The sequence below is a fragment of the Emys orbicularis genome, chromosome 17, assembly GCF_028017835.1.
Source record: "Emys orbicularis isolate rEmyOrb1 chromosome 17, rEmyOrb1.hap1, whole genome shotgun sequence".
NCBI classification, from domain to species: domain Eukaryota; kingdom Metazoa; phylum Chordata; order Testudines; family Emydidae; genus Emys; species Emys orbicularis.
Genome location: NC_088699.1, coordinates 20,551,709 through 20,618,407, shown reverse-complemented (window position 1 = coordinate 20,618,407; position 66,699 = coordinate 20,551,709). Strand labels below are relative to the sequence as shown.

Below are 66,699 nucleotides of genomic sequence, written 5' to 3'. Positions count from 1 at the left end.
CCTGCCTGCAGTCTCGCCCCATTGCGAGGGGACACACATTCCTATGCGGGGAACTGACCTTTCCCCCTGAACACTCGCCCTCTTTCTTCAACAAGGAGCTGGGGCGTTTTGGCTTCACCCAGCGCTCCTGCTGCCTGCCCCTCACCCCCCTGGGAATGTCAGAAGCCTCTCTCCTTCCCCCGAGGGGTTGCTTGGAGCTGGAGTCGATTTAAAGGGGAAATCGCCCCTCCTGGACAGGCCCAGTGTTTTGTTTCCTTTCCCCAAGTGCTGTTCTCTTCTCCTTGGTGACAGAGACTTGCTACAAACACTCCCCGTTAACCCCTTAGGCTCCTGCTTTCCCAACCAACGCGCCTCGCTCCTTTTTTTTTTTTTTTTTTTAAAGCAACAATCATCCCAAACCAGGAGATTTTAATACAAATCTGAACTCCCCCAAAGTTTGGGAGCGTTTGGGTCTGGAGCATTGGTTTGGAGCCAGCTGTTTAGCCATAGCATATGATTCTGCACCATGTTTCCTCCAAGGATCTCAAAGCACTTTACAACCGTTAATGAATTGATCCTCAGTTCCTCCTCTCCCCCCCCCCCCGCAACCTCTCTCTGTGCAGTATTGTAGGTCAGTCCCATTTTACAGATAGGCAAACTGAGGCACTGTGAGGGGGAAGCGGCTTGGTCAAGGTCATACAGCGAGTCAGTGACAGACACCCCGCTTCCCCTCTCCCCCGGAGTCCCAGTCTCCTGCTCGAAATGCTAAACACACCAGGCCAAATCCCCCTCCACCCATGCAGCCCTGCTGAATTTAGTCAAAGTGGATAGCCATAACTGAGGTTAAAATGAAAACCAGAGTGCCAGATCATCGTCAGCTGGGGTGTAAATCAAAACATGTCCACTGGAGTCAATAGAGCTGTGTCCATGCACACCAGCTGAGGATCTGGCCCCGCACTTTTCGAAACCAGGCACGGCAGGGCCCGGGCTCATCCGGTCTGTGTAACAGTCTCTAGTGTCACACACCAACTGGAGACTGGGCGCGATCAGGAGGGCTACCGCATTTTGGTGTCTGTTTTCCAGGACAGAACAATCACACCCTGGTGCCACGCCATGTGGTTGCAACACCTGCATCACAGCCCCATGGTGTCACGTTGCCTCCGCACAGCAGGAGCCGATGGGGCATCTCCCGATGAAGAAACCGACCTCTGTGCCCAGAGTGAGGCTGCGCTGGCAGAGTAGCCATGTCACCATCAGACCCCAAGTGCAGCCACGTCTTGCCACACCTAATGCCTCTCGGAACAGAAAAGCTCCAAACATGGCCGCCTGCGTCATTCCCTGCACCAGTGATCTCCTAAGCGCCTGGGTGAAACCGGGCACCTCTCTAGAGGTTTACATGAATGATTCCTATATGGAGATATACCTATCTCATAGAACTGGAAGGGACCCTGAAAGGTCATCAAGTCTAGCCCCCTGCTTTCACTAGCAGGACCGAGTACTGATTTTGCCCTAGATCCCTAAGTGGCCCCCCTCAGGGATTGAACTCATAACCATGGGTTTAGCAGGCTAATGCTCAAACCACTGAGCTATCCCTCCCCCTGCTAGGCAGCACCAAAACAGATGGGGCCAGCGCTACCCCACCCTCCTGTGGCACTCGTGTGTCAGTGGACGTTCAGAGAGAAGAGCTGAGGAGAGGATGCAGATATATTGATGAGGCCCTTCCAAGTAAACGAACCACATTTCCCTGACTGGGGCCTGAAGAAGGATGTGGTCACATTACAAGGGGGGTCACAGAACCAGAGGAGAGGAGGGGACTCTGCTATAGGGTGTGGTTAGAGATTATATCAAGGAGAGGTTCTTCGGTGGGAGCTATGGGAGGTAGAAGGAATCCCAGCAGGGGCAAAGAGAGCTGGGAGTATGCACGAGTGGATGGACAGATATTCTTGGCCTACTGCTCCCACTGAAATCCACTCTCGCTGGTTTCAAAAGAAGCAAGCCCGGGCCCTTAGGGTTAGACCGGCTGCAAAGCTGGGCCCTCATGCCCAATGACACAGCATGGGGTGACCCACCAGGTCACTGCCTTCCACTGGCCCGTGTGTAGAACCTGCCTGGAGAACCCCCAGGGTGTCACAATGAGCCCCGGCCCAGCAGCTGGTGGCTAGGGAGCTGACAGCGGCTTTGCAGCGAGTGGCAGGTGAGACTCGGCTAAGAGGCTTTCTCCTGAAATCCCTTGAAATTTAATCTTCAAGAGGAATTAAAAATGTTAAAGCTGAGTGAGCAGGAGGGCAGCTGGGGGCTTGTGATACTTAATCCTGCCCCAGCATGGGGGGCTAGACTAGGTGACCTCTCGAGGTCCCTTCCCCCCCTCCATCACCCTGGTGTAATATGACAAAGGCCCAGACAAGGAGGGCAGGTCTTTCTCTATCTTGCTTAAAACCCAGCAACAGACTCTGTCTAATCCCCTAACCCTGCCCAATAGTGGGACAAAAGATTTTATATTCCCCTGGGAGTGTATTACCTTAGCAAGGACTCCCTGGGCTGCCTGATGCCAGAGAGATCAGATGGACAGACCCAGCAGAAGCATGGGCTGCCTCGGCGCCAGCCATGATGGATTTCATAGGAACACAGGACTGAAAGGCACATCCTGGATCACTGCGGCTGGTCCCCTTAATGCCTCATACAATCCCATGCTCCATTCCTCTTGGACCTGCGTGCTGGCAGTGATCTCAGTATGAAGGACGCTCTGTCGCGCTGCCCCCGGGCTCAGCGGTGGTTCCCGCATGAGTTTGATTCCAAACACTGAACTGTATCGGGTTTTATCTGGGGCGTCTCATAGCGACCGGCATGCTAGCTGCATTGACACAAGGCAAATGCTGCAAGAAATGATTTTGCACCATTCCAGCGTTCAGTGCTCCCTCTGGGAGCGTGGCATTGCCATGTGCTTGGAGAGAAGGGCAAATTCCTGTGGTCCCCTTTCCCATCCCCTGCTGGAAGGAAGGAGGCGGCTCCAGGCACCAGTTTGATCACTCCTTGCTCCCTGCCTTGATTGGCCCTCTCCAGGCAGCGCTCTGGGATTGGCATGCCGCTCGCTCAGACTAGAGCAGGGTGGGCGGAGCCCTGCTAAGACCCACCACGTCCAGACCCACACGGCTTGAGCGGCAGAGGTGGAGCATGGCTGGGTTTTGGTGGCACGCACGTATGTGTTCATGTGATTTGTTGCATCGTCCCTGGTGCTGGGCAATACCATGTAACATTATGCAAAGACCAATCAGCCAATGACAAACTCCCCCAATGTGGTAGCTTCCTTAGTTTGTGCAATGGCTTAGAGTGCATTGCAAGGATTTTACGTCAAAGCTAACAGACACAACAGGTCCCCTCCCCAAACCACACCCACCATTAACTATGGCCTACCGCAGCTGGTTACAGCTTGAGAGATGAGATGAGCCCCACATCATGCTTTGGAAGGCAACAGGCTGTGGGACCAGATAACTGAGTCCAGAGCTGGGGGCCTCTCACTGGTAATGCCCAATCCCAAGGCATTTGGATCCAGCAACCACCAGACAAAGCACCCCTCGTGCTATGGGGTGAGGGACATAAGGCAAAAGGCAGTTTTGTTCTGTGGTTTCACATAAGTGCCCAGAGGCCTTCGGCCACATGGTCAACCCAGAGAATGACCATCACATGAGTCAGGCAAGAAAGGGCCCTGGCTGGTCACTGGTCATAGCAGCAGGTAGAGGATATAAACATACCGGGAGCCTTAGCCCCAACTTCATTTTATGCTGCTGTTTGCCCCTCCCCCAGCATTTTGATAGCTTACCATGTCTTGGTGGAGAAAAGAGAAGGAGGAGCAGGAGATGACGGAGGAGGAGGCCAAAGAGCTGGAAGTGGCAGAAGAGGACACAGAGGAAGAGAACATAGTCTCCTACTCCCCTCTTTCTCCTCAGACGTCAAGCACAGAGCAGGTCCAAGAGCTGAACAAAGCAGAGGAGAACTGGTTCTGGGGCTGGCTCTCGCCGTTCTCCCTGTTCTTCGGGTTGCCCACGCTGGCAGACAGGTACCGGCACTGGGAATCTTGGGCCAGGCCGTGCTCTGCCGAGGGCGACCCACTGGGGGAAAATGAGGGGAGTCGGCATACTCCCTACGGTATGGGAGATGTTACTACAATGGCATGACAGCGTGGGAGGCGTCCCTCCAAGTCCTCTAGTGAACCCGGAGGGTCACTCCAACCTGCCACCATTTTCTTCCTAATTTCTAAATTCCCTGGAGGCTGAAGCCCTCTGTCCCCAGCTCATGCACCGTACCGGTGGACGCATCCCACACACTGGGCCATCAGTTGTGGCCAGGCTGCTCTAGAGGGACTGTTTGCATGGCCTACTCCATCCTTGGCCTCTCCACTGAGACCGATCGTTATCAATGCCAGGTCTCTGAAATGATAGGGAGCTCCGTGTGGATGGACTAGAGCTGTGCAAAGAACCGATTTTTCAGTTCAGTGGCTGAACCAAAACACTGGAAAACAGTTTGTTTCGGGGCAACCCAAAAAAGTAGTTTCATATCATTTTGGTGTTTTTTTTTTTTAAACCTGTTAAAAATAAAATTGCAGTAAAATGTTTTTAAAAAGGCATTTTGCATTAAAAAAAAATCTAACTGTTCTAGCTCAAAATAAAATGTTTTGATTTGGAGGAAATTTTTCCCCCTTTTTTCTTTTGTTTTTTTAACTGAAACAATTTGACAAATTTAACCCAAATTCATAGAATGGTTCAATTGTCCCAACTCTGCATTTTTTGACAAAGACATTTTTGGCAGAAAAATGTTGTCGAACTGTTGTTACTTTGGAATACCGGGGTTATTTGGCTTGCATAACGAATGTTATTAGTCACCTGAAAACTAGCCAGCCATTTAAACACGCGTCATTTCATCACCTTGAAACTGACGTCTCTTAAACTTGCCACACAAGAAACACATGGTCTGCTGCTATAATCAGTGTCATCCTGCAGGGCTGGGGAGAGAGACCAGCCGCAGAGCAGGAGCCCTGGTGACTTCCTCTCATCTCCCTTTTCCTTCCTAGGAAGAGATCTCAGCAGGAACCCATCTGTTGCCTGCTGGACAAGAAGAGGCCCCCAGGCAACACGTGCTCTGAGTGCGAGATCCTGTTCTGCAGGAAGTGTGAGGGGCTGCATTACAATCCGGGATTCATAGAGCACTGCATCCTGGGCCATGGCAGGGAGGAGCCAGAGGGCTCGGGCCTCATCAGCCCCATTCTGAGCGCAGGTGGGTTGAACAAACAGCGGATAGGCTGGGATTTGACAGTTGTGAACCACCAGGTGCATGGGCTCCAACCTGCCTCTTGTGCTGCAGGCATGGCACCGGGGCTAGCCTTAGGTATGTCAGGGCCTTACGCAGAGGATCCTTGTGCTTCCCCTTTACCCCCATCTCAAAGCAAATCCCCCTCTCCTACACTCCCCCTTCCCTACATCAGTCACTTCCCCTCCCTTTGCCCCCATTCTCCCCTTCCTGTTGCTAAGGAGTGGAACCCAAGCCAGCCTCCACGTGCAGTGTCCGAGAAACTCAGTGTGAATTGCATACCCTTCTCTGGGGCTGCCTCCGAACCAGCCTGTCTCTTCCTGCAGCCCCCCCCTTGCTCCCAGAGCCCTGGGCTCTTCCAGCCGACTGGCTTCCTCCTGCAGTAGAGCTCTTCCCAGAATCATGGCATCCCTCAAACGGTGAAGCCCTCGCTAGCCACCTCTCCAGCTCCAATGCTGGTTGGAAGCTCAGCCTGCGTGGGGCGTAACATCAGCACTGAGGAGACACAGCTGATGCCAGCGTTGCACAGGGTTAGGGCCACGGTAGATTCCCAAGCCGGTGCAGCTGGCTGGGGGTTGGCACGTCTAGAGCAGCGTCTAGAGCAGAGGCAAAAGGAGATGGGATGTTATGAGAAAGAGAGAGGCCACTAGACCACTGACAATTAAACACAGAGGCGATTGAAAGTCAGAGCATTCATCATTCAGGTTGTCAAAAAAAAAAACACCTTCCCCTGCCCCTCTGCAATCATAACGTGTGATCGTCCCTTATTCCAGATTCCATCAACCTGGCTATCGCTCCAGGGGGAACAGAAGATGAAGAAATAAAGAGAAAATGAAGTGGTGACTGTAATCATTCTCCTTTATTCCCCCATAAATCGCCTGACACCGCAGACAGGCAGAGACTGCATTGGCATCAGCATTCTTGCTCCTAAAAGAAGGTGAGGGGCTGCCTGCATGACGACTTCTCTACCTGGCCTGTGTGCTCAGTGATCTTCCACAGCACACAAGAGACTTTCCAATAGGACTGGTTGAAAATTAGCCATTGGAACTTTTTCCTCGATGGAAAATGGGGGGGGGGTTTTCAATTAAACAAAAATTTCTGCAGAAAGCATCTGTTTTTACTCAAAACAATTCGGTGTGTCACTGCAAACGTGAAAATCCGAACTCTTGGGGCCAACCAACAATTTTTTTTTTTTTTTTTTTTAATTTCAACAGGCTTTGGCAAAAAAAAAAAAAAGTTTGGTTTGCAGCATTTTCAGTCAAAAATTTGTGGGGTTTGGTTGCCAAAAATGGATAAATTTTTCAGTTTGGGGCTTTTTTTTTTTTTTTGACAAAAAGGCAAAAATTTCCACCCAAGCCCCCTCCCAACAAACTCAAATATTTTCCAACCAGTTCTCCCCTCGCCAGCCTCCCCCCAATGGAAGAGAAAAGCAATACAGAGGGTTTCTTACACACCTCAGACCAATATCTCCACCTCCTCCTCTTCCACGCTGGCATCTGAGCGCTACATATAAGACTAAGGGTATTATACAGATTGCATTAGCAACCCCAAAAAAGTGACAGGCACTTTCCAACCAGAGACAGAGACAGTCCCTGGATGGGAAGCATGTTAAAAAAATCCCAAGGATGCCGAGGGATTAGTCAGGGTGATAAAAAGGGCTACAACTCAGCGTAATGGGATGCAAGAGGCTATGGTAGATTCTGTTGGTGGAGGAAGGCATTTGACAGTGGACGGAGATACATACATCCTGCACAGTCAGTGCTGGGAGTGGAAAAGGAACAAGCGTCTTTCCAATGGCTGCAGTGGACTTTGGATCTCGGCCCAGGGTTTGATCATGTCTGTTTTCTGTGATTGGCACCCCTTCACTCACTGATAATTCCCCTCCCCCCCATCAGTCCCGTTTCCACTGACCGGCCATCAGCATGGGTCATGTCTATACGGGGAAGCTGCTGAAATTCTCCCATCATTAGTCTAGCGCTGATACAAGCTCTCCCAGTGCTAGCAGGGATGGGGAGCACTAGCCTTGTTGGCTGCTGGTGTATCAGACTTAGCAGACACCAGTGCTGGAAGGCAATAGCTCGGCCACTGTTGCTAACACAGGTAGCACTGCACTGCTGACAGATCATTGGGGGAAGATTTCAGAACATCCTTAGCGTAGAGGCACCCTGACTTGGAGAGCGGAGCTTCATTAGAGCCACTCATCAGCTGGTCAGGGAGGCTGAAATTTGCCCGTGTAGAAGGCCTACACACTCCTTAAATCACAGCTAAGCCCTCAAAATAGGGTCGTGCATAGGCCTTGTGCTTGTTGTGACAGATGCTATTTCGCCAGTGTTCGGGGATTGAACCAGGGACCCCAGAACAGCGCTCGGCAGGAAACGGTTTTCTCATCCCGCAAAAAAAATTTGAGATTTGGATATTTTTTCCCATCCCAAATGGGGACAAAAAGTCAAAAATCTTCAAAAATTTTACGACCTTAAAATCTTGGGGGGGGAATCAGTTTGGGTCAATTGAAATATTTCACTTCAATAATTTTGAAACTTTTTCTTTCAACCTTCCTCCCCCACCCCCACTATAATGAGCTGAAATTGCCAAACAAAAAGTTGTTTCAAACTGGGAAACCAAAACTTTGCATTTCAAAAACGTTGCAACGGGACAGTTCGACAGCTTCAAAACTTTGTTTTCCAACATTAGTTTGAGCCAGGAGCTTCTTGGAAACTGACCCTTTCCCACCAACAGCTTTGGCTTTAACGAATCAGCAGTTCCTGAGGAAAAAACGTTTTGTCAAAAAATTCCCCACCAGCTCAACTCCATGAGCTGCTGCAGCACGAGCTAAAGAGCCAGGCTCTGTACCTGGGCTGTAGGACCCGGGTCATCTGTGATGGATTGGGCAAGACACACACTGACCGGTGGGTTACATTGGCCCTCTGCAAAGGAGTCAATTTCAGCCTAAGGAAGTGAGACTCTCCCAGCGGCTCTTGTGGTCACATTGTGTGTATGAGCATGTGTGTGAGAGAGAGATTCTGTTACTCTCTCACATGCTTTTCTCTGCCACCTGGAGTTGTGGATGCTTGTTCCTCAAGAAGGTCTTCACCCTCCCTAGGGCTCAGTTACTTTCATGTAGGTGCAGTAGTGAGTTAAAAGCTGCAGGGCAGTGATCTGAGAATAGGGGTGCAGTTTAAGGGGTGCTAATTGGATAGCAGGTGAAGCGCCACTAGGAAACCCGGGGGACAGGGTGGGCACTTGGGTTCTGGCTGATGAAGGCACAAGAAAAGCTGAGCTCTCTAAGCAGACAGACAAGCTGAGTTTTTCTCTCTGTGCCGCCCTCTTTGGCCCTGCCCATACTACCATGCTAGCAGTGGCAGGTGTTGATAGCCGAGGTCCAGCAGCTGTGTGGATCGGCCCTAAGTTCTAACCCTAGAATACGGACCTTGCTGGGGATGTGTGTTAAAACATGATGGTGCCATGATCTCCTTGTGTGCACGGGACCAAGCTGTGTTATAACCATGTTACAGCCCTGGGATTTACACAATTGCTGGTGTAGATGGAGCCATCGTCCCTGTAGGGAGAACGGCAGGCTCTGGTTATTGCAGATCTCACAGCTAAATAGACAATTCTCATCCATAGAAGATGAAATGCTACTGTAAGTGCTTGTCTCTGGACCGGCCACATGCACTGGCCTGATGGGACCAGGCTGTCTCCTATGGCAGATGGTGCCTGATTCACAAACTACTCTCCTTGCTTTTCTCCTCTATGCTCTGCCGTCACCAAACTCTGTCCTCACCCAGTGAAGGACTTGGCCTAACACACCAGCTCTCAATTCCTACCTTAGGAGCGCTGTCCTTTCATATAGGTGCCTTTTGGCCCCTTGATATAGGCCTGTGTTGTTGATTTCACCAGTCCGCTAAGCTTCTTGGCTGTGGACTTTTCATGCATTTTTCAGAGATGATGCTGGTGCACCTACCAAACAGGAAGCAGAATACAGTGCATCATATAGCTAGCCACGGGTACCTGAGAGCTGAAGGCATTAATCCATAACCAGGCTGATGAAGAGGATGGTTCTTTTTCCTCCACCCTGGGAGGCTCCAGCACCTGCAGGAAGAGGCAATTGTTTACGCAGCTGTTTCCCACCAGGTGATTCCCCAGTAAAACATCCTACATACTGCCGCTGTCATTGTACAGCGCAGCCAGTGGGCTAAGCTACTCTCCTCCGACCTCAGCCCAAGACCTCCAGGGATTCTCCCCAGCCACCCACATGCTTGGTGACATTTCTCCTAAGCGCATGGCCCTCTGATCTCAGCGGGATGCTACCAAAGCAGTCAATAAAGTGCTCATTAATCTGAAGCCACCCCTCCAATCCCACTGACCGGCGGAAGGAAGAAGGCGCGTACTCTGTCTATTCCACCACTCGCCCTCCAGAACCTCCTGTCTGCTGCACAGGTGCTAGTGGGTCTGTGCTCCTCTGCCAGTCATTTCCAGCACCCCCTCTCCCCAGTCCTTGTCAGTGGCGGCAGCATGAATGGACCTGATTCAGGACTGTTTCACTGCCTTCAACGGGGTTCTGCTTCGAGCTAGAAACTTAATGTTCGGAAGCTCACCACACTCCCCAAGGAAATTTTTGCCCTGGATGGGGTGGATTTTTCAAGCCTTGCTTGTTTCACTGGTCTTGGGTCTTGCAACACTGAAAGACCTGTGAGCTGCTCATCATCTTGCTGGGCCCACACAACCGCAACCCGTGCAGGAAAGACATTTATAAACAGGCAACTTCCGACCTTTTATATTTGCTCGTATATTTTCCTAGTTGCCTAGCAGGCTCCCTGGTTGGATTAGAATCCCCCTGACTGGCTGTAGGTATCCTGATGCCATGGGTCTGGTCCCAGGGGAGCAGGTGAGTTCCAGGGATATTAGCACAGCAGGTGTCTGGATGCTCATCCATTTGCTGGAAGAGCTCCAGGTCTAGCTGCAGGTGCTTGGATGCCACAAAGCTGGGTTTCTGGCTGAAAGATTTGCTCCAGAGCTGGCAGCAGATGGCTGGATAGCATGAAGCCAGCCATTTAAGTTAGTGACTTAATCTGAAGGCACATTAGTACTATGCTGAGAGTCATATACTGGCTTTGCAATCTGGGCTCGGTGGGAATGCAGCAGTGTCAAACCCAAGCGTATAAAAAATAATGGATCAGGTCCAAAAATATTCTTGAGATTGGCATGAAAATCATGAGATTTTAAAAAATAATAAATATGGGGTTCTTTTGGTTTGCCCTGGTGTTTGAGCCTCTAGGATGCACTTGCTTCATGTCTTTAAACTTTTCTCTGCAATCACAAGGACTAGAAACTTACTTTCTTTTAATTTCTTCTGACTTTTTTCTATAAAAGACTTGGCTCCAGGAGCTGAGGGTTTAAGAACACCATTAACTGTGAAAGTTGGCAACACCAGAACATGCATAGTTCCCCAGACACTTGCTTTCCTGCCCCGTAACAAAGGCTTGCAGGATTACAGTGTCTAGTTTGGATCATTTGCTCAAAACCTCGATATATATAATGGACCTTTTATGGGCCATAGATTTAGCCTCACATGTTTTGGCTGTATCAGTGTAACCCTGCCCCCACCCCCAAGAGCGAGCGCGCAAGGAGTTTGTGACTTGACACAGAATTGAACTCTGCCAGCCAACACCACATTGGGGAAGGAGGTCCGAGTGGCCCAAGAATCTCAAATATTCCCGCAGGCTCGGGAATGCTGCATGCCTGACATACTCTGAGAAGCAAGGTCGCGGAGGAGAAAAGACCCATTGTAAAACAAGCTCTGAGACAGGGCTGCCTGGTGGCTTGCTGTATTGCATGAAGTAGGAGCTCCATCACACCCAGCCCAAGGAGCTAAGGTGGGAGGATCTCAGCATAGACAACTGGGGCAGTGCTAATTAGCAGGTGCCCTGTGTATATTTCTTCTGCCCTGTCTCACAAGGGAGGTCAGGGGAAGCAGCTCCTTTTATTTTCCCTACTACTTCTTGGACTTCGTTGGAGAAGCCTCCTCCTTCCATTTCTGCTTCCCCACTTTGATCCAGCTCATGTGATCCACTTATTGCTCAGGATCAACCCTACAATAACAAACCAGTGCATGTAGCCCACTGCTTTTGCGTAGCCCTACAATAACAAATCAGCGCGTGCTGCCCTGCACTCCAACAACAACAAACCAGTCCGCATGTAGCCCAGCGCTTCTGAGCAACCCTACGATAACAAACCAGGGTGTGTAGCCCAGCACTCTTGCACAACCATACAATAACAAATCATTGCATGCAATGGAGAAAAAATATTTCAGCTCGGGAAGAGATTTCCATTTTAAGCTCCAGGGAGTTATTGTGAGTGACACAGAGTGGAAAAATGGGATTTAACATATTCTGACCAAACAGCTCAGCTGTGTCTTTTAAGGCTCACCCTTAATTCCTCAGCAGCTGTTCGGGACATTCCACAAGGCTTGTTCTTGAGATGATTTGACAAGTCAGGATGTGTATAGCTGCAGACAACGTGCTGCCATGAGAACAATCCCAGAATTCACAAAGCCTGACGGCTGAACATTGCACCATGGGATGCCTTCCCAGAAAGCAGTCTGCTCTGTACCGGGCCCAATCCTATTCAACATACTCATAAATGATCTGGAAAAGGGGGTAAACAGGTGGCAAAATTTGCAGATGATACAAAACTACTCAAGATAGTTAAGTCCCAGGCAGACTGCAAAGAGCAACAAAAGGATCTCACAAAACTGGGTGACTGGGCAACAAAATGGCAGATGAAATTCAATGTTGATAAGTGCAAAGTAATGCACATTGCAAAACATAATCCCAACTATACATATAAAATGATGGGGTCTAAATTAGCTGTTACCACTCAAGAAAGAGATCTGGGAGTCATTGTGGATAGTTCTCTGAAAACATCTGCTTTCAATGTGCAGCGGAAGTCAAAAAAGTGAACAGAATGTTGGGAATCATCAAGAAAGGGATAGATAATAAGACAGAAAATATCATATTGCCTCTATATAAATCCATGATACGCCCGCATCTTGAATATTGTGTGCAGATGTGGTTGCCCCATCTCAAAAGAGTTATATTGGAATTGGAAAAGGTTCAGAAAAGGGCAACAAAAATGATTAGGGGCATGGAACAGCTTCCGTATGAGGAGAGATTAATAAGACTGAGACTTTTCAGCTTGGAAAAGAGACGACTACAGGGGGGATATGACAGAGGTCTAGAAAATCATGACTGGTGTGGAGAAAGTAAATAAGGAAGTGTTATTTACTCCTTCTCATAACACAAGAACTAGGGGTCACCAAATGAATTTAATAGGCAGCAGGTTTAAAACAAACAAAAGGAAGTATTTCTTCCCACAACGCACAGTCAACTTGTGGAACTCCTTGCCAGAGGATGTTGTGAAGGCCAAGACTATAACAGGGTTCAAAAAAGAACTAGATAAATTGATGGAGAATAGGTCCATCAATGGCTATTAGCCAGGATAAGCAGGGATGGTGTCCCTAGCCTCTGTTTGCCAGAAGCTGGGAATGGGCGACAGGGGATGGATCACTTGATGATTCCCTGTTCTGTTCATTCCCTCTGGGGCACCTGGCACTGACAACTGTCGGAAGACAAGATACTGGGCTAGATGGACCTTTGGTCTGACCCAGTGTGGCCGCTCTTATGGTTATGTGGAAAAAGCACAGTGCTTTGTGGATGCCTGATTCACAGGGAAGTGCCTTAAACCAGCATAACCAAAGCACGTGGCGGCACCCTTTGGCTGTGGTTATTCTGCTCTAGTTATAGTGGAAGAACAGGCTCCGAAACATTTTCCCCATGTAGAGAAGATCTTATATAGCTCAGCAGCTAGCGAGATCCCATTCGGCCTGGAGCCTAGATGTTTATCTAGCGCCTTCTTGCTCTAATTCCAACACCCTGACAGCGCTCCCTGGCGAAGGAATGGGTCCAGGCTGTAAAAGCAAGTGACAGGTGACGAACAGCGAGCTCTACTCATTGGGCCTCCTGCGTTAACACAATTGGAGCCCATCTATGGAAAAGGAGAAGCACGTTTCTCAGTAGACAGTGGGACCTGCATGGAACATAAGAACATAAGAAAGGCCGTACTGGGTCAGACCAAAGGTCCATCTAGCCCAGTATCTGTCTACCGACAGTGGCCAATGCCAGGTGCCCCAGAGGGAGTGAACCTAACAGGCAATGATCAAGTGATCTCTCTCCTGCCATCCATCTCCATCCTCTGACGAACAGAGGCTAGGGACACCATTCTTACCCATCCTGGCTAATAGCCATTTATGGACTTAGCCACCATGAATTTATCCAGTCCCCTTTTAAACATTGTTATAGTCCTAGCCTTCACAACCTCCTCAGGTAAGGAGTTCCACAAGTTGACTGTGCGCTGCGTGAAGAAGAACTTCCTTTTATTTGTTTTAAACCTGCTGCCTATTAATTTCTTTTGGTGACCCCTAGTTCTTGTATTATGGGAATAAGTAAATAACTTTTCCTTATCCACTTTCTCAACATCACTCATGATTTTATATACCTCTATCATGTCCCCCCTTAGTCTTCTCTTTTCCAAACTGAAGAGTCCTAGCCTCTTTAATCTTTCCTCATATGGGACCCTCTCTAAACCCTTAATCATTTTAGTTGCTCTTTTCTGAACCTTTTCTAGTGCTAGAATATCTTTTTTGAGGTGAGGAGACCACATCTGTACACAGTATTCGAGATGTGGGCGAACCATGGATTTATATAAGGGCAATAATATATTCTCAGTCTTATTCTCTATCCCCTTTTTAATGATTCCTAACATCCTGTTTGCTTTTTTGACCGCCTCTGCACACTGCGTGGACATCTTTAGAGAACTATCCACGATGACGCCAAGATCTTTTTCCTGACTCGTTGTAGCTAAATTAGCCCCCATCATGTTGTATGTATAGTTGGGGTTATTTTTTCCAATGTGCATTACTTTACATTTATCCACATTAAATTTCATTTGCCATTTTGTTGCCCAATCACTTGATGATGGAGGTGAATGGCAGAGCCTGACCGCAAGGTCATAGATACAATCACAGATCTAGTGCTAGGGAAAAACCCCTTCACAAACGACCCCCCCCCTCCAAGTGTCAGCCCTTATAGAAGCGGTTAAGAGCCTGGCAGTTCCTTGCGTTTGTACAGCACCTTGCACAATGGGGTTGTGGTCCATGATGGAGGCTCCCAGGTGCTAGGATAATACAAATAAATTATCAGAACCCCTGAAACATACAGCGAGGGGCAGGCTCACCTCCGATCAGGGCTGGAATCAGCACCCTTTACCATCAACATCTTGCCTCCTGCCACGCAAAGTACCTCCAACGCCCAGAGAAGAGGACTGGGTTTTGGTTCTACTCCCGGTTCTGCCACAGACTTGCTGCGTGGCCTTGGTCAGGTCCTTTGGGTGCTCCTGTTTCCCCATTTGTAGAATGCGCCTAGCGATACCCACCTACCTCCTGGGATTGGGGTGTGTTGTCGGGATGGAGATGGGGTGTGTAACTATTAGCAGACTGTAGTTCAGCCTTGGCCTAATTCCAACCCTGTGTGAGATCCTATTTGTCCTTCATCAAATGAGACGCGTCCATGCCACCTCCGGGAACATGCCCTTTCATTAGCAATTCCACGTCTGATTTCCCTGAAGTCCGGGGAGCTGCCATCCTTTCTGATTAACATGCTTGGCCTTTCTTCCCAGCCTTTTATCTGAAGAAGAAATTCCTTCCCAGCCCTTTCATAGACCTGTGATTGTTCTGTCCCTTCCCCCTATCGATCTTCCCCACTGCCACTGCACACTGGGAGCTGGTGGAGGTTGGGCTAGGGGGCCAGATCCCTCTGCAGGGTAAGTTGTTTGAGGGCTGCGAAGTTGGAGCAGGAATGAACTTGGCCCGTCCTGCCCTCTGCACGTATTGCAACACCTTCCACATTGTTCTGCGCTTTATATCCTGTCCCCCGCCGACATACCTGGCTGTCAATAGGCAGCAAACAATAAACACCACTGGCATGTTACAACACGAAGAAAAATGAACAGGGCAAATGCCCCTTTGTCGCTTCAGAAAGGGGGGAGGAGTGACTCCTTAGCCAGAGCTGGTGTGGGCTAGGAAGTGGTCAATATTGTGTCTCACCAGCTCATCCTCAAACAGAACCGGCATCACCCGTGCTCTGTTGCTATGGACAGCCATGAGTTAATCCTCCATGCTCCTTATTTCAGCTCTGGAGGAAAACGAAATTAACAAATCACAATGCCGGAAGAAATCCTTGCTAATCAGGGGCCTGCTCCTGTGAGGTGAGGCCCTTTAATCCCCACTGAAGGATCGCATCCCAAGGCAGGACCAGGCCCTTATTTAGTATAATGCCCTTCATACACACTGTAGCCCGAAATGCTTTGCAGAGTTAAACCAGCTCTTCATTGCAGGGACTGGGTTTTAGTACAGGGAAGAGGCAGCTGAGCAGGCAGTGACCAGGGCGAAAAAGAGCCCCTGGGAAATCTGCATGATCTGTTGTTGTGCCAGTTGCAATTTGAACAATCAAAGCTGTTTTGGACAGTTACAGATGAAAAGCTTCTGACAGGTGCCTGCGACAATCAGATCAGAAGGAAACTTTCCCCCAGTCCTGGAAAATAACCCACTTTGTGCCTTTATTGTGAACACTGAATTTCATCCTACTTTGGTCCAAAACAGTACGTCTCCAGGATTCCACTAACAAAGCCAGCCCACTCCACTCCCTTGCTGGCAGCTAAACTGTTAAAATAAACTCAGCAATGCCAACCACAAACATTCAAAAGAAACCAACAAGCCAGACGCCTCCCCCAAAAAATCTCGAGATTGGCTTAAAAATCATGAGATTCCTTTTATTTGCATTCTGGGTTTTGAGCCTTTTAGAGTTCACTGCGGTCACATTCTCAAGCTTTTCTCTGCAGCAAGGAAGGCTAGAAACTTGCAGTTGTTTTTAAATGAAAGCTGAATTTCTCACAAAAAATCACATGCCTCCAGGAGCAGGGGGCTTTAAGAAAAACCAGCTGTCGGGAGAGCTGGCAATATTGTGAGCTAAGGGTGAGATGCCCAGAGCTGCCTAAGGGGTTGATACCCAGATCCCATTCATTGCAATAGTCCCTGTGATTGAGGGAGAACAGTCACTATTCGTTAGCAGGGTTCGCAACAGAGGTATCATCGTGTGCCATCGCTTCAGCAGAGGGCTCAAGCTGGCATGATAAATGTGAAGGGGCGGCTGGTACAGCATTCTCTGCGAAGGCTGGAGGACTCTGGAAATTGCTCTCCTACCAGAGTCAACCCAGGTCCGTTTGGTGGTCTTCTGGGCACGCTGCGGTTTGATAAGCTTTGGAGAGAGGACCAAGGAACTGGGATTTGGCTTTTATATGGGAAAGGCTGCTTTACCCTACATTGTTATAAAATCCTTTAATTCCTGCCCAGGAGTGCCCTCTGCTGGACCAAACCAGGATGCCAGGCCAACCCAGAGCTGCTTCAATCACCAAAACTGGAGAGCCACACACTGCAAGCGAAAGCTGGAGAGGCTGGAAGCCAGGTCACCTCCAAAGAGGGTGTGAGCCAGGACAGCTGCTGGTGAGCCTTAGACAAGGATTGGAACGCTTTTGATGGCAGACTCCAGCAAAACATGTGTCCCCCTCTACCTCCTCTGAGACATGCACTCACCCTCCCAGGGCCTTAGGAGTTGAGCGTCCAAAGTGTTCTTGAAAGAAAACAGGGCAACATCTCTGCAGGCCCCTCTCCCAGCACAGAAACAAACCCTGCTGGGCAACTTCTGTAGCGTGGGCAGGATGCAAGAGTAGTGTTACCATCCTGGTTTCTTGATTTCCTGGGCTACCCAGGCCAGCTCCCGCTTAGGAATCCAGAAAAGACACATCTCCAAGAAGATGGAGAGAATAGCTCAGTGGTTTGAGCATTGGCCTGCTAAACCCAGGGTTGTGAGCTCAATCCTTGAGGAGGCCATTTAGGGAGCTGGGGCAAAAATCTGTCTGGGGATTGGTCCTGCTTTGAGCAGGGGGTTGGACTAGATGACCTCCTGAGGTCTCTTCCAACTCTGATATTCTATGTGGCTGCACCACAGCCCAGCCTAGGGCATTACTTGGGAAATCAATACACAATCACTGAATCAGAGATGGAGCAGACCTATTATGTCCCATGTAATCCAAACCTCCCCCGCCATTATGTCTATTTTCCCAGTCTAGATTTTGGTTTCCAGAAGTGTAACTTTCACCGTTGCCCTTAGGAGACGATGCTTCTTTTCAGATGCTCCCAGCTAATTCAGAAGCACAAGCTGATGACATTTCAAAGGGTTTTAATAGGCGTGTACAGTGGTTTGTGTTTACAGTATAGGATACTCTCACAGCTATACAGAGTACCTTCTCCACTAAGCAAACGGATGCCAGTCTAAACTGCTGTAATTTACAACTTCTTCTGGATCTCTCAGTGAGTTACAGAAGCCTACGCTAACCCCTGAATTTGGCCCGGAGAATGATCAGAGTTGTTCTCATTTGTCACCCAACGAACACAGCAAGATTAGAGCCACTGGAAAAATGAAAAAAAAAATCGCCAATCATTTGGAAATAATAGTTTCGCAGGTTCAACCTGGGCCCATTTTTCCGATAAACGGTCTAGTGAAAAACCCAGTTTGGGGTAAACGAAAAATGTCAATAGCAGTTTTGATAAAAATTCCCATTGAAAATATTGTGAAAAACAACATGAAAAAACCCAAACCAAAAAGATATGGAAAAAGTCAACAGGGTTTTATTTTTTAGGATCTCCCCCTCCCAAAACGTTTCATTTTACGGGAAATATGTTGGCATTTTTGGACCAAAAAACCCCTCGAAATATTTTTAAAATTTCTATCATCTGGACCCTGGCACATCAGGGTGGTAGTTCTGGGATTATCCAACCTCGCCAGGCTGTTTGCAAGTGGAGATATCTTTGAACTGAGAAGCTGGTCTTGTCTTCTCTAGAGCTCTGTAAAATGCCCATTTTAGCCCTTCTGTTTAGGGGGGGACATTGGCTAACCCACTGAAGAACACTCTGGCCGGAGAGATCTGCCCACTGTTCACCTCAAGGTCGGGACTATCCCTGCTCGCCTGCGGCAGTCATTGGGATGGCTCCGGAGATGGGAGTTCAAGTAGATCATTGACAAGAGGTATCTGGGTGAAAGACGACGTGGTAAGAGAAACGTGTATCTGAATAAAAGCCCTCCTGGTAAAGAGCAGGGCAGGAGATGGGGATCAGCCGCCATCTTTTTGATGCCACATTCAGGGCCAGATTGTGCCCTTGTCATCAATGCGTGGAGGGGGGGTGGAAGGCACAGCATGGCCCCTGGTTATGTCCGATCGTGTGGGAGATCAGAAGAGAGTCTGACTGGAATTCCTGCCCCAGCAGCCAATCCACGGCAGCTGGGCGGCCCATTTTCCCGTCGCCACCACCTGCAGCTTGGCCTGGTCGAACTTCCAGTACTGGTCCTCCCTGAAGAAGTACACGAAGCCATCCTGCTGTGTCAGGGCGCCATTCACCCCGGCCGGGACCCCGTTCCAGTCCCTCAGGCTCCTGGGGTAGTAGGGCTCCACCTGCAGGGACTCCTCGCTCATCACGTAGTACTTGGGGCCCTTGAAAAGCACCAGGTGGCGGAGCTGCTGGAAATAGAGGGCCGCGTCGGGGTGGCGAGTGCTGCACTTCTGGGGGAATCCCGCCTCCAGGGCGGACCCTTTGTATCGCCAGCATCGGCCACCTGGGGAGAAGCCAGAGACAAAGCTGGTTAGGATCGCTGAGGGGGGAGGCTGTGTAGGGGCCAGGACACACGGCAGGGAAGTCAAGAGCCATGATCTATCAACAGCATTTTGACAATGGGAGCTGGTTTCTCACAGGTGTGTAGTTAATAAATAATAGACAGATCAGCAGATCTCAAAGCGCTTTACAAAAGGAGTGCAGCACCATTCCTGCCATTTTACAGATGGGGAAACTGAGGCACAGAAAGGCAACAGGATTTGCTCACGGTCACCCAGCAGGCCAGTAGCAGAGCTGGGAATAGAACCCAGGTCTCCGAAGTCCCAGTCCAGTGCTCTATCCACTAGGCCACATGGGCAGGTCAAACAGGTATTTGGAGGAGGACAGATGATGTTGTGGTTCAAATGTAACACTGCACCCCAAGTGGGCTGCCGGCAGGAGGCGCCTCTGGATCTAAAAGCGGGAGCCTTTCCTGCCGAGCTAAATGACCCAAGGCTGCATGCAGCAGGCTCGTCTGTGGCCCAGCACTACGCTGCGGGGGGTCCCACACCCTGAGCTGGGATTCAGATCTGGGGCCGGTTCCCCCGTGTGAATTGCACAGAACTCAGATAATCTGCCTCGGAAGGATGAACACCTTGTGGGTGGTGCCCACATCCAGCACTGCCCACCTTAGTTTGCAAACAATAGCTACGAGAGGTCAGACCTGCCTGCCCCCATTCCCCGCCGTGGGCATGGACCCTGAATCCTAATGCCTGCATTTGGTAGCGGACTAGTTCTGCAGACACACCCAGCCGCTCTGAGATCATGGGCAGAGCTGGGGAAGCTGCTTTCCACAGGAATATTATTAGTTCCCGTAGCCAGCTGCTGCAGAGCCCCTGGGTCCTGGGACCATCAATCTATCCATGCCCCCCCCAGTGCCGGGCACACATGCCGGCTACACTGTTGATGGCTGTCAATCAAATGAAAACAAACTGGCTGTCAGTCAAATGAAAACAAATGGTGGGGGGGAAATCAAGGACATGGCTACAAGAGGCTGACTCAAAGGGAGGAAGGAGATGGGCGTAGATTTCTTAATGACAAACAACCAGCAGGTGTCAGTGCTGTCCAATTTAGGACAGGTTGCCCAGCCCTTCATCAGAATCCCTGAGCGATTCCCAGGGGGAAGAGGGATCCTTACAGGTTTGGGGTTTATTATTAAAAGAAAACAGCCCAACTAATGTCCCCCTCACAGATGAATCGATGCGCAACAACAGAGGATCCTAAGGGGCGAACGTGGAATGCGAAGGGCCTAGATGCGCTCAGGAAACCTGTGATCAAACCCAGCTCTGGGCTCACAAGGGAGAACGCACCTGCTCGGGATATCCTACCTAAGGTACTTATAGGGTGACCAGCACCGTAATACCTGAGCGCCTCACAATTTCTTTCATGCATTTCTCCTCCCAACACCCTGGTGAGGCAGGGCAGGCTAGGGCTGTTATCTCCATGGTACAGCTGGGGAACTGAGGTGCAGAGAGGCTAAGTGACTTGCCCAAGGTCTCTCGGGAAGTCTGTAGCAGAGCAGAGAATTGAATCCAGGTCTCTCAAGTCCGAGGCTACAAACACCTGTCTTATCCCGATTATATTTACTCGGTGCCAAAGTGCGCGTCACTTGCCAGACACACAGCAGATAGGGCAGCCATCCCGACAGGCCAACCAGCTCAATAAACTCTAGGTCTTCCACTCCCATCGCCCCACCCCTGAACAGAAGCGGGCGGAGAGGCAGGCTGAAGGGGCTGGCAAGGGGATACAGGGCCATTCGCCTCTTCCAGGGCACGGACCGAAACCCACATGAGAAGAGCTAGTCTCTGACCAGGATTTATGGAGCGCTTTGTGCTACCCAGTAGACAGAGGAGTTCACAGTCCCTCTCCCCAAGGGCATGCAGCCTAAATGAGGCGGGCCCTAGTGGATGAATGCAGTGGAACTGGCCTCCTTAGAGATGGACTGAATGGGCTGCTGGCTAATCTCCTCTCTCAGCCATTGTGAGGAGATCCCTCCAGGGCAGGGGTGAGGCAAGATCACCCTGCTCTTCCTGTTCCTGCTGCCAGAGGCCCCAGGGCTGCCATGTTGTGCAAAAACCAACACAATACACAACCGGCTGGGCACTTGCTATTCCCACTGCTTCCCGTAGGGGCCGCTGGTGCGCAGCAGCTCAATGCCAAACCAATCGTTCCGGAGCAAAACCAAGGATCTCAGGGATGGCCGGACTGATGCAACCAGCGGTGAATGCACTGACCAGCCCTTACTGGGATCCTCCACACAGAGTGAGCCCTCCACTGCCCCTTAGTGCACCTCTGGCTAACGAGCCCCGAGCGGTGCCGTGCACTGAAATCCCGGGGACCCCGGAGATCAAAGGGAAATGTCCCCTGTCGGCGTTTTGGGCTGTAAACTGAGATCTCTGCAATCGCTGGCTAAAGGCACTGGACTCTGGCTGTCTACTATGGACCCGTTACCGTAGTGTCCAAGCGCCCCACAATCTCTGATGTATTTCTCCTCCCCACACCTCTGTGAGGCCAGGCCGCGCTGTTATCCCCATGGTACAGATGAGGATCTGAGGCACAGAGAGGCTAAGTGATTTGTCCCGGGTCATGAAAGAAATCTGTGGCAGGGCAGGAATTGAACCCAGCTCTTCCACCACCTGCTCTAACCGCTAGACCATCCTTCCTTGCAAGGGAGCTCATGCAGAGGGAGAACCTCCCTGACAATCCTTGTAGCCATGGCCTGCCTTTGCAGCCCTCTTCTTTTCCACTGCGACGCCTGCAAAGCGCTGTCAGCTGCCAATGGCGGGTGGGTTATCGTTATTAATTTGTATTATGGTTGGGCCCCCTTGTGCTCAGCACGGTACAACTACATTGGCACACAGAGTTGGGGTCCTGATCCCTCCCTGGTGATTATGGCAATGCAAATAAACAGTAAGAACAGCAGCAACTCCTTCCCCCGCAACCGCAGGCCCTCGGCACCTGGGCTGATTTCCTACTGTCCCATCAGCCTCAGCACCAGGCACTCAGTTACTGGACTATGGGTTATGGCCAGGGAAGAAAAACAAAAACTATTTTCAAAGAGCCTGCCCCGCTCCCAGGCTGTTTCTGATCCTAGCCCTGCAAGGAGGGGCGGAAGCGAGGGGAGGGAGGGAAGAGGGACTGCTGGGCCCCACCCTGCTGTAGGAACAAAGCCCCCATTCTGAACAGCCTCCAAGCTGTTACAATTACAAGCCAATGTCACACTGACATCCATTCTCCTTTGCAGCCGAGTGCCTGGGCCTGCACGAACGACCCTGAGCTGCCCCTTTAAATGTCCAGTAAGTCAGCCCGCTGCAGCAGTTCAAAGTCAGATGGGGGACTACATCGCGGTCCCTAACACCACAGCCAGAACCCCTGTAACACTCGGGGCTAAGAGCTCTGCACTGGCCTCTTGCTAATCAACAACGCTTAGCGCTTGTAAAGTGCTTTCCACCCCTACATCTCAAAGAGTTTCACAAAAGAGGGTGAGTGTCATTCTCCCCATTTTACAGATGGGGAAACTGAGGCGCAACAAAGCAAAGGGGACTTGCCCAAGGTCAGCGGCGAAGACAAGAACAGAACCCAGAGTTCCGACTCCCAGTCTAGAGCCCGGTGCACCAGGCCATGCTCTGGACGGACAGACAGATCAAGGACAGAGCCACAAGGGGGAGATTTTTGCTCCTCCTCATCTGGGTCTGGCTACCTTTGAAGAAGTAGAATTTCCCGTCTGCCTCCGACACAGCAGCCGCGTCAATGCCAGCTGGGAGCTCTGCCCATCGGGTCTGGAGCAGCTGTGGGTCGGTGGCGTTGTCTCCCTTCGCCACAACCCAGTAGTGGTGGCCTTTGAAGATGTAAAGGTTGTGATCTGCATCTGTGCAGAAGGGGGAACCGAGTTAGAGGGAGCATGGCCTTGCGAACCTGAGCAGGGGGTCCTATCTCTGCAAGCCAACGGGCCCCCCTCTGCGCCCCACCCAGAACAGAAAGCAGCAGGTGCAAATCCACTACAGCAAAGGCCTCTCTCCTGCCCCTCCAACGTATCTGCCTCTTCCCCCAGAGATCCACACTCAGGTTCCTCACTCACCCTGGGGAAGCTCATCTTCTCCAGGGCCAGCCCCAGCCCCATGTGTGCCAGCTCCAGCTCTCTGCCCCGACATCTCCACCTGGGTGCCCTGCAGGCACCTTGAACATGCCATGGCAAACCCGCCACTTCCTCCCAAGCCCTCTGCTCCCTGTCCAGTCACAACCCCACCTGCCCATCTCCTCACCACGAGGCCATCTTTGACTCACCTCTCCTCTCCACACATTCAGGCTCCGTGCAAGCCCTGCCAGCTCCTCTGCTACGCCATTCTAACCCCCATCCCTACCCAACAGCACCGACCCTTCGGTCCTCTCTCCCCCTGATCCCTGCAGCCACCCGCCCCTCCATGGCCTCCCAGCTTCTCCTCTCAATCCATAGACACTGCTGTTGTGGAAGGCGTCTTCCTCTCCTGTCGCTCCATCTAGGCTACTCCCCTTTCTCGCCTGCTTTTCACCAACAGAAGTCAGCCCAATAAAAGATACCACCTTACCCACATCGTCTCTCTCCTCCTGCGTCAAGTTCATTCTTCTGGCCCTCACCTTCAAGGCTCTGCATCACTGAGATAATTTCCTACTACATCTGCTCTGCCGTCCCTCTGTACTCCTCCCTCCTCGCACCTTCTTCCTCGCTACCATGTGTACTTAGGTACCCCACTGGGGAGCATGCTACAGGTCTACCCCTCTGTGCCTGATCTGCAGAGGATAGGAGTCTGTCACAGTCCCACCCTTGGCTCCTGCTTTTAGTTCTGGAGGTCCCCAGTTCAACCCTTGGTGTGTTGGCCAACACAGCAGTTCTCCCACTTGGCATGTCTCTCTCTTTCCCTGCGCACCTCTCCTCAGGACACACACGTGCTACTTCCTCAACCCTTTCAATGGTACCCTAGACTTGATCCCCCAGGGGGGTTATTAACACTGTCTCCGCCAGCACCAACTGGAGGGGAAACGGCCCAGTGGGTCTAATAAGTCTGTCTTTTCCATCTCGAACGCCTACAAAAGACAAGCAACAAGGGAGGGAGGGCTGGGCGGCGCAGCGGGGAGAGGGCTCCAGCTGCGTGTGGGAGACTCACCGATGGTGATAGCGTCAAAGAAGGACTGGCAGTAATAAGAGCCAAGGCTCCCCTGCAGCTGATCGTCGCCTGGAAAATCAGGGCTCCAGTCCTGGAAATGAGCAAATAACTTCCCAGGAAGCCGCACGGCTGAGCCCTTGGAAGGCTTTCCTGCGATGGAAAGGAAAACTATGAGATGTGTAGAGTGGCTGCACAGGGGATGCTTCCATAAGAACATAAGAGCGGCCAGACTGGGTCAGACCAAAGGTCCATCTAGCCCAGTATCCTGTCTTCTGACAGTGGCCAATGCCAGGTGCCCCAGAGGGAATGAACAAAACAGGTGATCATCCAATGATCCATCCCCTGTCACCCATTCCCAGCTTCTGGCAAACAGAGGCTAGGGACACCATCCCTGCCCATCCTGGCTAATAGCCATTGATGGACCTATCCTCCATGAATTTATCTAGTTCTTTTTTAACCCTTGTATAGTCTTGGCCTTCACAATATCCTCTGGCAAAGAGTTCCCCCAGGGCTTCGGCAAACCCAGGAAAAGGGGTGATCTTCAGATGCACTTAGACATCACACAAGCCTTTTATCTGGATGTGAGGTTACGAACAAGGAACTAGACCAAGGAACTAGAGCTGGGTAAACCTTTTCAGCTGAAACATTTTTTTCGGCAAAAGATGCAGATTTGACTACCCCGAAACAGTTTGGAAATTCACGTCAATTTCACTGACTTGTTTAAAAACAAAATCCACAAACCCTGAAACATTTCAATTTTCCAGTTTGAAGCAACTTTTTGTTCCAAAATTTCCTTTAACTTCGTTTTTTTTTTTTTTTTTTTTAAGATCAGAAATGTTTTCAAATGGTCAAAATCTAAATGAAACTTTTCAATGTCGCTGAAACAATTTTTTGTTACTTTTCAATTCACCTGAAATTCTGACAGCTTTTGGTTTTGATCAGACGACGATTCCCTGCCCCCACCCATCCCTGACCTTTTCAGAATTGCCAGAGAACCAGAAGCTCCATCATTCACCCGGTTCTAGCGTGAAACAAGAGGGTGTAACAGAGAGCGAGTCAGAGACTGGGCCTGCTGCAAGATCTGAGGCCTGAACCAGAGGCTGTGAACCAAAGTCAGGCCATGGATTAAAACAGATGCACACAAGTTCATTGTGCAGTACATGAACTTGGCAAAGTTGTTGCTAGTTGACTAGGCACTAGATATTTACATAAAGATATCCCAGCTAGTACAGATACACCCCAGTCTAGTACAAGAGAAGTTGGTTTGACAAAACAATGAATAGGGATGTTTTGTCCAAGGTATAAGGAACAAGAGGAGGTAACAAATAGACGTCATGAAACACGTCAGGTGGTATGTGAGTTGTTTATCCCAGTTGTTTGTCTCCGTCTATAAATGTCAGGGTACCTTGTCTTAACCCTTTGTCCAGCCTAGGGGGCAGTAGAAAGTCCCGCTGCTGACTGAGCCGGTCTATTGTAATGGGCATACAGGTGTTAGTGTACCTGCAGAATCTACGGGGTGCTAGTACCGTACTTCGTTGACAATAAACCTGGCCGAGCGCCTTCGCCACCAAACCGCGTCTGTGGTCTTTCTTGGTAGCACTCTCGATGCCTGTGGGGTCAGCCACCTGTGCAGAGCTTGGGGCAGCACATGGAGAGAACACACACGCAAGCCAACAGATGACAGAGGGGATCCAGGAGAGCCGTGCTCACCGTACAGGTTCTGGACAGCAAGGATGTCGTCCCAGCTCAGCACAAAGTCCTTGCCCAGCTTCTTATAATAGGGAGACATCAGGGCGCTCCTGACGGGTGAGTGCTCCAGCCCCAGCGTGTGCCCGATCTCGTGCGCTACCACCACAAACAGGTTGCGACCCTTGCCGCTGTGCAGGGACCATCGCTCGTCGCTGTCGAAGTGCGCCTCCCCACGGCGGGGGAAGAACGCGTGTGCCAGGGCGCCCCCTGGTGGAAAGAGAGGAGCGGAGGCGGTTACAACTGACGCAAAGGTCACATGCATGTGCCAGTCCTGTTCTACAATTGGCGAGGGATGTCTGGGCACAAAAGGGCAAAGGATGCAGTCCATGGTGGCACTAGGAATACGTAGACTGAGCAATTGCTTAGATTTAGTATTACCCCTAAAATATCAATCATCTTATTTAACATGGACTTTTTAACAAGTATATTAGTACAGGCTGTGCTGGTAAACTTTTTGGGTTGTGGAAATAACGCAATTGGTTTTTTTTTAGGGGGTGGGCGAGGTGTAAGGGGGGGGCAAAAACATTCCTGTTTGGGGCCAACCAGTTGGCTAACACCACCTCTGGATACAGTGGCAGCTAGTGAGAGAACACTGGTGGGAGACAGACAGCCCCAAAGGTAGAAGATCAGGGAATGTATTAGGCAGGGAAAATTTGCTTCCTCAGTGATGGGGAGAAGCTACCTATAGAAGCAACTCATGCCAAACCTCCTGTTCTGTCCTTGACCTCTCCACTGAGTCTGCCAGCAAGAGTCAATTGTGGGTTTGGGAAATGGAAATCAGCCCAATAGGAACTGCAAAAATAACAGGAGTACTTGTGGCACCTTAGAGACTAACAAATTTATTAGAGCATAAGCTTTCGTGGGCTACAACCCACTTCTTCGGATGCATATAGAGTGAACCATATATTGAGGAGATATATATACACACACATACAGAGAGCATGAACAGGTGGGAGTTGTCTTACCAACTCTGAGAGGCCAATTAAGTAAGAGAAAAAAATCTTTTGAAGTGATAATCAAGATGGCTCAGTACAGACAGTTTGATAAGAAGCAAGTGTGAAAATACTTACAAGGGGAGATAGATTCAATGTTTGTAATGGCTCAGCCACTCCCAATCCCTATTTAGCCCTGAGTTGATTGTGTCTAGTTTGCATATCAATTCCAGCTCAGCAGTCTCTCGTTGGAGTCTGTTTTTGAAGTTTTTCTGTTTTAAGATAGCCACCCGCAGGTCTGTCAAAGAATGGCCAGACAGGTTAAAGTGTTCTCCCACTGGTTTTTGAGTATTATGATTCCTGATGTCAGATTTGTGTCCATTAATTCTTTTGCGTAGAGACTGTCCGGTTTGGCCAATGTACATGGCAGAGGGGCATTGCTGGCACATGATGGCATATATCACATTGGTAGATGTGCAGGTGAACGAGCCACCGATGGTATGGCTGATGTGATTAGGCCCTATGATGGTGTCACTTGAATAGATATGTGGACAGAGTTGGCATCGGGCTTTGTTACAAGGATAGGTTCCTGGGTCAGTGTTTTTGTTCAGTGATGTGTGGTTGCTGGTGAGTATTTGCTTTAGGTTGGGGGGTTGTCTGTAAGCGAGGACAGGTCTGTCTCCCAAGATCTGTGAGAGTAAAGGATCATCTTTCAGGATAGGTTGTAGATCTCTGATGAGATCTATCACTTCAAAAGATTTTTTTCTCTTACTTAATTGGCCTCTCAGAGTTGGTAAGACAACTCCCACCTGTTCATGCTCTCTGTATGTGTGTGTATATATATCTCCTCAATATATGGTTCACTCTATATGCATCCGAAGAAGTGGGTTGTAGCCCACGAAAGCTTATGCTCTAATAAATTTGTTAGTCTCTAAGGTGCCACAAGTACTCCTGTTATTTTTGCGGATACAGACTAACACGGCTGCTACTCTGAAACCAATAGGAACTGGCATCCAATCCCAGCTAACGTGACATTTTGGTTATAGCTGACCTTGGCTGGATTTGAACCACTCACCTTTGGGTAAAGCCTTGCTGGCTCCCTTTCACAAGCTAGTCATTTCCTTTCATGCGCCACAAACATTCAAGGTGGAATCACTACAAAACCTAATTTCCCCCTGCTGATACTCACCCCTTCTTGTCAACTGTTTGGAATGGGCCACCTTGATTGCATTGGCCTCATTTGCACTACAAAAGTGATTTCCACCCCTTCTTGTCAACTGTTGAGAATAGCCCACTTCCACCTTAATTGAATTGGCTCGTTAGCACTGACCCCCCCACTTGGTAAGACAGCTCCCATCTTTTCATGTGCTGTGTATTTATACCTGCTCCTGTATTTTCCACTCTATGCATCGGATGAAGTGGGTTCTAGCCCACGAAAGCTTATGCCCGAATACATTTGTTAGTCCCTAAGGTGCCACAAGGACTCCTCGTTGTTTTTGCTGATACAGACTAACACGGCTGCCACTCTGAAACCTGTGGAATCTAAGGCACCAAGAAGTGATGTGTGTATCAGGGTCGTTACAGGTCTGACAGCATTTAAATAGAATCCCTTATTTGCAGGGATAATAAAAAAAGGGCTCAGTCCAAAAGCAACCGTTCTTTTAAAACTAAATTCATTGGTCATTTGGATAGTTTGAATTAATTGTCCCTAAAATACATTTTTAAAATGTGAATTAAAACCAGGCCTTTAAAAAAATAAATAAATAAAAGGCTGACGGTTGGATATTGTGGCCTAATCTCTTTAGCAATAGTGAGATTAAAATGATTTCTGTTATTCACTTCTAAATACAGGCGATTTTATCTGTAGAGTGTGTTGTTCCATTGAAATTGGCATGAAGATCTTTATCACGTGGGTTAATCGCTTGGGCGTGGGAGTAGGCATGCTGTAGTAACGTGGTAGGAGCTATTATGTTGCATTGGCTGAAGGCTACGGGGATTGAAATGCCCCTGACATAACAGAGCAGAATGGTTTAGCAAGGGATGTGATGGGCTTGGGAGGAAATAGCCCAAGCTGTGAAAAGTTTGTGGTCCCGGATTTGTATGAAAGTCCGCAGCGCAGTTTAATAACTGACATCACAAATTCATCACACAAGAACAGAACAGGAGCCATAGCAGGTCAGACCAATGGCCCATCTAGCCCAGTATTCTGGCTCTGAGAGAGGCCAGTGTCAGATACTTAAAGCAGTTGGAGGTTTAGGGACACCCAGAGCATGGGGTTGCATCCCTGACCATCTTGGCTAATAGCCATTGATGGACCTGTCCTCCAGGAACTTAGCTAATCCTTTTTTGAATCCTGTTATACTTTTGGCCTTCACAACATCCCCTGGCAAGGAGTTCCACAGATTGACTGTGCATTGTGTGAAGAAGTACTTCCTTGTGTTTGTTTTAAACATGCTGCCTGTTAATAACAAATTCTAAGGAATCACAAATTCCTTAAAGCCAGGACAGTAGGAATAAATATCTGCAGCTAACCTCGGGTTTCGAAGGCGTGGAATTTGTAGCCTCACCCCAGAAATGAGAGGCCCACACCTTACCACTAGCCAGCTTCGGAGGAGAAATAAAAAGTAGGGCACAGATCCATGCCTGGTGTATATTAACCTAGATCCGTCAAAGTCAAGGGAGCTATGTTGATTTACACCATTTGAGGATCTGTCCCAAGTCCTTGAGAGCCTGTGTCCAGGAAAGCTCTCAGGTCACACTTTGCAGCACTAGTGTTGTTCAGTACGTAGACAGGAGTGAGACAAAGGCACTTGCGTAGTTAGTCCCAGTGTCCTACCCAAACTCCAGCTAAATAAAGATTACATTCTACCCCCCTAAATCCCTGCCTCCGTTTCCATTGGACAGCGTGGCCCCAATTCTGCTTTCACTTACACCTGTGTAAACCAGGAGGAACTCCATCCAAGCCAGTGGAGCTTGCACCAGAGTGAGATCAGAGAGACAGAATCATAAATGCAGGGCTGGCAGGGACCTCAACGAGCGATCAAGTCCAGGCCCCTGTGCTGAGGCAGGACCAAGTAAAGCTAGACCAGCCCTGACAGGTGTTTGTGCAACTTCTAATGATGGGGATTCCACAACCTTCCATGGAAGCCTGTTCCAGAGCTAAACTCCCCTGAGAGTGAGAAGATTTTTCCTAATAGCTAACCCAAGTCTTCCTTGCTGCAGATCAAGCCCGTAACTTTGTGTCCTACCTCCAGTAGACATCGAATCATAGAGCCACAGGGTTAGAAGGAACCGCCAGGGTCATCTAGTCTAACCTCCTGCCAAGATGCAGGATTTGTTGTGACTAAACCATCCAAGACAGATGGCTATCCAGCCTCCTTTTGAAAACCTCCGGTGTAGAACTTCCATGACTTCCCTAGGCTGTTTGTTCCATTGTGCTAAGGAGAACTATTGATCACAGTTCTGTTTATAACCGCCCTTAACATATCTGAAGACTGTTATCAGGTCAGTCTTGTCTCAGGACTAAACATGTCCTGTTTTTTTAGCCTTTGCTCACTGGTCAGGTTTTCTAAACCATTGATCATGTTTGTCGCCCTCCTCTGGACTCTTTCCAATTTGTCCCCATCTATCGTGAAGGATTGGACACAGCGCTCCATATGAGGCCTCACCCGTGCCAAGCAGAGAAGGACAATGAACCCCCATGTCTTACATAGGACAGCCCAGAATGATGCGTCAGGCGCATCCTTCTCCTTCAGCCATCGCGCGCTAGTCCTGGCCAGAGACACTAAGCCGATCTGCCCATGGGGGCGGCACTGGAGGATCACAAGCCTCTTCCCCTTCCCACCCCTCCCTCCCTCGCTCGCTGCCTGGTAAGAGCCCCCGGTGTAAAAGAGAAGCTTACGATGAGGGAGCGATTAGCACCTGGCCCATCGAAGGCGTTGCTGAGTCCATCGTTGTGGTCGCCATGGAAGAAAGCCAGGCGGATGTCAGCAGGGCCGTCCAGCACCTCCCAGAACACCAAGGATGAGACGTTGCTCCAGAGATCGAAAGCTGCCTTCACCGCCAGCCGCACCTGGTGCTGGGGCAGATACCAAGGCCAGTTCACGATCCGGTAGGTCAGGTGCCGCTTGTACCACTTTCCACCTGCAAGAGGGAGGGTTTATTTTATGCCTTCATCATGCTTCCCATCCACAGATCTCACTGCACCTTCCAAAGGAGGGCTGGGATCATTATACCCATTTTACACATGGGGAAATGGAGGCACTGAGAAGAAAGGTGATCTGCCCATGTTAGAGCTAGGAATAGAAGCAAGTGTCCTGTCTCCTGACCCAGCACCCTATTCACCCTAACCCACCCTATACTTCACCTCCACTGAACAGTGCATTCAGGAATCCTACAGATCCTGATCTCAGGTACAACAGAGTTAATCTGGAGTAGGTTCCTTTAATGGAGTGACTTGCATTGGTGTAAATGAGATCAGAATCCAGCCCTGTTGATCTGAAGTGTCTTTCAGCTCAACACACCTCCTCCGGTTCACACACCGGGCAAAATTCAGATCTCAGCCACGAGAGGATAAATCTGGAATAATTCCACTGCCTTGAGTGGGGTTACTTTGAATTTACACCAGTAAAACTGACAGCAGGATTTGGCCCCACTGAATCTCTTCTCAGCCGCCAGGATCTCCATTGCCTACCACCCCCAAAGGTTTGCCAGACAAGGGAACAATCATGGGCAATGCAATGGAGCACCCAGGGCAGCGAGGAGATGAAAAGGTCTATGCACTTCGATCTCATAGGGCCTGATACCTAGTTTGTCCCTTAGACAGCGTATTGTAAACATAACGGAGCAGATCATCCCTGCGGTAAATCCCACTGTCTTCAATGGGACTCCTGCCGAGGGATGAAGGAGCCCAAGTAAGGGATGATGCCTGTGACACTCCTGGCGCCTACTTGGTCTAGACATGAGTGTTAGCGGGTGTGATTCTCCTCTCACCAATCAGGAGCAGCACCACCAGTGAGAGGAGGAGTCTTATACTTTGATTGCAAGCTCTGTGGGGCAGGGACCTTCTCCTTGTGATGTGTTGGCAGAGAGCCTAGCACCATGGGCCTCCCAGGTGCTACCGTAATACAAATAACAATAAAGAGAAGGATAAAGCCCAAGTGTATGTAGACCCCATGGAGTCCACTAGGGGCTTCGCTGTTGCTACTGATTTTACATGGAAGGCAGGCAAATACCACTGGGTAGGGAGCATGGACAAAACAGCTGACCAAAGGGCATAAGATAAAGCCACCAACTCAGTCTGGGCCGTATTCTGAACCCCGTTGCATTGAGGCACATCCACAAGAACTCCACTGGCTTTAACAGGGTGACTCCAGATTTCCACCGAGATCAGGATCTGGCTCTCTCTCACACCCTCTTGTCCTTGCTTTTCTTGCCACGCCTCCCTTCTAGCCGGCTGGTCACCCTTCTTTTGACAGCCCATGAATTGGAGCAAGTCACATCACCGCTGGCACATGCGCACGCCGCACCCCAATGTGTAACGCTCACCTCCATTTACACCACCACCGAATCGGACCCCAGGCTCCCCCACCAGGGAGCTGCGCTCCTGGAGAGCTGAGCATTTTGAAGCCAAGGGGTGTTTTGATCGAGTTAGGAAAGAAAGTGGGACACCCAGCCTGAACGAGGGCGTTTGCCCCCCCAAAGCCAAGCGGAGTAAGTGCACGTAGAGGGCCAGATCCTCAGCTGGTGTGGACGGGTGCAGCTCTATTGAAGTCAATGGATCTAGACTGGTTTACACGAGCTGCCGATCGGGCCCAATAACTAGCTTTACCACCTGTGGGGTTCAGGGAATGAAAACAAGGTTGCTGCTGAAAACAACTGCCCTGCAGGCGGAAAGAAATAGCAAAGGTGTGGGAAGGGGAATGACCTCAAACACATGGGAGAGGCTGGGGGTGTGGCCGGTAAGGCAGCCCAAAAGGAATGCAAGATTTCAGGTACACATCGCTTAACTGTACACGCGGAAAGCCAGGTTTCGGTCACAAAGCTCCCACTCCTGAACAACATCTGGGTGGGTCTGAAATGTGTTCCCAGGAAGGAACGGGATTAAAATGTGTAACAGCAGCCGCTGAGCTAAGATCACGCAGGCGGCAGCACCGGGTGGGAGCGGCAGCTCTTGGTATTGGCCAGCAGAGATGAATTCTGCAGAGCAGGTTTCTCCTTGCACAGCCTGCTTGGCCATGGGGCTAAGATCAGCTACGGTGTCATTAGGCAACAATGCTGCTGTTCAAACCCAGCAGGCTGGCTGAGGCTGAGAAGCAACACGGGAGCGTTTACATTCATCCACCACCAGTGCACTAGCACTTGTGTAACGTGTTTTTAATCCACGGATCCAACAGCGCTTTCCAAGATAGGTAAGAATCATTGCCCAGCCCCTTTACAATTGGGGAAACCAGGCAGAGAGTGGTCCGACCACTGCCCTGTTATATCAAACAGGATCCTTTCACTGTCACCTGGCCTTCCCCTCCTCTTCTGGGTTTACCTTTTGTCCCTTGATACATGCTTAGATTGTAAACTCCTTGGGGTAGGGACTATCTTTTCATTATACGCCTCTGCAGCACACTGGGGCCCGGATCCCTGACCAGGACCTCCCCGAGCTACCCTCATACAAATGATGAGTTATGGCAGATATCTGTGCTGTGGGGACAATGAGACTCACCTCCTTGGTGAAGCCCTCTGAGATCTACTGGTGCAAAGCACTCGATAAGAGCTAAGGATTGCTATTATTTCAAAAGTCAACGCTAATTTGGGGGGCATTGGTTTCTAGGTGTCCAACATAAAGCACTCGGCAACCTCCGTGTTTCCACTCAATTGTGGGGGAAACAGAGCCGTTTCCAAGAGACTTCTCCATTGGATCATATGAACTGGAACCATAAACTCCCTGAACATTGGTGTTCACACCTCAACTGCTAGAAGAGGGCCTCCTCCTCCCTGATTGAACTAACCTCGTTATCTCTAGCCTGACTCTTGCTTGCATATTTATACCTGCCTCTGGAAATTTCCACTACATGCATCCGACGAAGTGGATATTCACCCACGAAAGCTCATGCTCCAATACTTCTGTTAGTCTATAAGGTGCCACAGGACTTTTTACTGCTTTCCCTGAACATTAAATCTCACCAAATGAGGGTCAACCCATCCTCATCATCATATCCACTCATTATACTCCACACCCGAACATAGCCATTATACGAACATCATACCCTCATATCTCAATGTCTGTACTTTGCCCCATCAACCTTTTACCCCCAATCGGGGATATTGGGGATTATGTATTCCTTACGCCACCCGATCTTAAACCGAACTTCGCACCCCTCAATAATCTGTACGTTATTCCCTGATAACCAGAAACTTCTATGCTTAAACTCTGTACCGTTCACTTTTTTTTTTTTTAATCATCATCTTAATAAAATTTTTAAATCCGAACCACCAGCTGTAGAGACCAGAATCTCTGGGGAAAAAGTTGCATTGGAGAGGGGGAGTCCTGCCCACGGGTGGCTCCAGGCACCAGCGCAGCAAGCGTGTGCCTGGGGTGGCAAGCCGCGGGGGGCAGCCTGCCGGTCGCTGTGAGGGTGGCAGTCAGGCTGCCTTCAGCGGCATGCCTGCGGGAGGTCGGCTGGTCCCGCGGTTTCGGCGGCAATTCGGCGGCGGGTATGCCGAAGGCGCGGGACCGGTGGACCTCCCGCAGGCAAGCCGCTGAAAGCCGCCTGCCTGCCGGGCTTGGTGTGGCAAAATACATAGAGCCGCCCCTGCTCCTACCGGGGTTCAGATTTCCATGAAGACAAATTGCCTGATGTTTTGTGCAGTCTCATGAACATTCCTCCGCCCCCACTATGAGTTTCAACCTTTGTTTTTTTACGGGATTTTTTTTTTAAATTACATTTCTAACATAGTGGAAACTGTGCTAAGTAAACTAGATTGTAGAGGAGCTGCGTTGATTTACAGCAGCAGAAGATCTGGCCCAAAGAGGCCTAGGTGAACGTATTCTCCTTGCCCTATTACAATACTAGGATGGCTGGGGGTAAGAACTAGCTAAAACATTCAGCAGGATCAAACTTGCATTTTGCCAGCACCAAGTGGACCTGGAACCTCAGAGGTTTCACGTTCTCATTATACTTAGAACTACAATTCTTGAGCTTGTCAACCGAGCAGAGCAAGGTACAAAACTATCCAATGGCTGGAAGTTGAAGCTAGACAAATTCGGACTGGAAATAAGGCGTCCATTTTTAACAGTGAGGGGAATTAATCACAGGATCAATTTACCCAGGGTTGTGGTGGATTCTCCATCACTGGCAATTTTTAAATCAAGACTGGATGTTTTTCTAAGAGATCTGCTCTAGGAATAATTCTGGGGCCATTTTCTGGCCTGAGCTAGACAGGAGGTCAGACTAGATGATCACAATGGTCCTTTCTGGCCTGGGAATCTATGAGCATGTTCTAAATTTGGCACCATGAGTTCTTTCGGTTCTATTACAAGACACTTTACGTTGTCCATTGCAACGTAGTTTCATAGCGTTTTAGCCACATACTTAGCTACATCCTCGGCTAGTTTCCATCTAGCCAGCCACCCCTTACTGTGGTAGTTGAGCATCTCACAATACATTTATCTTCACAACCCTCCCATGAGGGAAAGCAGTGCTAGAATCCCCATTTGATCCATTAGGAACTGACACAGAGAGGCTAAATGATTGGCCCAAGGTCACACAGGAAGTCTATAGCAGAGTAGGGAACTGAACCTAGGTCTCCCAAAGTCTAGGTAGCTCCCTAACCACTAGGCCATCCTTCCTCTCCGAAGCGCAGTGTAGCACCATAAAGTAAATGGACCTATGAACATCAATGGACCAAATCTCCTTTGTACCAGCTGTGGGTCCCAAGCAACCGAGGAATTCTACACATATACATGCAAAAGCCAAAGGACGAAAAGCATTTACTGTCAGTTATGGGGGGGGGGGGGGGGATTCCTGGTTCCACGTGTGATTTACATAAGGGCTGAGTGGCCTAGGCTATGACATGTGCCAGCAGTAATAACCAGCCGGCCAGCTGGACGCAGGACATGGGAACTGTGCATTTGGAAATGCTTCACATAACTCTGCCTTATGGGGCATCCCCCAGGAGAATGTCTGCACCTCTACTGGTTGGAAAGCGGACACAGGCGCAAAGCATTTTACACCTGGTATAAACTGTCAAATGCAATTGAGAACAAGGGATTTTTAAACACCGAAGCGGACTTTCCTGAGCCTTCTGCTGCCAGCATCACTCCGGCTGAGAACAGACATAATACATGACCCTGATGGCACGGGAGCCCAAAATGCAAGATTGTACAACCCTAAGGAGATGCTACTTTAAAGAGACATCGGCAGAGAGTTTAAGCCAAATGCTCAGGGGTGGGGGAGGACAGGGAAAGAAGCTTACAAAACTATAAGTTAGAGACATTTGCAACATTGGGCTGAATCTGCCTCAGTCACAGCCAGAGAAATTCCCTTAGTGGACCGGTCATTATTCACTCTGGTACAACAATGGGAACTGGGGCCCAGATCCTCAGAGATATTTTAGGCACCTAACTCCCATGGGAGGTAGGCACCTAACTACCTTTGAGGATCTGGGCCTTGATCCTTGAAGATTTTAAATCCAGATTTAAACCTTGCCCTGCAGCGTTTGTAACCCATCCTTGCAACAAGACGCTAGTATGTGAGGAAAATTAAACCAGCTGGGGCCGGATTTCGTTGCCCCAGGAGAGTTAAACGCACAAAGGGAACGAATGGGACAAAGCGTTTAAACCATTGTTCACTTGGACTAACAAAGGCATAGTCTGTGATCAGGAGCGCCGCCCGCTTTTCTGCCACCATAGGCGGCGGAAGGTCCTGCCCCAAAATGCCACCCCCCACAGAGGCGGCGGAAGGTCCCGCCGCCAAAATACCCCCGTGGTCGCCGCCCCCCAAATTGTAGTGCCCTTGGCGACCACCTAGGTCGCCTAATGGGTTGCGCCGGCCCTGTCTGTGATGCAACAGTGTTTTATCCACAGCGTGTTGTAATCGGGAACTTGCATTGCAGAGCACACGGGTGAGACTGTCGCCTAATAGAAGCTCCCATCGCGACTGTTCCCCTTTTTCCAACAAAGCTCACCCCCGGGTCAGACAGATTGCTTCCTGTTGAAAGCAGGATAAACAATGAGCTCAGCAGAACGCTTCTGGAGGGTCTGGCTTCCCAGCCACTGGGCCTAATCACTCTTTGTCCTGCCACAGCCACTCTCGGCAGTTCCCCTGGGAGGATCACATGGCGGCTTCTCTTCCCCTTCCCCGCCCACACGTCAGCACAATTCATAGATTCTAAAGCCAGACGGGACCACGGGACCATCGGGTCTGACCTCCCGTATAACACAGGCCAGGAGAACTGCCCCAAACTAATTGCGGTTGGAACTAGAGCAGATCTTTTCGAAAGATAGCTAATCTCGATTTAAAATCGCCAGTGATGGAGAATGCAACGAGCAATCAGCTGTCCGCACACACAGGAGCACTGTGAGGGGAGGACCGGGGGGGAGAAATCGCCTAGTACCAATGCAGCTAGCAATAAGACTACTTAAATGGTTTCAACAGGCTTGGAAGATGCAGCTGGACTGGCCAGGAGAGTCAGTCAAAATTCATATGTCTAGAGTTTTCCGTAGGGAAATGCCATTTCCTCTCAATTGTGAGGAAATTCATTTTAGGGGAGGAAAAACATGGGGAAAATGTTTCAAGAATGTCCAAATGGGGCATTTTCAGAATGGAACCGTTTTGGTTTTGCGTTCCAGCGGCGTAGCGAGGACTGTGATGGAATTGCAAGCTATCCCTCTAAGGACACGTCTACACAGCACATGTAGACAGACGTGCTAGCTCTACTCAAGCTAGTGTGCTAGAAATAGCAGCGTAGCTGGGGTAGCGCAGACGGCAGCTCGGACTCGCTGCCTGAGTGCAAATCCACCCGGCCCACCTTGGTATGTACACAGGCGGCTAGCCAGAGCTGCCACTGGTGCTACCCTGGCTACGCTGCCATTTTTAATGCACTAGCTCAAACAAATCTAGCACATCTCTGTCTACCCACACTGGCAAACATGCTCCCAGCCATCCCCTAGGACAGTGGTCACCAAACTTTTTACCTTGTGCCCCTCCTTACCCATGTCCACGCCCTCCCCGACACCGGAGCTGGAGCCGGGAGTGGATCCTGGCTGATAGCCATTGATGGACCTATCCTCCATGAACTTATCTAGTTCTTTCTTGTACCCGGTTATAGTTTTGGCCTTCACAACATCCCCTAACAGGCTGGGAAGGCTCAATAGAGGCTTGTAGTTGTAATGGGATTAGACTGTAAGATCTGTGGGGCAGGGACCATCTCTTTGCTCTGTTTTTGTACAGCACCTAGCACCATGGCACAATCACAATAGAAATAAATAATGATGATAATAAAGGGTGGAGAGGAAAAGGAAGGATCATCAGGGATCAGACAGGGAACATCTGGCAGGACTTCATGGATTATTCTGTTTTCTACTCTGATCCCTTAGCATCCTCCCTGGCTTTGGTCCATTCCACCCGCGAGGAAGCCGGTCTGATGGGACGTGAAGAGCCAACTGAGGAATCCGTGTCTCCCCTCGCCCACTTCCTCCATTCCCAGCCATGCTGGAAGCTTCACCCCCTCACTCGGATTGCCTCGCTTAGGGACTCTTCCTCCCCAACCCCCTCCCTCTGGAATGACTCATCTGGGGGTGGGAAGGGAAGATGGCTTATGGCTTTAGAGCAGTGGTTCCCAAACTTTAACAACTGTGAACCCCTTTCACTAAAATGTCAAGTCTCGCGAACCCCCTCTTAAAAATGAATATTTCCAGGGATTTTCTCCTTTACTTGAGTATAAAATTATAAAAGCAGTGATCTTGGAAATATAAAATTTGTTTTTATGACCTGCTTATTACACACTATTATTAATTATTATTTATCATTACAGTATTTTTATTACATTATGAAAACGGCAACACTCTTCCAAGATCTCACTTTCGTAGCTTGTATCACTCTGAATAAGCCTGTTATAAGACAAGGCTCCTATGTTTCATCAAGGAGTGTCAGATGTGAAACAGCAGGAAGGTATTTAAGAAGCCAACTCAAAGAGTTCCTCCTACACAAGCATTCAGGTCTTGAGCAGTCCAGGCAAACAACGCACATTACAACAAAGCTTAAACTTGTTCTTCATAATAATTTTAAAAACAACACTAGCTGCCTATTTAATTTTAAAAACAGCAAAAAATAACCACCTCCCTTTCCATTTCTAATAAGGAGTCTTGAAGTTTAGATCTCCTCAGTGTGATAGATATGCTTGCTTTGATCTGCTTAGTTCTTGGAAGTCCAGGGGCTCCGGGCTGCTGGCCCCGTGCTGCCCGGGGTCCCTAGGAACAGCTCTGTCCACCATTAGGGAATGTTTTCCTGAGAACTCCCTGTAACATTTCGCGAACCCCAGTTTGGGAACCACTGCTTTAGAGAGATGATTTCTCCTGCGCTGCATTTCTCTTCTCCTGCGGGTTTAGTCTCAGTTGTGCCCTTAGACGTCCCTGGGCCAAGTCCATCCCTGGAGAGACGCCTTTGGCTTCAGTGGATGGATTAGACCCCAGCGGTCAGACTCTGGTCTCAGATTCACACCCCTCATGACCATTGACTCCATATGCATCACCAAGGGCAGAATTTGATCCTGGGAGCCACCGCTGAAGCAGGGGTTATAGTAAGTGGGAGCAGGGGGAGGCCCAGCTAACAGCAGTGGCCTCTCCCTGGCTTGGGGTAGCAGTGACCCACCCACAGCTCCCCCTCCTCTTTCATTCTGCTTTCACCCCTGCAAAGTCCTTGGGGTGGCCAGCACCAGGCAGGATCAGGCCCCAAGTTTCTGGGGGCACTCACGGAACCCAGCAGGTTACGTGGCGTTTGTACAATTCACACCCCATCCTGCTGGCATCGCTCCGGAGCCAGCCGGGCCCAGCTGTCCCCAGACACCGAGAGACACAGCTCCCAGCGTCATTTACACCGCCACCACCAGGCTAACGGGGTTCACACACCCTTTGGCAAGGGGAGAATGCGCCTCTCTGCCAGGTTTTCCTCTCAAGGCACCATGGATTCTACAGCATTCCAATTCCTGATCCACCTCGGGGCTGGGGGGCTTAGCTCCAAATATGAAATGCCTAGAACCCTGCAAGGCCGACACACTGGGATTCCCTGCAGCTCCCTGCACATGGGTCTGTCAGATAAGGTCCTCTCTAGTCTCCATGTACACTGAAGATCTCATACGTGTAAGGGTTCCCTGCCAATCCTTCCTCTCCCTCCACACCACGATGGCTGCTGCCCTCCACCCCAGAGGTGGCTGCATTTCAGTGAAGAATGGAAAGATTGCTATACGTGATCTGTAAAGTGTTCCAAGGCTCTTGAGGATGCAAGGGACCACTTCCCACCCGCAGTGTGTCCTGCTGCCAAGACTCTGGCCAGACAAAATGATTTAACCTGGATTCTCCATCCAGCATCTCACATGGGGGCCACAAGAGGGTAGCTACTGTCAGTAGTGGATCAGAGCCTGCATTTATGAGGCTGGTTTGGGACACTGCTAGGCAGGTCTCCTGGCACCACGTGGGCAGAGCACCTAAGCAAGGCAAACATGCCTGAGACCGAGGATGAAGTCACCGGACTGGACATTTCAAACGCACGCGCACACATCATATGTCATTTCAGCTTTATCACCAGGGATCAGGTAGAAATAGACGCACTGGAAACCAGCGTCAGGAAAGGATCAACAGTTGCCACGTACAGCTTCAGGATGCCCAAATTAACCCTGGGGGTCTGTACCAGAGAGAGGCACTGTTGTGAACGCTGCCAAGGCTCTGTCATTGAACGGTGACAGTGACCCAGCCCAAGGAAGACAAAGGGAGAGAAGTCATGTAAAACAGTGCAAGGGGCATCATAAGAAGATAAGAGTTGCCATACTGGGTCAGACCATGGTCTGCCTAGCCCAGTGTCCTGTCTCGGATAGTGGCCCATATCGCCGCTTCAGGCCCATATCACTCCAGAACAGGGCAATTCTGGAGTGATCCACCGTCTTCCACTCCTGCTTTCTGACAGTCAGAGGTTTAGGGTTGCCCCGAGCATGGGGTTCTGTCCCTGATCACCATGCCTATTGATGGACCTATTCTCCATGAACACATCCAGTTCTTTTTTGAACACGGTTATTCTTGTGGCCTTTACAACATCCCCTGGCAATGAGTTCCACAGGTTAGTTGTGCCTTGTGTGAAGTAGTACTTCTCGTTTGTATTAAACCTGCGGCCTATTAATTTCATCAGGTGCCCCCTGGTTTTTGCATTGGGTGAAGGGGTAAATAACACTTCTCCATATACTTTTTCCACACCATCCATGGCTTTATAGACCTCTATCATCTTCCCCCCCACACACCCCATGGCTGTCTCTTTTCTAAGGTGAAGAGCCCTCATCTTTTTAGTCTCTCCTCCTACAGAAGCCATTCCATAGCCTTGATCATCTTTCTTGCCCTTCTCTGAGCCTTATCCAGTTCCACCAGGTCTTGCTGCCTCATCCCAGGAGCAAGGATGCACAGCCCAGATTTCCTGGGAGAGAACAGGGCTGTGCAAGCCAGAACAGGGAGGGTGCATTAAGCAGGGCTTAGAGCAGGGGACTGAGGGTCAGGATTCTCAGCGGTGCACCAGGCATTCTCTGCAGCCGCCCCAAGCCCCTGCTCTCTGGACTCCGGCATCAGGCAGAACGCTGCTGCTCTCCTTCGGAGATGTGTAGAGTAGCACAGACACACAGCACCCTCCCCAGACCAACCCCGTGGCCAGAGGTGAAAGCAAGCCAGTACGGCGTACCGGCAAGAGCCAGTACACAGCCGACCGTACCGGCAGGAGGCAACTTCCCCAGGCCAGCAATTTAAAAGGGCCCTGGGCTCCGGGTAGCAGCAGCTGGAGCCCCGGGCCCTTTAAATCTCGATTTAAAGGGCCCGGGGATTCCAGTTGAGGCCCCGCCCCCAGCTCAGGACCCCACCCCTGCGTACCGGTAAGTCCTTTAAGTTACTTTCACCCCTGCCCCTGGCTCTCAAGTCATTCCAGGATCCTGTTCCAAATCACCCCCCACGACTGCATGGACCTGCTCTTGTCTATCTCCTGGTCTCTCTACAGCTCTCCCTGCTCCCTCTTCTTTAGCATTCTCCTCCCAGCACCTTCTCCTCTGCAGCCCACTCCCTCTCCGTGTCCCTGCCTGCCTCGGTCTCCTCTGCAAACCTGCCTTGCCTAAATCCTGTTTGCTTCCCCGCCCCCCCGCCTACAAACTGCTCCGTCTTATCTGCGTGGAGCCCTGCCAAGATACAGTTTGTAGGAAAGATGCGAAGAAGAGTCACGTTTTGTTGTAGAGAAACCAGCTGCGTGTAACAATCCTGCCCGGCCGGGGGGGAAAGTGCTGCCTCTGGCGAACATTCCCCACCCCACCACCAACCTCCGCCGCTAAAACAGATGCAGACATGTCACTGGCACTTACCTAATCGCTCATTAACTTTTCCCATGTCCCAGGCACAGCTGCGCCCAGCCCGCTCTCCCCACAAAGCACGTTACGGACGGGCGTATTTGGAAGGCAGCTGACGGGAGATGAGGGGCAGGGTAAATGGGAGTGCTGACTTGTCTGGCGCTAGGCGTGCCCAGCTCAGAGGCAAATCCAGCCCTGTAGCGACGAATCTATGACCAGACGGTCTGAAGCAATTGACTCAATGGACAGACATACACCCAGACTGCTGACAGTGCGTTCCTCCTCGCAGGGTGCTTTGAGAGTCTCCGATGGGAGGCACTACAGAGGTGCAAACCCATATACAGGCACCTAGGGCAAAGCATCCGGATTTTCAGAGTCAATGCAAATCTGGAACACCCGCTGATTTCAATGGGAGCTGCAGTTGCTCAGTGACTTTGAAAATCAAGGCACTTTGAGCATCCCCCTTTGCAAATTGTGCCCATTGTTATTCCTGGTAGGGGCACAGGTCCAGTTTTAAGGACCGTGGTTTTGTTGGAAGCCGTCCTAAAAGAGAGCCTCCAAGCCTGGCCTAAGTAGCCATCAGTCCCAGAGATGTGCCCAGCCTGCCTTAATTTCCCCTCCTCCAAGCAGCCTTCCCTGAGCCGAGCTAGAAACAATGAGAGGTCTTGGTCCTTATCTTCAAGGCACTCAATGGCCTGGATCCAGGAGCTGTGTCTTCCCTGCCAGAAAAGATGTTTATTTTACAGTGAGATAAATAGGCTGCCATAATCCTAATGCAGATAAGGCCATTGTGATGTAGCCCAGCAAGGTCATCTCTGGGTGGGGGGACCGTGTTGATCTCAAATAGCTACACTGTGGGAAAATCTACCTGTGCCTTATCTCCACTTGGATTTCACAATGAGATGGCACCAGTGCATTAGTTATCTTGCTTAAAAAAAAAAAAAGAATCACCAAACTTCAGAACGGGGTCCAGAGTTGACCCCAGGCCTCAAGCACTGAGGAACTTTCTGTTATAAGGGTCAAACTCATCTGTGCAGGAGACAGAGAATCCTCACGGGCCAGTCTGAGACTATATCCCCAGAACCGACAGCCAACTGCGACCGGACGTCGTCATCACCAACGAGGACCAGAAGAAGATCATCATGGTGGATGTCAGAGTGCCCTTCGAGAACAGGACCCCGGCCTTCCACCATGCCCGAGCTCGAAAGGTAGAGAAATATGCCCCTCTGGCCGACACCTTGAGAGCTAAGGGTTACCAGGTCCAGACACACGGACTGATTGTCAGAGCCTTAGGCACATGGGACCCCAGTAACGAGCGAGTGCTGAGAGAATGCGGAATCGGTCAGCGCTACGCTCGGCTGATGCAGCAACTCATGGTGTCGGATGCCATCAGGTGGCTGAGGGACATCTACATAGAACACATCACCGGACATCGGCAATACCAGGAGGGATGAGGGCAGTCAGGAAAGTAACAAATACTTTCCTTGTGGATTGTATTTTCTAAGTGGACAACCAACCTAATTCTCAAATTACTGAGGGATAATCTCCACTCATTGATATATTTTGCTTTGCACAACCAAATCTCCATACAACTTTTCATGAGTGATGTACCCAAGTATTCGGATTCTAATATCTAAACTGTATTGTTAAATCTATTTAAGTGATTGGGGAACAAAATGGCAAATGAAATTTAATGTGGATAAATGTAAAGTAATGCACATTGGGAAAAATAACCCCAACTATACATACAACATGATGGGGGCTAATTTAGCTACAACTAATCAGGAAAGGGATCTTGGAGTCATCGTGGATAGTTCTCTGAAGACGTCCACGCAGTGTGCAGCGGCAGTCAAAAAAGCAAACAGGATGTTAGGAATCATTAAAAAGGGATAGAGAATAAGATGGAGAATATCTTATTTCCCTTATGTAAATCCATGGTGCTCCCACATCTTGAATACTGCATACAGATGTGGTCTCCTCATCTCAAAAAAGATATACTGGCATTAGAAAAGGTTCAGAGAAGGGCAACTAAAATGATTAGGGGTTTGGAACGGGTCCCATATGAGGAGAGATTAAAGAGGCTAGGACTTTTCAGCTTGGAAAAGAGGAGACTAAGGGGGGATATGATAGAGGTAAATAAAATCATGAGTGGTGTGAGAAAGTGAATAAGGAAAAGTTATTTACTTGTTCCCATAATATAAGAACTAGGGGCCACCAAATGAAATTAATGGGCAGCAGGTTTAAAACAAATAAAAGGAAGTTCTTCTTCACACAGTGCACAGTCAACATGTGGAACTCCTTGCCTGAGGAGGTGGTGAAGGCTAGGACTATAATAGGGTTTAAAAGAGAGCTAGATAAATTCATGGAGGTTAAGTCCATTAATGGCTATTAGCCAGGATGGGTAAGGAATGGTGTCCCTAGCCTCTGTTTGTCAGAGGGTGGAGATGGACGGCAGGAGAGAGATCACTTGATCATTACCTGTTAGGTTCACTCCCTCTGGGGCACCTGGCATTAGCCACTGTCGGCAGACAGGATACTGGGCTGGATGGACCTTTGGTCTGACCCAGTACGGCCGTTCTTATGTTCTTATTCACCTAAATGTGGGTTATTGCTGATTATGTACTCTATGTAGCATATGACATTTCAAAAACTAACTTTGTATTTGTGGATAATCTAAACACTACACCCAGATGTACAGACACTCTGTTCCCGACCTACGTACTATATAATTTTTTTAACGTTAGCTTTAATAAAAATTTTAAATCTGAACTCCCACGGGACCCTCACAAACTTTACCCGCTTCCACTCCAAGTGCCAGGTGCATTTCCCTGACCTGCCTTCTCAGATACAAACACATTTGCTTGGACATTTAAAGCAAAACCAAACCCTATCCAAACAAGACGCTCCACAGCACACACCCCGCTCTCCCCAGGGAGGAATGAACTATGCAGGCCAGAGGTTACCCATGTTACTTAATGCACAGTTGGCGAATGCTCAGATACGACAGTAAAAGAGATTGAATAGAACCCGCAAGGCATGACCTTTCAATACTGAGAACAATGCCAAATAAGAGTCATTTACAGCAGGGTCTTTGCAAGCTATTGTCTGTGGAGAGAAACTTGGGACAATTTTCAGAATCAATGTTCAGTGCGATTCCTTCCAAACAATCCTAGTGCCGGGATCAACTCAGCACTTGCTCAGCCATTAACCTCTAAAAGGCTGGAACAGGCAGATACATGTTTTCCAAAATTTCCTTCTCACTAACAAGCCTGTCACATAATTTTAATTTCGGTCAGCTATTTCCTTGATGTTGATCAGGGACGTTATGGTCCAATAGGTGCAATTATACTTAGCAAACAGACAGATGCGTTCAAATGTCCTTGAAAGGGAGTAAAGATCATTCTATCTTCTTGCCCCCTCTTCTCCAAGTGTAAAATTACTGCAGTACAGCCAGGAAAAGAATCAAATAAAAAATACATCCAACTACCCCGGCCAAGCCTAGAGCTGGACGCTTGTAGTGGCTGCCAGAGTAATTTAAAACAGACATAGCGGGACATGCAGAGATGATCTGGAATAAATAACAGGATCTCAGGGTTGCTAGACCTGGTCAAAAAATTTCCGACAGAAGAGTTTTCCATTGGAAAATGCAACTTTGTCAAAATCAAAATATTTCATGGGACCACGTCAATTTCAATAAGGAATATGTTGAAACAAATCGTCATGGGCTCTCATTTCGAGAAAATCAAAATGCTGCATTTTGATAAGATGCAAATGTTTCATTTCAGATTTATCATTTCGATTTGTTTAGACATTTATATGGCATTATATATTATAATACTAAAAGAATATTTATTATAATACTTTTAATTACATTATAATGTTTTGACATTACCAAAATGAAGTGTTTCAACATCAGCGAAATGGAACAATTTGATGCTCCCAAATAGAATTTTTTTGGAATTTTTGTTCCATGGGGAAGTTTGGCTTTTCATTATGATTCAGGACAAGGAAAAAAAGAATTAGGGCTGTTGATTAATCGCAGTTAAGTCACACGATTAACTCAAAAAAGTTAATCATGATTAAAAAATTAATCGCGATTAATCGCACTGTTAAACAATAGAATACCAATTGAAATTTATTAAATATTTTTGGATGTTTTTCTACATTTTCAAATATATTGATTTCTATTACAACACAGAATACAAAGTGTACAGTGCTCACTTTATATTATTATTTTTATTACAAATATTTGCACTGTAAAAATGATAAACAAAAGAAACAGTATTTTTCAATTCACCTCATACAAGTACTGTAGTGTAATCTCTTTAGCGTGAAAGCGCAACTTTCAAATGAAGATTTTTTTGTTACATAACTGCTCTCAAAAACAAAACAATGTAAAACTTTAGAGCCTACAAGTCCACTCAGTCCTACTACTTGATCAGCCAGTCGCTAACACAAACAAGTTTGTTTACATTTGCAGGAGATACTGCTGACTGCTTCTTATTTACAATGTCACCTGAAAGTGAGAACAGGCATTTGCATGGCACTTTTGTAGCTGGCGTTGCAAGGTATTTACGTGCCAGATCTGCTAAACATTCGTATGCCCCTTCATGCTTCAGCCACCATTCCAGAGGACATGCTGATGATGCTCGTTAAAAAAATAATGCATTAATTAAATTTCTGATTGAACTCCTTGGGGGAGAATCATATGTCCCCTGCTCTGTTTTACCCGCATTCTGACATATATTTCATGTTATAGCCGTCTTGGATGATGACCCAGCCTATGGTCATTTTAAGAACACTTTCACAGCAGATTTTGACAAAATGCAAAGAAGGTACCACTGTGAGATTTCTAAGAATAGCTACAGCTCTCAACCCAAGGTTTAAGAATCTGAAGTGCCTTCCAAAATCTGATCGGGACGAGGTGTGGAGAATGCTTTCCGAAGTCTTAAAAGAGCAACACTCAGATGCGGAAACTACAGAACCCGAACCACCAAAAAAGAAAATCAACCTTCTGCTGGTGGTATCAGACTCCGATGATAAAAATGAACGTGTCGGTCCGCACTGCTTTGGATCGTTATCGAGAAGAACCCATCATCAGTACGTACTCATGCCCTCTGGAATGGTGGTTGAAGCATGAAGGGACATATAAATCTTTAGCGTGTCTGGCATGTAAATATCTTGCGATGCCGGCTACAACAGTGCCATGCGAACGCCTGTTCTCACTTTCAGGTGACATTGTACACAAGAAGCGGGCAGCATTATCTCCTGCAAATTGTAACCACACTTGTTTGTCTGAGTGACTGGCTGAAGTAGGACTGAATGGACTTGTAGGTTCTAAAGTTTTACACTGTTTTATTTTTGAATGCAGGGGTTTTTTTGTACATAATTCGACATTTGGAAGTTCAACTGTCATGATAAAGAGATTGCACTACAGTACTTGTATGAGATGAATTGAAAAATACTATTTCTTTTGTTTTTTACAGTGCAAATATTTGTAATCAAAAATAAATATAAAGTGAGCTCCGTACACTTTGTATTCTGTGTTGTAATTGAAATCAATATATTTGAAAATGTAGAAAACATCCAAAAATATTTAAATAAACGGTATTCTGTTATTGTTTAACAGCGCGATTAATCACGATTAAGCTTTTTAATCGCTTGACAGCCCTAAAAAGAATCTAAATTTCCCAATTTCCCACGGAACAGAAATTTCAGTTTCCAATCAGCTCTAATTGTTGCTGAGGTCAGACATGCAAAAGAATGGGTAAAACTCAGCAGAAGGGCCCATCTTCAGGCAGCTTCTAGGAACAACCCATCCTAGGCAGCAGCAGGACGAGGTAACTTACTAGGTCTTCTGCTCTTGTTTTGCTAGGAGAGGCTACCAGCACCTCAGCCAAGTGACAGGAGCTCTGGGAACCAAGTCACAGTATGTAAAAGTTCAATGGCATGTAGCCTGGGCAAGCACCCAGGTTTTATTGGCCAGCAGCCTGCATTATTGCACTCAGCCCATGAAAATCTCAGTGAACAGCGAAAGCACCTACCCTGCTGCGCGTAGCGCTTCCTGCGTCTCGTCTTGGCCCGTCTGCCGGAGAGCAGGGCATGCACCCGCTCGGCCCAGGCAGCGTGGCTTTCTGCATCACTCACACCACACCGTGGCAGGTTCATCTGGTGGACCGTGGAAGTATCCAAGACCCCGCTGAGCGGCAGGTGGGTCACCCACTGGAACTCCCTGAGAAAGAAGAGGAAGAAACATCAGAACCAGCGGGGAAATGAATAGCCACGCAGAATGATAGCAAGACCTGGAGCCACCCAGCCCTCAATCACTGGTTCACACGGAAGAGCCGCTGGCATTGGTGCATTATGGGAAATGATAGTGCTCTACACCTATAGGGCCAGATCCCTGTCCCACTGAGTCCTATGGCAAAGCTCTCATTGTACTGGGAGCAGGATGCAGCACTCGTCATCCACAGATCTGAAAGCTGTTTAGAGATGTGGTTACCCACACTGCACAGAGGGGAAACTGAGGCACAGAGCAGAGACTGCGACAGCAGAGCCTGGACTAGAACCCAGGCCTCCTGACTCCCAGGCCTGTGCTCTAACCACTGCGCCACATGCTAAAATGAGTCGGCGCATCCCAGTTCAGTGTCTCACAGGAAGGTACCCACATTCAGGCGAGCAGCACGGTTGGCTCCGGCTGGCAGACTTAGCAGGGGAGGCCCCGGATGGAATGGATTTTAATCAGACCGGGGTACACGCACTGAAGTCAGTGCAGTAACCCGGGGGCACACCGGTGTCTCTGAGATCAGAGTGTGGCCCAGGGTAGCTGGAACAGGAGGCAGCACACATGGACCCCTGCCGTGTGATGGCGTATTAGCCTTCGGTAACCCTGTCCCCTACCAGGGGATTGGGCCCAGGCAAAGAAAACAGTCAGCTCCCAGCACTCCTGGATGCCACACGTTTATGCTCCTGGGGCTGTTCACGCAATACAGCCAGAGGTCGATAGAGCTTTTGCATTGGCTGTTGGCGCCATTTTACTAGTGTGAAACTCCCCTCTCGCTGACGTTCCTAGGCTGGGCACCTGGGGAAGGAAGGGAGGGAAAACTCTCTGGAGCCAGGCTCCCTCGGAAAGGGCAAATCTCCTCCATGGCCCCGAACACAATCCATGAGGATGCGCTGGGGTGGGAAGCCCACCCCGGCACTGATCAGGTAACTAAAGCCCCAGGAAGGGCACAGCTTCCGGGAGACAACCTATCCTTCAACCACAATGGACCCTTCTGGCCCCGGACTCTATGGCCCCGCTACGTATGACAGTGTGTCCTCGCGAACAGAGCACCTGACTAGCGCTCAGGAGACCTGGGTTCTACTCCTGGCCCGCTGGGTGACCTTGGGCAACCCATGTCTTGTGCCTCAGTTTATCCATCTGCAAAATGGGGCTGATCATACTGGCCTCCTTTGTAATGTGCTTTGAGATCTACTGCTGAAAAGCCCCATAGAGGAACCAGGTGGTGGTGTTATAAGTGTGGCTGTCATCCCAGGCATTCATGAAATCTTCCAGCCAGCCCTGAACTGCAGCATTGCTGAGGATATTATTCTAACCAGGCCATAAAAGGCAAACTAATCAGCGCAGTCAGATCCTGGGCCGAACGGGGCAGGTCAGCGCATCGCTGCTGGGAGCTGGGCATGCGGCTGTGTAGTTTAGAACAACCCGCTGTGCTTCTGCCTGCTCAGAAGATAGACAGGCCACAGGAAAAGACCTTTGCTGGGAAGAGACGTTAAGGTTAGGGTGACCAGGTGTCCGGTTTTCAACCGGAACACCCGGTCGAAAAGGGATCCCGGCAGCTCCGGTCAGCGCCATTGACTGTCCGGTTGGCGGCGCTGCGCAGCAGGGCTGGCAGCCTCCCTGCTAGTCTCCATGCCGCGCGGCTCCTGGGAAACAGCTGCCATGTCGTCCCCCGAATGGGAGCTGTGGGGGTGGCACCTGCAGACGGGGCAGCGCGGAGAGCCGCCAGGCCGCGCCTCCACGTAGGAGCCGGAAGTGGGGGGACGCGGCGGCTGCTTGAGGTAAGCGCCGCCCGGAGCCTGCATGCCTGACACCCCCCCATGCCCCAATCCTCTGCCCCAGCCCTCATTCCCCTCCCGCCCTCCGAACCCCTCATCCCAGCCCCACCCCAGAGTCTGCACCCCCAGCTGGAACCCTCACACCCCCCGCCCATGCCCCAAGCCCCTGCCTCAGCCTGGAGCCCCCTCCCACACTCCAAACCCCTCAGCCCCAGCATGGAGCCTGCACCCCCAGCTGGAGCCCTCACCCCCCCCACACACACCACAGCTCCCTGCCCCAGCCCAGAACCCCCTCCCACACTCCAAACCCCTCAGCCCACAGCCCAGATCTCCTTCCTGCACCCCAAACCCCTCATCCCCAGTCCCACCCCAGAGTCTGCACCCCCAGCTGGAGCCCTCACACCCCCCGCCCATGCCCCAAGCCCCTGCCTCAGCCTGGAGCCCCCTCCCGCACTCTGAACTCATTTCTGAGCCTGCCCCCCCAGCCGGAGCCCTCAACCCCTCCCGCACCCCAACCCCCTGAGCCAGCCTGGTGAAAATGAGCAAGTGAGTGAGGGTGGGGAGAGCGAGCGACAGGAGGGCGGGGGAGTGGGCGGGGTGGGGCCTCGGCAAAGGGGCGGGACATCGGTGGGACATGGGCGGGGCAAGGGTGTTCAGTTTTGTGTGAGTAGAAAGTTGGCGACCCTCCCTAAGGTCAGGGTACAGCTCACACAACCCAGAAGCCAGGGGCTCGATGGGGATCTTGGTTTGTTGCATTTGAAATTTCTACACAAAGGAAGATTCTTACCTCACTGCTTCTGCGAACTGCGCGGAAGTGGGTCCATTAGGAGCTGGCTCATCAAAGTAGCCGTACTTCTCCAGGAACATCTGCCATCACAGGAAAAATTGGAAGACAGAAAAGTAAGTTGTAGCTGAAGCACAACTGGGGAAAAAAAAAAAAAAAAGCCAGAGAATATTAACAGTCGTTCATCTGCACTTGATTGCTTGGGATACAATATTCATGTTTGGAAATAGTGCAGCAAAACCAGGCCCACCTAGGAGTACACAGCTGTGTGGATGTTGCTTCCTGTGATCTTAGTGGGGACAGAAGTCACCGAACTGATCTTCCTGTCCCAAAAGCACCAGCCTCACCACTTGAGCTAAAAGGGACTCTTCTTTCTCTGCTGGCAGTATAGGCCTTATGACATTATTGGGCCATTCTGATTCCAGCCAGCAGAGGGAGGTAGTTTGGAAATACTGCAACATGCCTCTCAAACAGAGCGCTCTGGGCACAGCCTGCCGACCACACAGCCCGTAGCCAAAGTTCCCCAAGCGTGCTGAAATGGTTCTACACCGCTGAGGGACGAGGAAGGCGCCGGATGTTGATCAGCTCCCTACAAAGTCAATGGCAAGACTCCCATGGACTTCAGTGGGGGAAAGGATCGAGCCCAGGAGAGATCTGGGGCCACAGTAAAGCTGTGCGCACTCTCTTCTGCTGCAAAAGAACCGGATGCATCCCTGGAGAGGGAACATGCTCTCCTGGTGTTCTCTGCTCTGCAACCAGGGAGTTCTGTTTTCCCGATTTTCTTTAATTATTCATTATTTTAAATAAAGGGACCTCGTCAGTTCAGACTTGGTCCAACATATAATATGCATAGAAAAGTTCCCAGGAAATTGTCTCCCATCCCAGTGGAAACAGTTTCATTAGACAACCAACCTTTCCTGCTACCAGAGAGAGTAACTGATGGGAAACTGAAGTGAGACCGAGGCAAGAGAAAGGTCAAAAGTGTAAACTGCACCAATGATGAGGAGAACATTTGGGGCCAAATCATCACCTGGCGTAAATCAGTGCAGCTCCTTTGACTTCAATGGCGCTACAATGACTGAGAGGCCCTTGGTCTTTAAAACCCCTTCAGCTATAATCACCCCCGGTGTCAGCAATACATTTGTGTGGGTGGGTAAATCAGGGTGGATGTGGATATTTTCGTTTAAGCTATATATTTGTGATGTCCTGAGGACCATGTTGGATTTGCAAGCTATCATTTTAAGGGGAGAAGGGGCTCCTGGTCTTGCTGGCAGGCTAGAGTGCTCTGGAGTGAAGTTTGTGATGAGAGTCAGGCTGGAAAATTATGCCTCCCTGCCCCCAGGGAGCAGCCTGTTTTGTCTCTCCTGGTTTGGGGTTCTTGTGTCGTTCTTTCTGAATTCTGAGAAATAAAGTTACGTTACGTTGCAACCTTCCAGCAAGAGTATTTACGTTTTTATCTAGCTTCTTTGTGTGTATGCTGTCAAACATAACAAGGGCCTTTTAAATACTATTTACCTTACACCTCCCCAGTTCCTGGACAGGTAAGTTACACTCTGTCACATTAACATCCCATCCTCTTTGGTGTCTGCCATGACAGGCCATAACCCTGCACCCGTGAGGGACAACGGGAGCTTTGCCACTGAATTCAACGTGAGCAGGATCAGGGCCTAGTTGTCTCAACTCCCTTTGGCGAGTCCATTCCAACCTTCAGTTGCTACGGCTATGAGCATTAGTCTTGCTATCATCTCGGATTTCTCCCTCCATCACATTTAGCCTGCTGCTCCTACTATTCTGTGAGACGAACAGTTCCCTCCCTTCACCCCTTGGAAGTGTTTTTGTAGCTGCCTTCCTTCAACCTTCTCCTTCCCAGGCTATAATCTCAGCTCCTTCAGACTCTCTCCTCTGAGGCCTTCTTCTCCAACACTGTCCTTCGCTACAGCTTGTCTAAGACAGGCTAGAGCCTTCGCCACAAGATCTGGGTCCAATTCCCAGCTCCGCCACCGACTTCCAGGGTGGCCTTGGACAAGTCACTTAGGCCCAGTCGACACTCAAAGCTTTAGCGGCACAGCCATGTTGGTTAAGGGGTGTGATTTTTGCAGACAGAGTTACATCCCTAAAAGCCTTCGCACAGAGCCAGTTATACCGGTATCGCTCATTTTGCTCCGCTGAATCAGAAAAAGCTATACTGGTACAAATGCTTTTATACCACAATTGCATCTACACTGGGGGGTTTTGCCCCTTTAACTATACCAGCATAGTTAAAACAGCAACATTTTTTAGTGTAGACAAGACCATGGTGTCTCTGTGCCTCAATTCCCCATCTGTACAATGGGGATCCTGCCCTGCCTCCCAGGGAGGTTGTGAGGATGAATCCATCAATGGTAGCGAGGCGCTCAGGTCCTAAGGTTTCCAATGATTGTTCCTAGGTGCTTGACTTTAAATTCATTAGCACTGAAGCTCATCTCACTGCACGCAGCCCTCACGTTTCTGATCCAGTCGGGTGACTTTGCGGTTTGGCTCGGTCTTTGTGAGCAATCGGTTTCAGGGAAAGCCAAGCCGTGTCCATTACATGCTATCCTAGCATGCTACAAAGACAGCACATTGCTCATTAATACACGTTCTAGCCAAGGCTCAGCAGAGACCAGCAGACCCCCAGAGGCACTGCACTATTCCATCTCTGTTCTCTCCGGTACTCCCCTTTCTTTATCAGCATTCCAGATTGGGGGGGCGGAGCAGGCGGACCACAGATTTCATCATATAGTCCTGCCAGAGATCGGTCTTTAATCAGAAAAGCCAACGTCTTTCTAGTTGTGATATATAGCACCTGGTATAGCCAACACACACAAAATGTTAGAGACACAAGGGGGGGGCGAGGTAATATCTTTTATTGGCCCAACTTCTGTTGGTGAGAGAGACAAGCTACCAGAAGAGCTCTGTGTAGCTTGAAAGCTTCTCTCTCAGCAACAGAAATTGGTCCAATAAAAAGTATCACCTCACTGACCTCGTCTCTCTAAGATCCTAGGTCTGACACGGCTACAACAACAGCACCATAGAAAAAAATATGTCTGAGGAATAGATGGTTTCTCACGCCCCACCCCCCCCTTTTTTTTTACACCTATACCTTTGTGTTTGTTGCTCTGCAGATTCATTTCAAATTGTTTCATTGCATAAAAAGGTGCTATACAGCACAAATGGAAAGCCAACGTCCCTGATATAAAAAGCGTATGTCTTATTACAATACTGTTTTGCCACAGCATCTTTTTAATCAGAGAGTCTAAAAGCCCTTTACAAACATTAAAAGGGATACTTCTTCTTTTTTTTTTTAAAGTCATGTTTTAAGCACATTTCCATGTGTGTGTTTTAATAATACCTCAAATTCTTAAAACGGGGGGAAAGCTAATTTATTTCTCTCTACAAAGAAAGTTGTCTATAGTTGAAAGTTAACTACGATTTAAGTAGGGTATGAATTTAAAGCACAATAGCTATTCTGGAGTAACTTTTGTGTGTCAACAAGGTCTCATGCTGTTTGTGAAGCTCTTGTCTATATGGAAAGTTACTCTGGAATAGCTATTCCTGATTAACTCTCGGTTTGGATGCTTGTATTCCAGAGTGCCATATTCCAAATCAGTTTAATCCACAAAGTGGGGTTAATCGGGAATAGCTACGCTGCTTCAAATTCACACCAGGCCTACTCTGAATTAACTTCCCAGCATATACCAGCCCTTAAAACGTTCTGGATTTTCACTCAGCTTTGAATGATACAGAATGATTATTCCTTGTGGGTGACATTAACTCCTGCGCGGAGAGGTAATGAATAGAGCCCTGCAAATCCACAGATATCCACGGACCTTTTTTGCGGATCACGGATTGGATGCAGATACAAACTTCTAGTAGTGAAGTGGATGCATAGGTTTCATGCTGGCCTATGAACAAAGGGGTGAGTTCTGCTTTGTGGGTGTAGTTCTCTGGCTCTGCATGGCAATTATCAGACATTGAACTCGACAAGGGTCCAGGTCCTCAAAGGTATTTAGGCACTTAATTCCCACCGAAATCAATGGAAGGCAGGTGCCTAAATAGCTTTGGGGATTGGGGCCTAGGTCCCTGCACCAGAGACCTTTGACTATAACAATGGAACCCAGGAGTCCTGACTCGTAGCCGCCTCTGCTCTAACCAATAGACAACACAGCCTCTAGAATTGCAACAGCTCTGAACCCCCACCCAGAGAATACAAATAGGGAGATTTTATGTCACTTGATCAAAACAAGAGGATTAAATCTCATTAGAGCTACAGTTTAAAGTTACTATGCAGAGCTAGAAGCCGTCATTAAAAGTGTAGGAAAGTTTTAGCCCCCTCCCCCCACCGCAGAAGGGGAAATGCTATTTTCCATGCAATATAAAAAGCAGCAGGAAATAGCAGAGCATTAAAGGAAAATATGCCCAGCACTCCCTCCACACTGGAGAACGGAGCAAAACAAGAGGGAAATTCTTCTGGCTGGTTGGAAGCCAGGGCGGCTCACAGAAGGCAGCAAGCGCCCCAGGGAGCAGGTCAAGCCAGGTCAGGAGGGACTTGCTATGCAGAGGGCTGAGGATGCTGCGGGGGGAGGGGATTCATGGGGTGAAAGTGGTGAAGGTATTTGAACCCTTTCGGGCCCTGACGCGGATGTTCACTGACAAAGGAGCACGCCCCTAAAAGGTGGCGTGTATTATCCCATTTTGCAGACAGGGACACTGAGGCAGGGAAGTGAAACGGTGTAGTCTCTCTGTGCCTCGGTTCCTTATCCATAGGACAAGGAGAACAGCCCTGCCCTGCCCCACAGGGGCGCTGTGAAGATAAATACACCAACTAGCATGACGCACTCAGGCCCAGCTCCTCGAAGGTATATAGGCACCTAACGTCCATTGATTTCAACGGGAGCTCGGCAGTCGGCACCTTCATACCTTTGAGGATCTGGGGACTCAGATACTAAGGCAATGGGGGCCTTGTAAGTACCTATGATAGAGATCCTGCTTTCCTGGTCAGGGCCTGACCCAAAGCCCACTGAAGCTTGGCCGTGGTTGCCTGCAGCTGGAAGGGAAGACAAAGCTGCAATGTCCTGGCCTCACCTTGGATAACACTCCAAGGGAGCAAAAATTACCGCCGGGGAAAACATCCCTATGGACATTTCAGGCCGAGGGCAAGGTGTTTCCTCACTTTAAAGTGTCCATAGGCAAGAAGCAACTACAATTCGAATTTCCTCCCCTTGGAAACCACAATTAGAAGCAACAGATTTTAGTTGCAGGTTGAATCCTTAACCCCAAGACAGCGGGATTTCAGGCAGATCGTAATTGTTTTAGATCAGAAACTCTCCAAAAGCCCTCCTCCTTCACTTGAATGATAGTTTCAACTGGATGCCACGTCCTTTGGACCTCAGCCTCTCTCTGGCTATCGGTCTCAGAAATCTACAAGGAACCTTTTTTTGTATTTCCCTTTCTTCCAAATCCAGGTATCAGCATCGGAATCAAGTCAATTCTATGAGCCCCCTGATAAGTAGTTGTGTTGGGGGTTATACATTTTGGAATAGGAAGTGCCTCAGTTTCCCCAGATTTAAAATGGGGATAATGCCCCTGACCTCCTTTGCAAAGTGCTCTGAGATCTGCTGATGCAAAGCGCTGTCTTAGAGCCAGCTGTTATTATATGGATAAAATGACTGCCACGCAAGTGAATCCATGTGCATTCCAGTTCGGCAGTTAAACCAATGAGTTCCTTACGGCAAGATCAGCGTTACCAATGGTCAGCACAATAAACAATTTGTATAGTGGGGGGACTGAGAGCCATTGAACCAAACTGTAAACCCCGGATATGATGGAAACCACTTCAAGCCAGGGGGTGCGGCAGCACCCCCAGCACCCCTACTTCCAGCACCTATGCTTAGGGGCAGCTAAGACGCGCAGAGGGCCAACAGCTTCATTGAAAGTCAATGGGAGCAGCAGATGCGCAGCACCTCTGAAAAGAAGGCCCTTAACTCCTGTGCCTCAGTTTCCCTCCAACAGGGATAATGATACCTACTTCACAGGACTGATAAGGATTTAATTAACGTTTACAAAGCACGGGGAGATGCTTGGGTGAAGAGTGCTATGGGAGGGTAAGCGCTGGGCTGGTAGGATCCATGCTAACTGCATCACTGCTTTCTAAACATGTGGTTTAGGTGGATTCAAAGACTTCTTGTTTGTCTGCTTCCCACACTCCCAAGCTGCATTCTTGACGGCATAACCTCTTGGAGCGAGTCCTCATTCGATACTTCAAGTACAGCTCTAGTTTCCTCCGTCATCGAAAAGGGACACAAACCAAGTTCAACAGAAAACGAGGACCGAGATTTACCCTGCTTTACTCTTCCACCCCTGCATATGAAATTCCTCCGGAAGAAACGCTCTCTCCTGCATGTCCCTCAAGACCCACTCCCACTCCAGCATGAAATTAACCAACAGACAGAGAATGGTTGGAATGAAGATAGAACACGTGTACATTTTGACTGTATATTTTAAGCCTTTTCCAAGCTCTTCATACTTTGTTTGTCTTCTTGACCTGCCTTTTCTGGGCAGGGACTGTGGGCTAGATCTTCAGCTGGTGTAAATCGAGTATCTTCATCAATTTCAATGGACCAGACCTGCAACGGCACTATACCAACCTGGCCCATTGGCTTCCTGCTTGTTTGGAAAGCACCAAGCAGAGCACGGATGGTACTAGAACAGTAATAATAAATAGTATATCCCTATAAAAAAATTTTAAAAAATACAGCCACCACAAGGAGGTTGAAATGTGCAGTTTCAGGCCTTTGTGTCATCCGTGACGTGTTATTTTCCGCTGAGCAATCAAAGAGATTCTTCTCAGTTGTTTTAATATTAAATAAATAAATTTCACATCAGCGTAAACTAGAATTTCCCCTTTGCTCGTGAACTGTATGCCTCCCCCCTCCTTTCGTCTTCCGGCCTCCGCGCTCTGGTTACTGTACCCTCCCCTCACGCAGCACGGACACTGGGAACATAACTGCCATTGTCAATGAAGCCAGCCTTCTCAGCTTTGCACTGAGCAACATGGGACAGAGCCTGCATTCCCCACTCGGTGGCCCAAGGGTCATCTCACTCACACCCGGGAGAGGCAGAAGTTATCGTGGTGCAAGTGACATCAGAAGATGGTTTAAGGCGCTTGGGGGAGTTTTGCCAGAGTGCAGAATGAGGCCCTGACCCTACAAACGCCCAGATATCTGCCCAACCAGTTTGCACATGTTGCTCTTTTTTAAAAAAATTAATCTTTGCGGGGAGGGGGTTGTTTTTGTTTTTAAAGGGATATCAAGAGAGGAAAAAATAGAATCCGTCACCATTAGTCAATATAAAAATCTGTAAAGCGAAATCTGACTGGTCCCAGAAGCTTTCAGACATTTGACTCCAGGGTGTTATTTTCAGGAATAAGCAATGATTGTGTCATGAACCAGCTGTAAAGAAAGTTTGATTGTTCACACTGCACATTCACATCTGTGACTCATGTAATCGCCTCACAATTATTCATGTGGAGGTTCACGTTGAAATCTTTGAACTGTGTGACACCTTGGTGCTATCACTAGCCATTGTTAGCAGCTATGATCTAATGAGCCTTTTATTCCTCCTTAGATTACAGGATCAATAAAACGATGACTGTTATTCCTTACAGGAAATTGACTAATTACCTCTCCCTCCACGCCTGGGCTACTTTTCCTCCTGTTAAGGTAGGAAATACCCTGGTATTAAATTGAAAGAATTATTCCAGTACAGGAATTTTTTTAAACATTTTAATTTTAATCTTTCACAAAGAAAGTTTGTGGGGGTGTCACTCTTAGCAGAAATAAAATAGCACGTATAGACCAGCGTCCCATTGAGCGAGACACTGCATAGACACTCGGCAAGAGATAGCCTAAACTCTTTGGGACAGGGACTATGTCTATGGGCATGTCTACGCTACAGCTGCTATAGCAGGTCAGTTACGGCGCGGCAGCTGGGCTGCCATGGTGTAGATGCCTCCTACAGTGACAGAAGGGGTTTTTCCGTCAAGGTAGTTAATCCACCACTGTGAGGCGGTAGCTAGGTTTACGGAAGAATTCTTCCACTGACCTAGTTGTGTCTACCCCGTGGGTTAGGGCTCAGAGTGTGGAATTTCTCACAGACCTGAACCACGCAGCTAAATCGATCTAATTTTTAAATGGAGAGCAGGCCTGCCTAAGTGATTTGCACATGGACAGTCTGTGGCCAAAGCTGGGCGTGTAAACTAATCAATCCAAGTCCAGTGCCTTCCCCATAAGGTCTATTCTATATAGGTTCTTATATCACACTCATCACCATCTCTGAGTCACCGTTAGTAACAACGTTGGCAGAATTTGATTTTTTTTTATCATTTCAACAGATAATAGTGATATTTATTTTTAAGCATTTTTCTCAATTTAAATTATCACACTTGTGCAAAAGTATGTATTTTAAGCACTTTCCCCCAATTTAAATGTTCACAGTTGCATGAAATTGTGGGAGGGGGGTCTGACAGTGGAGGGGTCAGACAATAATTATTTAATGACAGTAGACTCTGAAATTCAAAAAGTTAAAGCTTTACAGCCATTCACACACAAATTGTCAACATCACACGTCAAAAAGAGAAAGCAAACAGCCTTAAATCAAGCTGGAATTAGTTTTCAAGCAGCATTTTTCTTTTTTTGCCGATCTGTAAATTTCAATTATTATCCAAACACTTTTTCCTCCCTTTGTATGTATATGCTGAAACTGACATTTATCGACATGTGCTGATAAAACCTAATCCTTCCAAGGCTTGCTCTGATGAAAAGCCTGTGATGTGGCCAATGTGATAGAAACACGGTTCAGTAAAGTGGAACATATTTGATTTCTGCCACTCCAACATCCTCTGTTTCCTACTGTGGTAGGAGTATGAGGTTACCCCCACAAGAGTGAGGGTTTTGGTAGGGATGCAAAATGATTTAAAAAAAATAATCACAATTAATGGTGAGATTAAAAAAATAGTCATGATTAATTGCAGTTTTAAACAATAACGGAATACCAACTTAAATGTATTATAAATATTTTTGGATGTTTTTCTACATTTTCAAATAAATTGATTACAACGTAGAATGCAAAGTGTGCAGTGTTCACTTTATATTATTATTGATTACAAATATTTGCATTGTAAAAAATTTAAACTAAAGAAATAATATTTTTCAATTCACCTCATACACTGTAGTGCAATCTCTTTACCATGAAAGTGCAACTTACAAATGTGTTTTTTTACATAACTGCACTCAAAAACAAAACAATGTAAAACTTCAGAGCCTACAAGTCCACTCAGTCCTACTTCTTGATCAGCCAATCGCTAACACAAACAAGTTTGTTTACATTTACGGGAGACACTGCTGCCTGCTTCTTATTTACAATGTCACCTGAAAAAGAGAACAGGCATTCACATGGCACTATTGTAGCTGGCACTGCAAGGTATTTACGGGCCAGATATGCTAAACATTCGAATGCCCCTTCATGCTTCAACCACCATTCCAGAGGACGTGCTTCCATGCTGACGACTCTGGTTAAAAAATAATGAGTTAATTTATGTTGGTGGCATCGGAGTCAGATGATGAAAATGAAGGTGTGTTGGTTCACACTGCTTTGCATGGTTATCTTTTTTACAGTGCAAATATTTGTAATCAAAAATAATATAAAGTTAGGGTGACCAGATGTCCCGTTTTTAAAGGGACAGTCCCATTTTTTGGGACTTTTTCTAATATAAGCGTCTATTACCCCCCACCCCCTGTCCCGTTTTTTCACAGTTGCTATCTGGTCACCCTATATAAAGTGAGCACTGTACACTTCAAATTCTGTGTTGTAATTGAAATCAGTATATTTGAAAAGGTAGAAAAACATCCAAACATATTTATAATGCATTTAAACTGGTATTCTATTACTCTTTAACAGTGCGATTAAAACTGCGATTAATCGCAACTTTTTTTTTAATCTAGTTAATTTGTTTTGCGTTAATCGCCGGCATTCACTGCGATTAATCGACAGCCCTAGTGTTTAGTTCCTTTAAAGGCAGCACCAATTCCACTGAAGCCGCACGATACAACAAGGGAGAGGGAATGCACACTACCTCTCACAGCACAGCAGGCTAATCCCAACACTCAATAACAAACAAAAATACGAAATCCACTCCTGCCCGTGCTGGCAAGATCAGTTTTACACACACGGACAGAGTGGCTAGATTGGAGAAGCTACTATACCAAGCGAAGGCAGATTTAGGAATATTTTGGAGGATTTCTCAGCACATATAAATACACCTAGGGAAGTACATTCAATTTGTGCTCAAGACTGAGCATGTGAAGGGGGAGAGAAATGGGAGCCAGACACCACAGCGATATTGGGGGAGGAGGTATAAAAAATTCCTCAATAAGAAGGTTTCAGCTATGCCTTACATTCCCTCTCACTTCTCCGTCAACCCTTTCTCTGCCTTTCTTTTCTAAACAGTCTTTCTGCCTATTTCCAATGGCCTTACGGTGTTTCCTTCGTCAAGCTACAGAGATTTTGTCCTTTATTGCATTGTTCATAGAGAGCCAGATTCCGGAAAACACTTCCGCACGTGCTTAACTTTAAGCATGTGATTAACTTTAATTGATGCCAATGGGACCGAAGCACACATACCACTGTTTTAAGAAAGTCCTGCTGACTGCAAGGAGAATTGGCAAAGTGCTTTCCTGAATCACCTAAACATTGGCCAGCGCCCTCAGCATGGGACTGGGACCGAACTCTCCCAAATTCAAATCCGATCTGAATCCACACCCTCCTTTTCTCCATGTGCATAGAGGGGATAATAATGGTTTAACATTCAGATATTTCAGATGTAGCTTTTCAACTTTATTTTTTATTGCCATTACAGTCACTACTAACACAAAGAAAAACAAAGGCCAAGCCAGGAAATAAAGCGATTAACAATTTGCACATAAACTTGTGCGCCTAGTTTATATAGTCCAGTGTTACCAACTCCTGTGGTTTTAATGGCAAGTCTGGCCAGATTTGATGTTTTTTCTTAAAGCCTCAGCTTCTGGAGTCATGTGATTAATTGAGGCTTATTATTAACACCACCACCACGTAGCTTTTAGATAACACATTCATCAGCAGATCTCAGAGCACTCATCTCCGCTTTCATGTAAAAACAAAAATAAACGTTGAAGGTACTTATGTGGCCTGCAGGACTGTAGTATCTGAGCATGTCACCCTCTAATGTATTCATTCTTCCAACCCGCTGTGACAGAGTGCTATTATCCCCATTTTAAAGATGCAGAACTGAAGCAGAGACAGACTACGTGCCCAAGGCCACACAGGAAGTCAGTAGCAGAGCAGGGATTTGAATATAGGATTCCCAAGTCCCAGGCCGTAAACACTGGTCCATCCTTCCTGTTTTCTAACCCTCAGGACTGAGGAGAGGTGCTTAAAAATGTCACCCACACCCACCCACCCACCCACACACCGGCTCAAAACCCAGATGGGAATAAAAAGAATTCCAATTTTTTTTTTAATCTCGTGATTTTATGCCAGTCTCACAATTCTAGGAGCTAGGCTCACGGTTCTGGAGCCGTTGGGGTTGGCAATGCTAATAATCACCTGGGGGGTGGGGGAGGAAGCTTCTCCCAGATCTTGCAGGTAATACATTAAAACCAGGATCCTGCAGGATTGTATGCACGTGCCTAACTTTAAGCAGATGCTTCATTTTAAGCCCATGAGCAACTCCAGTTAGTGCAATAGGACTACCCATGGTTTTAAAAATTAAGCATCTATGTCACTCTTCGCTGAATCAGAGCCCAAATGTGAAGAACCTCAAATCCCTAAAGGCTCCATCTGTTCTGTGCCAAAATCTGACACCTCAATTCTCCGCACCGACCAGGAGAGGACACACCCATGCCGTGACATAAAGACAAAAAATAAACTTAAACCCAAATACAACTGCAAATGGACCCAGATAAAGGAATTGCCCGTTTTCCTTCGAGCCAGTTTCAGTTTGTCTCTCAAGTAGCCCAATTTTTTTTAGGGCGAGGGATAGCGGGATCTCCCCATAGCCCCCCGGGATCCCCTTAGCCCTATGGCCCCTCCCCATACCCCCCAAGATCCCCACAGCCCCCCGGGATCCCCACAGTCCTCTGGCCCCTCCCCATGCCCCTCGGGATGCCCCCAGTCCCCCCAGATCCCTCTGCCCCCCCCCATACCCACCAGGATCACCCCAGCCCCGCGCACCCCAGAGTCCCCCGGGCTGGGCAGCGCCCCGCTGCGCCCCTCGCCCCAGCCCCTCACCTTGGCGGCCCCCCGCTCCAGGCTGGCCCCCGGGCCGGGCCGCGCCAGCAGCAGGACCCCCAGGGCTACCAGAGCCGCCGCCGCCTCCATCCCCGTGCGCTCCGCCGGCCGCTCTGGCGCCTCGCCCCGGCCGGGCTCGCCAGCTGGGGCAGGGCTCGGCACGCCCGGCGGAGGCGAGCTGCCTGGGCGGGGCTCGGCTCCCCGCCCCCGCTGGGGCTGGCCCCGGCCCGGAGCCCAGCACCCGCCGGCCCGGCTGGGGAAGGCAGCCCCGGGGCTCTGGCGGATCCGCCAGCAGCGTGCGGGGAACAGCTGGAAACGCTCTGCTGGCCACGATTTTCCTGGGTCTGTGCCCCGGGGGGACCAGACAGCAAGTGTGACAAAGCAGGACAGGGAGTGGGGGGTAAGAGGCGCCTATAGAAGACAAAGCTCCGACTATCTAGACTGTCCCTATAAAATTGGGACATCTGGTCACCCTATCTGTGACCCCACATAAAAACTTTGGCCAAGTTCCCCTCTGGCTTCAGCCGCTGCGCCCCATAAACCCGCCTCTCCCATCACTCTGCTGGGGGTGCCCCAAGATGCCACCTCACTAAGGCCCCGTGCTGGCAGCCCTGTGCCCTGCCGGGCTCCTTGGTGCTACCACAGTAGTCAGCTCCGGGCAGGCGCTGCCCTGCTAAGCTGGGATGGACTGAAGGGGATGAGACGTGCCCTTTGGAACGTGGCAGGGCCCAGCACGGCCCCCACTGGCCAATGCACCCAGCTCCTCTGCAGGGGACTTGTCCTCAAGCAGCTGGTTAGTTCTGCCAACCACTTTCCCCCCAGATTCCCAGTCTAGACTCGAAGAAGAGCTCGGTGTACGCTGGCAAGCTTGTCCTTGTCTCGCCCCAGGTCCAATCAAAGATATTACCTCACCCACCTGGTGTCTGGGGGAGCAACGGAGACATGATGGGCCGGGAACAGAGCTGGGCAAATAAGGGATGTTTTGGTTCACTGGCACTTCTGAAATTAAAAAAAAAAAAAAGGTTTGGGGTCAAACCCAAGCAGGGATATTTTTGAATCAAAACGTTGAAACATTTTGTTTGAGATCAACTGGAATGTTTCGGGTGACTTTTGATCGTGATCCTTTCCCAAAATTAAAGGAAATTTTGAAACAGTGAGTCATTTTGAACAGCAACATCACACGCTAGAGGGGTTTTCTTTTCTGTTCTTTATTTATTTATTTTAAAGATCCGGGGGGAGGCGGGTCCCAAAACAATTGGGCACCATGGACACAAATTCACAACACACTGTGGGGTAGGTGAATCTGCAAAAAGCTTTGGCTAAAAATGTGGCCTAGCTCTACTCTGATGGTACAGGGCCCTGCCACAGCTCTGCAGACAGCCGTGGGCTTCATGGGGGGGCAACACTGCGCCCACTCCACCTTGCCCCCCACTTCCTCAACAGAACAGTCTGGCAGACGTTCCCTCTCCGGCAGCTCCTCTCCAGCCACTAAGGGACCTGAGTTGAAGGGCAGTTTGCACCAAGATTTGTATTTATTTCTCTGGCCCTGCTGGAGTTCCAAGTATCTCCGTTTAGTATCTTGGCTGCGGATGTGTTCATTTAAACCAGGCGTGGCTCCAGCCCCTTCCAGCTTCTTAATGAAGATGTTAAATAAGACCAGCCCCAATCCCGGCCCCTCCACACCTAGGGGCGCTGCAGAGAGTTAGTAGCAAGCTACCAGAATTCACACCACACGCCAGCCTTACATTATTATTATTTATGTATTTCTATTACTATAGCAGCTAGAGTCTCTGAATTTGAGACCCCTTTGCTGCACACACATATAGGAGGAAACAATCCTGATGATGTTACAGTATAAAGAGGAAGAGGAAGTTTTATCAGCCCCTTTTACAGATGGGAAAACTGAGGCACGGGGAGATTTTTTTTTTTTAAATGACCAGTCCAAGGAGGTCAGAGCTGAGTGCAGTGCATTGAGTCCCTTACCCATGAGACCGTCCTTCATCTCAAGGAATTCCTAACCTGCCTTCATGACTTCACCCAGCCCTTTGTTCCAACTTTTATCCACCATGGACTAGTAACCCGGGAACAACAGCGACACAGAGTTAAGAAGCCCTGATCAAAAGTCTGACTCTGTGTGTCTTTTGCAACTCAGGATATATGCCTACACTGCAGACATACCAGACATACCCTTGGGGAGACATACCAGCATGCTAAAAATCACAGTGTAGCAACAGCTAACCAGAGAGGGGCTAACCACCCCAGGGCCCATCCTGTTTGAAATCCTAGGTCCGTTCTGGGGGCGGTTTACCCATTCTGCCCCCCGTGCCCAGCTGCAGTGTGCACGTAATGACTCACTCGAATTTTTTCCTTTTCCCCCTTTTCTAGGCCGCTCCTCGATGACTCCCTCTGAACCTGTCCTGCTCCCAGCTACCCGTCCCTCCCTGCAGACGGTGGGCTCTCTTCCCAAGCATTTCGCCCAACTGGAGCTCCTAGAAAACTCATGTGGATGGAGAATACACAGAGATCTAGCTCAGTTCAGTCAGTCTGTCTCAGGAGAAGGACTCAGAGGGTTGGGCCACCTAGGGTTGACGCCGCAGTAGCACCGGTTTATAATGGCCACCTCAATGCCCATCCCAATTGAAAACAATAGCCAGCCTCTGATTCTTCCCGTGTGCCTTGTCTGATGTGTGTCTGTCGTCCAGATTGCAGATTTGCAGGCCACAGAAGTGATTTAAAGGAAGAGAAAGGGGAGACCCAGGTGCTGTGGGATATAGGGATGTTTTTCCAGCCAGAAAAGGCTGAGCGATAGCTGGCCCAAAGACAGGAAATGAAGGGAGTGGTGAGGCTGGAATTGGGGCAGACGCACAGATACTGTGGCAATGAGCCTGAATGCCTGGAGGGGTGATATCATCAGAGACAAGGGCTGAGATGTGGGAAGGGGTTGTACAATGGGAATATTTGGTGTCAGTTTAGAATCATAGAATCTCAGGCTTGGAAGGGACCTCAGGAGGTCACCTA

At 49.0% G+C, this 66,699-nt stretch overlaps 1 protein-coding gene across 1 annotated transcript; it reads right to left on the bottom strand.

Moving 5' to 3' along the window:
- Nucleotides 1-18,678: 18,678 nt before the first annotated feature.
- On the bottom strand, nt 18,679-63,771 carry MMP28 (matrix metallopeptidase 28). Its single transcript, XM_065418443.1, has 8 exons — nt 63,682-63,771; nt 51,343-51,422; nt 48,539-48,726; nt 30,840-31,061; nt 25,948-26,193; nt 24,238-24,387; nt 22,797-22,964; nt 18,679-19,061 (listed from the first exon to the last, which is right to left on the bottom strand). The coding sequence occupies exons 1-8, from the start codon at nt 63,769-63,771 to the stop codon at nt 18,679-18,681; spliced, it is 1,527 nt and encodes a 508-aa protein (XP_065274515.1).
- Between the last annotated feature and the right edge of the window lie 2,928 nt (nt 63,772-66,699).

What these genes read in the sequence shown, in the direction of transcription:
- MMP28 (XM_065418443.1), bottom strand. Translation starts at nt 63,771, where the DNA reads ATGGAGGCGGCGGCGGCTCTGGTAGCCCTGGGGGTCCTGCTGCTGGCG. An exon ending in CAACGCCTTCGATGGGCCAG is followed by an intron (nt 26,194 to 30,839) that starts GTGCTAATCGCT and finishes TCTTTCCACCAG; the next exon opens with GGGGCGCCCTGGCACACGCG. An exon ending in CTTTGACGCTATCACCATCG is followed by an intron (nt 22,965 to 24,237) that starts GTGAGTCTCCCA and finishes CCTTCTGCACAG; the next exon opens with ATGCAGATCACAACCTTTAC.